We start from the raw sequence: 72089 nt of genomic DNA on the forward strand, positions 1-72089 counted from the left end.
AAATACAACATTCCTTGACTCAATTGTTGTTCCTACAGTAATAGTCGATATTTCAAACTTGTGAACAACAAATCGATATGAACTACTATTAAGTGCATATCCAATGAAGATGCAATCAACCATTTTAGGTGCGATTGTAATTTCTTTGGGCGGATGAACCATCACCTTTGTCAAACACCCCCACACTTTGAGGTATTTGTAGGATGACTTCCTTCCCTTCCACAACTCATAAGGAGTAACATCTTTTCCTTTGAGAGGGATCTTATTTAAGATATAGTTGGCTGTCAAAGCAGCTTCCCCCCACATGTTATGTGGTAATCCTGAAGTTAGAAGTAGTGCATTCATCATCTCTTTTAGAGTTCGATTTTTGCGTTCTGCAACACCATTATATTGTGGTGAATATGGAGCAGTTGTTTGATGAATTATACCACTTGCGTTGCATAACTCCTCAAACGGGGCTACATATTCGCCTCCTCTATCGCTTCGAATCGTTTTGATTTTACAACCAAGTTGATTCTCAACTTCGTTCTTGTAATTTGTGAATGCTTCTATTGCTTCATCTTTACTTCTTAAAAGATAAATGTAGCAATACCTTGTGCAATCATCTATGAAAGTGATAAAGTACTTTTTACCACCTCTAGTTTGCACCATCTTTAAATCACATACGTCCGTGTGAATTAATTCAAGGGTTTTTGTGCTTCGTTCAACCGAGTGAAACGACAACTTAGTCATTTTTGATTCAAGACAAATTTCACATTTATCTTGAGTATCCACTTCATTAGCCTTTAGTAAATCTAAATTCACTAATCTTTTGATGGCTTTTGAATTTACATGTCCCAATTTACAATGCCATAAATATGAACACTCAGTCAATTAAGAGGACGTAGATGCTTTATTATTATTAGCCAATGGCTTTGCAACACTGCGAGTTGCAACACTGCGAGTTGCCAAACCTATCAGACTCAAATACAAATTTAAATTATTAACTAGTATTGATTATGACACTAGGTTCTTGCGGAGGTCCGGGACATGCAGCACATCCTTCAAAGCGATAGTGATGCCAGACATCATCATGAGAATCACATTGCCAACGCCGAGGATTTCGGACGATGCTTGATTCCCCATGTTGATCTTCCTTCCTTCAATAGCAGTGTAGGAGGCAAACTTGCTCCTATCTGAGTAGACATGAGCAGTAGCGCCGGTGTCGATGTACCAGCCACCCTTATTATCAACAAGGTTAACCTCTTCAGTGACCACATCAATGAGGTCGTTTTCATCCCAGTCCTTGAACTCCTTCTCAACAACGTGGGCAGCCGGCTTCTTCTTCTTGCTGCGGCAGTCCTTTGCAAAGTGGCCCGGTTTGCCACATTTGTAGCAATCGCCTTCAAACTTCTTTGTAGGCTGCTTTCCCTTCCCTTTGTCACTTGGACGATTTGGGCGATGGCGTTTGTTGGAGGGACCGCCCCGCTCCAACAGATTGACTTTGGCTTCAAGTGAGGTGAAGCCCTTAGCCTTTTGGTCGCTTTTGCGCACATCAGCCTCAATGCGCAATTTCACGATCAAGTCTTCAAGGGTCATCTGCTTTCGCTTGTGCTTGAGATAGCTCTTGAAGTCCTTCCAACTGGGAGGAAGCTTGTCAATGATCGTGCACCTTAGGAATTTGTCGGGCAAGGTATCCCTTCAGCCACTAATGCGTGGATGATCATTTGGAGCTCTTGGACTTGCTCCATGATGGGTCGAGAGTCGACCATCTTGTAGTCCATAAACTTGGATGCTACAACTTGTTCAGTACCTGCAGCATTATCTATGCTATGCTTCTTTTCTAGGCTTTCCCACATTTGTTTAGATGTGGTTACATTGGAGTATACATTGTAGAGGCTATCATCTAATGCACTTAAAATGAAATTTTTACATAGATAAGCCCCTTTTCTCCAAGCATCATAGTCTGCCATGACTTCGAGCCTAGTCTCTTGACTGTTGGGCGCGGGCGGCTCGTTATCCGTGAGGAAGTTGGCGGCGCCCAATGTTGTCAAGTAGAACAACATCTTTTGGTACCACCTTTTGAAGTCAGATCCTCCAAACTTTGGTGGCTTCTCAGCAGGTGGCATCAATCTTGGTTCCAAAGGTGCCGAACTTGGTCCATGGAAGGAACCAATTCCGTTGCCCCCAAAGGAGCCAACAACATGGTTGGGCATAGAGCCCCTACCATTCATGTTGGGCATAGAGCCCGCCATTGTCGTACCAGCCCCGAAGGGACTAGCACCCGCGTGAGACCCGAAAGCCCCAGCATTTGTGTGAGACCTGAAGGCCCCAGCACTCGATCCATTAAAGGATTCGAAGGAACCACTAAAAGTGGAACGAACCGATCCACCCGAGGTGGATCCACCAGTGAGCCCAAGGGGGTTAACAAACTCCCAAGGGGTTGTTGATGAAGAAGGATAGCGCCCGGGAGTGGGTATCATCGTCGGAATCGACGAAGTATTGACAGGTCCAGTGGTCGCCATGGTGGAGGAAATGGCGGCGGTGGTGGTGGCAGCAGCGGTGTTGGATTCCGTCGACATCTCCAGCAAAGGTGTTAAATGTTTCGAAAGTGTTAAGTTCAGTTTATAGTCCAAATTCCTTCAAAAGTAAGTTTTATCTCGTCTTTCGATTGTTGGTTTCTGGGATTACAAGAGATAAAAGCCGGACGTAATACAAACCGAAGAAGGAATATAAAAGAAAACTGAACTGAAATTACAATGGAAAAGAAAATCGAAACAGAAGACCGTAAAAGTGTTTAGCCGAGTCGAGGTGTCCTCTTTTCGCAAGACGAGATACGCCCCGGTAGTGCTCTTCGGATTGACGTTTCATCCCCAAAGATAAAACGACTACGTCTTTGGTGAAGCAACACCGCAATCAACAGAGCTCCGGCGAACTGGATATAGGAGAGATCAGAGCTTTCGACAGAAAAAATAATGCAGAGAGAGGGAGAGAGCTTATGCTGTTATGCTTGTGAATATTGTGTCTAATGCAGTGATTCGGCTAGCCTATTTATAGGCCAGGCCACCATGCAGGGTCAACCAAGCCATGAAGGCTCATCATGGAAGATTCGTAACCGTCAGCGGTTACAAGCGTGTGGCAGGAGTGTGCCTTTCGCATGTGGAGCGTGTGGTTTTCTCACGTGGCAGCTTTGACTGTGCCACACAAGATCAAGATCGAGACCGGGACCGGGCCCGCGACCGCGAGCACGGGCTCGGGCGGGCGGCGACGGCGGCGCGTGTGCGCGCGTGTGGGCTCTTTCACCCATCTTGGTCCACTATAATTATTAAGTAACAGAAAGTCACTTAATTTAAACACATTAAAAGATGTGTCAGTTCTCCAATGTGGGATAATTAACACTAGTTAATTATTCCCTAAGCTCAAACTCCAAGCTTTAATTAAAAAGCTAATTATGCCTAACTTTAATCCACTATTTCCCACTCACCGGAAATCGGATTTGAGAAAGTGAATATACCACATTTATCTACGCAAAATGTAGATCGACGCTATATCATTTAATTTTATAAAATTAGATGTCTCGTCACATTTATTATTTGGTCAAAATATATTGAGCGGGCATATTTATTCCATGATTTCTACAGATGTGTTTTTATTTGCATAATAATCCATATTGTTACGGTATACGTTTGTTAGTTTATAACTTGATATAATGATATTTTTCTCATTTGAAAAAAATGTGAACTCACAATTCGAATTAATTTGATCAGACAGTTAACGGGGTCGTGCATAGCACGGGTGTGATACTAGTTAAAATATAAAAGTGGACTCGCATTCTACTAACTTTCACCCATTTTCTTTCACATGTTCTTAAAATCTGGAATCAAAGTGAGACTTTAGATCACGGATATAGGAAATATATGAAATATTTGCGAAGCATATGTACTCCTCCCGTCTCATCAGAAATGAAACATTTGCTTTTTTGTACGAAAATTTTGTATTTTGTGGGAGTACAATTATTGAACGAAAATATTGTCAATGCTAGCTTCAAAGTTGCCGCGCAAAACTGTCCATATAGAAAGTTAGAAACAACATCCCTAAAAAAGATGATTAGACTGATACTGACTTTACACAAATATGAAAGGGAAATCTCTCTACTCCCACAAAATGCAAAAAAACAGTTGACCAAATTTTATAACTATATGAAATGGTTTGATTGATTCGAAGTTTAAACAATGTTATAGTTTCTCCATCTCTTGATTGATTCAAGTTAAAAAAATGTACCTACTCCCACAAAATGCAAAAACTAGCTTATTAAATGGTTTGATTGTTTCAAAGTTTAAACAATGTAATACTTTCTCCATCTCTTGATTGATTTAAGTTAAAAAAAATGTACTTCCTCCGTCCCAATACAAGTGGTGGATTTCTTTTGGCCACGTAAATTAAGAAAAAAGATATATATTGAGTTAAAATAAAGAGAGTATAGTATAAGAGAGGAAAAAATAAGAGAGATAAAGAATGAATAAAGTAAGAAAGAGAAAATAAAGTAAAAGAGTGGGAATAAGATTGAATTTTGTTTTTAGCTAAAAAGGGAAATTGATCACTTGTGGTGGGACAACTCAAAATAGAAAGTTGATCACTTGTGGTGGGACGAAGGGAGTAATACTTTCTCGTCTAGTTGAGTCGTATTTCCTTTTTAATTGTTTCATTATAATTTAATCTTTTTCCTTTTAGGCTAAAATGTAATACATATTCTTTTTCTAATTTTATTTTCTCTTCATGTCATTGTCCTGTTTTCTTACTTTATTCTCTATCAATTTAACTCACTTAATACATTTTTCTTAAATTTCGAGATCAAAAGAAATACTTCTACTACAGAGAGACGAAGGAGTATGAACGAAGTGTAAAATGTAAATTTACATTTATACACTCCCAATGTCCGCGAATAGGAGTCTCATTTTTTCATTTTGGTCCATCCGCCCATAGGAGCCCTTGTTCATTTATACACCCTCCATCCCATAATAAGTGAGTCACTTTCCGATTTGGGATGTTTCATCATAAGTGAGTCATTTTCATTTTAAGAAAAATATCCTCTCTCTAACTTATTTTTCCCACATACTTTATTCTTTTTACTCCTGTATTTTCTCTCTCTCATACTTACTCTCTCCACTCTAACTATTTAAATATTACCCCCTTCCGCCATTAGGAGTCTTATTTGAGTTCAGCACGAGTTTTAAGAAATACAAATGACAGTGTGTGGAAAAAGATGATGGAATGCGATACCTATTTTTATATATTAGTTTTATAATAAAATGTGAGGAGAATGAGATAGTGGAAAGTGGGGTAAACCTACCTTTTATGGTAAAAGTAAACCGGGATTCCTAATGGCGGACAAACTAAAATGGTAAACCGAGACTCCTAATGGTGGAAGAAGGGAGTAATTCCTTAAATCTTATGCCAAAAGAAGTGGCTTGCTTACGGCGGGACGGATGAAGTACTATAAATGATACTCCATTCGTTCCATAGTAATGGAGGCGTTTCTTTTTGTCACGGAGATTAAGAAAAAATGTGTTAGGTGAGCTAAGCAAAAGGAAAATAAAGTGGAAAATGAAAAAGGTAGAGAGATGAAGAAAGAATAAAGTAAGAGAGAGTAAAATATGTGTGGAGAAATGTGTTGACTTTTACTAAAAAGGAAATGACTCTATTATTATGGAACGTACCAAAATGGAAAAATGACTCTATTACTATGGAACAAAGGGAGTAAGTAATAAGTCTCACATTCCGTTAGCTCATCCCACTCATATTTTATTTAAAAATAATATATACAAGTGGGGTCCATATACCACAATTTTTTTCCACTCACTTTTCTTAACTTTTTTAAAATTTGTACCAAAAAGAAATAATACTCCTGTTCACGGGTGGAGGGAGTATTAGTTATATACTCCCTCCATCCCGACTAAGTTGAGTCAACACTTCGGGCACGAAGATTAAGAAATTATGTTGAAAAGTAGGAAATATAAAAAGATAGTAAAGTAAGTGATGAATAAATTAAGAATGATTGAATATTTTATTTTTTGCCAAAAAAAAGAAATGACTCAACTTAGTTGTGACGGAGAGTGTAATAAAATATGAGTGAGATAAAGCTAGTGGAACGTGGAATTCATTATTAAAAATAGTAAAAGTAAATGAAACAATTATTTATGAATTGATGAAAATGATAAATTGGAATGATTTATGGTGTTTGTTTTAATGAGATTTGGAAAATGATACTCCTCCGTGCGCCATTACTTATCGTGTTGTCACTAGTTTTTTTTCATTCTTCCGCTAATATTTATCATAATCATTTTTTATAATTTTTTTAATTGGCTCATATTCTGCTAACTCATTTAATTCACAACTTATTATAAAATTAAGGGCAAACTGCCTTAAAAGTCACAAACTTTTTCCATTTTTGGTTTTTCCCACGAACTAAAAAATTGGCATATAATGTCATGAACTTTACATTCGGTTGCCGTTTTCCCGTGACTGGTTTTCCGGCCATAAAGCAAGCTGACGTGTGTTTTTAAGCTGACGTGGCTGCTGAGTGCATAAGTTGATGTGGCTGCTGACGTGTCAAACTGCCCAACAAGTCACAAACTATTCCCATTTTCCGGTTTTTCCCACGAACTAAAAAATTGTCCTGCTGACGTGTCCTTTTAAGCTAACGTGGTTGCTGAGAGCGTGATGAGAGTGTACTGACGTGTTAAAATTAAGCTTACTCGTAGTTTAGCCCACTAAATCTCCAAATTTAGCCTAATTCACCCCCATTTTTTACCCTAAATTCATCCCCAAATTCCTTTCACTTCACTCTCAAATCGGTGCCTACGACAATGAGCACGATGGCTGCGAGGAGCTTCTGCACCCCGGCGGAGGAGTCACTTTCCTATTTTTTTAAAGCCGCCACATCGACTAACCGCGACTTCTTCCTGCTCTGCTTCCTACACAGGATAAATAATACTCCCTCCGTCCCAAAATAAGTGAAGCACTTCTTTTTGGCACGAGATTTAAGGAATTCATATTAAAATAGTTAAAATGGAGAGAGTAAAGTATGAGAGAGAGAAATGTAGAGGAGTGAAGAGATAATAAAGTAGGTGGAGAACAAAGTAAGAGAGATAATTTTTTGCTAAAAAGGAAAATGACTCACTTATAGTGGGACATCCTAAAAAGGAATACGAGTCGCTTATCTTGGGACGAAGGGAGTAGTAACAGCAAGAGAAACCTCCCTAAAACAGATCCAATTGCATTTCCCATAATGGCGCCGCTCGAGAGCTTCTTCTTCCCTTCGCCGCCGCCACTCGTGGCAATAGCCAAAGTTTTGGGACACACGGTAACAAGAGGCTTCCCACAAAGAGAAGTGTCGAGAAGTTCTTCCTTTGATTTTCCCACAAGGCCTTTTGGAATGGAGTCGTTTAATTTGTTGAAAGATACGTTGAGTTGGTCGAGATTTGGGAGCTAGAGTGATTTCTCTAAAAAAAACAAAATTGAGATTGAAACCATACATTCAAACCAGAAAATTGACTAATTTCGAACAAATCAAAAAATTGCACATTCAATCAAAATTGACCAAAAATCGATTGTTTGAAATTGAAAAAATTGAATGGATTACGACAGAATTCCCGTGAGAAGAAACGCGGCGGGAGAATGGGAAAAGTTCGTGGGAAAACCGGAAAACAGGAAAAGGTTGTGACTTTTAGGGCTAAAGAATTTCCGGCGTTTTCCACGTCAAATTTCAGGCTTGCCACGTGCGGAAGATTTCGACCAGAAAACTCTAGAGTCGGGTCAAATGAGAAATTCCAACAATCCGATAAAGTTCATGACATTATACGCCAATTTTTAAGTTCGTGGGAAAAACCGGAAAATGGAAAAAGTTTGTGACTTTTAAGGCAGTTTGCTCTAAAATTAATACTCCCTCCGTCCCGCACTACTCACACGTTTCATTTTCGGCACGGAGATTAAGGAATGAGTGTATAGCAAAGTCAAATATTACGGCTGTAGGTAAAATTTTTTACTAAAAATGGAAATAGTGCAAATAACTTGGGACGCCCAGAAAGGAAATAAGTGCAAGTAGTCCGGGATGGAGGGAGTATATAAAAGTGTGACATTTAATGAAGGGTCCTAGTCACAGGTAACTTTTTACTTTTTAAAAAGTGAAATAGCAGAATAATTTCAGGTGTTAGTGGAGTATCTTTTGGTGTAAGAATTGAATCCTTCTTTAAAACCAGGAAGGAGACACTCCTGCCCAGTAAAGGAAAAAACATGGCCACAAAAAAAGAGCTTAAACCTCACGCCATAATGGTCTCATTCCACCTTCAAGGCCACATCATTCCCTTCGTGAACCTCGCCATTAAACTCGCTTCCAAGGGCTTCTCCATCACCTTCGCCCACCTCGAATCCGTCCACCGACAAATCTCCCAATCCCAAACACATGATAATCACGATATCTTCGCCGCTGCTCGCACCTCCGGCCTCGACATCCGCTACACCACCCTCAGCGACGGCTTCCCTCTCGACTTGGACCGCGCCTACGACACCGAGTATCTCAAGTTCTTCCGCGATGGATACGCCGATAGAGTCGATGAGCTAGTTGGGAAGATATTGCTGCACTCTGATGACAATTCAAACTATTTCTTGATCGCGGACACATTCTGCGCTTGGCCAGAGAAGATCGCGAGGAAATATGGCCTCGTGAACGTCTCCGTGTGGACGCAGCCTGCGCTGGTTTTCAGCTTGTATTACCACTTGGAGCTTCTCCGGGAGAAGGGCAACGTTCCCGTTAACGGTCGCCGGGAAATGGTGGATTATGTGCCCGGCGTCCGATCCATCAACACCAGAGACTTCATATCGTATTTGCATGACACCGAGCTTGAGGTCATACATGACATCATTTTCCGGGCGTTCGAAGCAGTGAAAAGCGCGGATTTAATACTCTGCAACACGGTGGAGGAGCTTGAACGCGACACGATATCGGCCTTGCAACAGAAGCAGCCATTCTACGCCATCGGTCCTCTTTTTCCGCCTGATTTCGCCATCTCTAAGAGCCTTATGCCCGAAGCAAGCTCCGGGGATTGGCTGAATTCCAGGCCGCCTGGATCGGTTTTGTATGTTTCGTTCGGTAGCCTGGCCAAGACTGACAGAGACGTGATTCTAGAAATCGCGGGCGGCCTTTTAGTGAGCGGAGTGAATTTTGTGTGGGTTGTTCGGCCGGGGATGGTGGAATCCGGTGGGGTGGGGTTCTGCCGGAGGGATTCGAGGATGTGACGAGAGACAGGGGGGTGGTGGTGCCGTGGTGCAGCCAGAAGGAGGTGCTGCGCAGCCGGGCAATCGGGGGGTTCTTGACTCATTGCGGATGGAACTCGATTCTTGAGAGTGTGTGGTGTGGAGTTCCCATGATTTGTTATCCGTTGTTTACGGATCAAATCACGAATAGGAAAGTGGTGGTGGATGATTGGAGAGTGGGGATTAATCTGTGCGAAGGGGAACATATCAATAAGGAGGAAGTTGCAGAAAAGATTGAGTTTGTGTTGAGTGAGAAAAGGTCGGAGGAATTGAGAAAGGAGATTGAAAAAGTGAGAAGCACACTTGAAGATGCAGTGACTGTGAATGGATCATCGGAACGCAACTTTGATGGTTTTGTCCAGCAAGTGCGCAACGAAATTTGTAGGAGATGCTCTCATTAACATTTTTACACTCATTTTATAATAAAACTTGCTTCTTCAAACTTTGCACAATTTTGTTGTTTGGAAGATTTGTGTTTTTAATCCTCATGACTAGGGATGTCAATCGGGCCAGCCCACCGGGTTGCGGGTCAATCGGGTGCGGGCTAATCGGGTTGTTATTTTTTCGGGTTATAAAAGTTCAGCCCTAACCCTAAAAGCTCGGGTTTCAGGCTAGCCCATCGGGTTAATCGGGTTGCTACCGATAAAATTAACATGCGATCAATCCAATAAATAATGGTGAAAATTAGTTATATTTATAAAATGCAAAATATTTAATTATGATAAATTTGAGATATATGCGTAAACTCAAATATTAACATGATCAAATATTAATATTTGAGATTTATGCAACATAAAACATAAACATCAAGAAATTTTAAAGCATGTTTAGAAATTTAAATATATTTTTTTAGTGAATTTGAAGTTTCTAATTCATTTATCTATTATTATATTAATAAAAACTTAATATATAATTTATATATTTAATATATAAAATGGAAAGTTATTTTTTCAGTAATCTGTATTATAAAATAATCAATGAAGTGTCGAATTAGAGTCAAACAAATAGAACAATATAAATTTTATCGGGTTTCCGGGCCAGCCGATCGGGTTTTCAGGTCTGGCCCTAACGGGTTGCGGGTTAATCGGGTGCGGGCTAATCGGGCTGTAATTTTATCGGGCTGGAAATTTTCAGCTCTAACCCTATAAATTTGGTCAGCCCACGGGTTGCGGGCTAAATTGACATCCCTACTCATGACTACAGAAAACAAAATCTAAATCCAAATTTTCCGCCTCATGATTAAGAAATAAAAATTTTAATCCAACTTTTCCAATAAATAGATATTTCATTCTACAATGATCTTTGGATATTGGCCTTCACTAGTCTAGATTCTAGTGTAACAGCATTGCATCTGCAGCAGAGCTGTGGAGGGGGAAGCGCTACGAGCGTCCCACTCCGCTGTGGATACCGTGGACGGTCGGCAAAAGGAGGCGCGCGGACGGGAGTATCCACCCATGGCGTGCTCCCTCGCCACGCTTGAAGCGGGGTGGGAGTTTTATCGGGGAGGTGGGTGTGGGTGGGGTGCAAAATTTAATTTGTTTATTTTTTTTAGGATGAACCATAAAAATGGTCTTTGGCTGAACTTTAAATATATCATTTGCGGTCTCTAGACTATGATGTTTGCTTTTCGGTCTTTTTGCAATACTTTTATTTTTTTCAACAGAAATGAAGTTATGAAGGATAATTTTTTTATCAACTCTATTCTGTTGGCACACTTTAATTTTTCTCTCTCAACCCATATCTATTCATATAGCGAAATTGTAACGTGTCAAACTGACAGGGAGGGAAGATGAAGTTAATTTCAGAGGCGATCGGGGTTGGTAATAAATAATACTCCATCCGTTCCTCAATATGAGCCATATTTGGTTTGGGCACGGATTTTAAGAAATATAAAGAAATATGAGCCATATTTGGTTCCTAAAGCAGTCACCGCGAATCTGGTTCGGAAGATTCTGCCAGGCTATGATCAAGCATGGATTCCAACAAAGCCAGTCCGACCACACACTCTTCACAAAAAGGAGAGGCAACCAGGTAACGTGTCTGATTATATATGTTGATGACATGATTATCACCGGAGATGATGTTGAGGAAATCCGGAGGTTGAAGGAAAATCTGTTCAGAGAATTTGAGATGAAGGATCTAGGCGCACTAAAGTATTTTTTGGGGATAGAAGTGTTGCGATCTCGACACGGAATATTTCTGAGACAGAAGAAGTATGTCTTAGATCTGTTGGCAGAAACAGGTCTTCTCGACTGCAAACCTGCAGACACTCCAATGGTTCCAAACCATGGCCTTAAAATAGAAGGAGGGGCTCAGGAGACTTATATACTAGTTTCAGTTTTCTCTTGACACCGATGTGAGACAGTTATATGTTATATTTTTAGTTTCAATTGCCAACAGAGGAGGCTGATCCCTTCCTTGGAGCTCGCCTGTCGGGTCTACACATACGCTACGCCACAATTAGTGATGGATTCCCTCCGGATTTCGACAGGAGTCAACTTTGAGCAGCACTGGGAGGCGATTTTTCTCGATTTCCCGACACGTGAGGATGAGTTGATCGGAGACATAGTCAGCTCCGACGATGAGGCGTTTGCGCATTTCTTGGTTGCTGATACTTTCTACCCTTGGCCTGCAAGTGTTGCTAGAAAGTATAACATCTTGAATGTGTCCTTTTGGACACAGCCGGCTCTGATGTTTGCAACGTACTATCGCTATGATCTTCTTATAGAGAAGGGCTACTTGCTAATAAAAGGTGCGTGTTGTTTGTGCCCTTGATTTCTCTATATATATACTACGAAGATATGATTAATTGATAACTTTCTAACTGACAACTATGTCAATAACCTATGTTAGTTATGTCTTCTGTTAACATGTAAATAGATGTCAATAGAAGACATACATATGCCAACTATATTTATAGTTGACATACAAATGTCTTCGTGTTGACATCCATAACATAAGTTGTTGACGTACTTGTCAGTTATCAATTTAAGATAGTTGTCAACCTAACAAGCCCCTATATACTACTCCCTTGGCCCAATAAATATGAAACATTTAATTTTCAGCACGAGATTTTATGCAGTGTTGTTTTGATGAACATGTGATGAGGTCGAGAGCAAGGACCCGACCTTCAACACAAGCATCACAAAAAAGATCGTGGCGGAAGCGTTCAAGCAGGTGAAGCATGCAGATTTCATCCAGATCAACACCGTGCACGAGCTCGAGCACGAGTTGGTTTCCGATATGCACCACAACCAGCCAACATACGCAGTCGGCCCTTTAAACTTCACCACCGATGTTGCTCTTCCAAAGAGCCTATGGGCGAAGCAGACTTCCCAAAATGGCTCGACTCGAAGCCTCGTGGCTCTGTTGTGTATGTCTCGTTCGGCAGCCTTGCCCAGAGCAACCGCCAACTCGCTGAGGAGATAGCCCACGGGCTCCTCCTCAGTGGAGTCCACTTTGTTTGGGTGATTCGCGACGGCGCGCAGGTTTTGCCCGATGGATTCGAGGACGACAGCAAGGACCAAGGGCTGATCGTTTCGTGGTGCAATCAGAGCGCGGTGCTCTCCAATCCTGCTGTTGGAGGATTCCTGATGCACTATGGATGGAACTCTAATTCTGGAAGCCATATGGTGCGGGGTTCCGATGATCTGCTATCCGTTTTTTTGCGGATCAGCCGAGCAACGGGGAATTAGTGGTTGATGTTTGGAAGGTGGGGATTAATCTCTGCGATGGAGCATCGGTTGATCGGAGAAGATTAAGCAGTTCATGAGTGCTGAAACTTCAATCTCTCTGAGGGATGAGATGAACAAAATGAGAGCGGTGATGTTACGTGCTTTGGATGAAGATGGGTCGATGCAGGCAAATTTTCTGCAATTTTTCAGTGATTTGTGAGGCACGTGCTGAGGAGGCTGATGCTGAGGAGGAGGCTGACTCGGACTGATTCGTTTACTTCCTCAACAAAAACCCATCTAATAATATGGTTTTTAATAGGGATGGGAATACCAATATCAGGTATTGGGTTTACCCGTACCCGACTCGATACTCGCCGGGTATTGGATATCCAATATCCATTTTTATAGGATTGGGTATTGAAATTTAAGATATTTTAGGTATTGGGTAACCCGAATGGGTATCGAGAATTACGTGAATACCCAATTTATTATTTTAAGTATTTTTATAATTTAGGTTTAGTCATTTCGGGCTTCAAGAGCCGGGCTAATTTATTTACTAATTACTATAACTTTCTCTAAACTTAAAGTATAAATAAGTCAATCTCTCTTACTTTAGGTCACTGCTTCTACATTTTAATTAAATGTGTAACTTTTCTATTTTACTTACATAACCAATCCTCATAAATATAATCGTGTACTTTAAAATAAAAGTGACCCATTTTCTATAGTTTTATACTACAAAATAAATGCAACATAAAGATATTAGTCTATTTTAAATATTTTCTATAGTTATATAAATAGAATCATAATTTGAATTTTTTTATCAATTATTAACACATATAAAGAGTCGAGTATTTGGGTACCTGATTTGTCGGGTTTGGATACCCAGGGCGGGTATTGGATTACCCGAAAATATATCGGGTCGGGTATCGGGTGGACATTTTAGATGATTTTCGGGTTTGGGTACCCGGCTTTTTCGGGTCGAGTATCCACATATACTTGTATTCCCACCCCTAGTTTTTAAGATTTTAAAAGTTCTCGAAATTTTTAATATCTTAAAAGTTCTCGAAATTTTTAATATCTTAAAAGTTCTCTAAATTTCCGAGCACCTGAGATCTTATTGAAGGAATATTTCCAAGCACAACTATTAAGATGACCAGGTTATTTTCTAAGCATTTTGATGCTCGGAATATGAGTTTTTTAAAAATACTACTCCTCCATCCACGGAAAATGGTCATATTTTACAATTTTGGAATGTCCACAAGAAATAGTTTTATTTCTTAAAATGAAAAGATTTTCTTTCATACTTTTCTCACTTTTTCTACTCTCTCATTCTTTATTTACTTACCTTTTCTCCATATCTCTCTTACATTACCTGTTTTTTCTACTTCTTTCTCTTACTTCACCAAATTTTCATTAAAACCCGTCCATCCACAAATAAGATTATTTTTTGTGGACTGAATAAGTATTATTTTCTATATTTTACTTTTTGATTTTATAATTACTACCTTCATCCCACTAAAGATTATCTACTTTTCTTTTTAATTAATCTCAACCAAGATGACCTAATACTAAAAATAGAAACAACTTCTCTATCTTATGAGGATGGATCCCTTACTTTGGTTTAAATCTCAGCACAAACTGATGTGCTTAATATGCAATAATTTAGGAACAAAATGTAGGGCATCCTCTTTCATTCTCTTTTTTTAATGTTTTCATCCTTCTCTCGTTCTCTTTATTTCTCTTTTTTCAATATATCCATTCATGTTTTTATATTTTAAAATATTGAAAAACATTATAAAATGAGTCCATATAAATATACTTAAAAGTTTTAGATTTTACAAAAAATAATCAGTAATTAATCGAAAGAAATAAATTAAAAATAACATATTTTTGAGCTAAATATTTTATTCAAGAGTGACAATAGTAAATAATATTTTATTCATTATTTAAAATACAAAATAAGTATAAAAGTATTAAAGAAAAGAGAATGAACGAGGATGCCCTCGTTTTGTTCCTAATTATTGCGTATTAAGCACAATATTTTGTAATGTGATTTAAACCACGGAAGGAGATATTAGGATTTTCTGAAAGAACTGACGTATTACCTATTTGTAAACGACGCTCATAGTCAGTCTATAAGTAGAAGAAGACTTGTTTATTTCTTATACCAAAAATACAATAAATAACATGTTATGTATAAACAGAACCTACTGTGACAAAAATATTCTTTCTCATTTATTACAAATAAACAAAGAAGTTTTACAACATACAAGCACTCATAAGATTCTTTATTATATACTACAAAACTCTAACAACTTGATGTAAACAAATCATGAATTAATTAGCAATTTTGTCATATTAATAAAGTCAGATTATGCAAGCGTACATGATTCCTAATATTAGTCACTAGTAGTACTCACTTTTTGGATGTGGACACATTCATAACTGTATTATAGTATTAAATGATATAATAGTTTGTTAAAACTTAAAATCATGGGTGCACCAGTCTACTCATATACAATCAATATTGAAAAATAGAAATTTTTGAAATGGCAAAGATTTTATATATAATTAGTAAAATAAAAAGAATAACCAGTGAACTAAGAAAGAGAGAACAATAAGTAAAATAAGAGAGAAAAAGAAAAAAAAAAGTGAAAGTAGTGTTGGTACATTACGAGGTTCATTTTTAAAAAAAAATGAGAAAGTTTTTATTTCTTTAGAGACACTCCAAAATAGATATAGTTTCTGTTTTTAAGGGAGGAATAATATCTCATCTTACATATTCTAAAAGAATAATTAATTAACAGTTTTTCCACATTAATAAAGTCAGATTCTGCGAGAGCAAATGGTATCTGTATTAATTACTAGTAGTACTCACTTTTTGGGTGGAGATATATTCACATCTGAATTATATTAAATAATGTTATACTCTCTCTGTCCCGATTAAGATAACGCATTACTTAATTAATCGACATCTTATTTTAGGAGTTGTTGGTTAATGTATTTACTTGGAGAAAGAAAATGTGGATATAGGTAATAAATAGCAAGAAAAAGAGAATTAAATATTTAATTAAGAAGAGAAAAAGTGGTTGTATACATCAATTAAAGAAAAAAAAATTTAAAATAAAAATATACTATTATCTTATTTGGATAAAAATGTGTCGTATTAAGTGGGTGGAAAATCCAGTCTACTCATATATCTCGGCTTCTTACTTCTTATTCTACAAATATGTGTGTTTTTTTTTTATTTGTATGGTTAGTTATTATGTCATGACGATTTATTCGGTTACTGAAAAAACAACTGTCGGTGCCAATAAAAAATGATTATAATTTAAATCATGAAGTTTTTTAAAACTAAAATTTAAAATTATAAAATAAAATAAAATATTAAATAATATGATTATATTTTGAATATTAATTAAAATATATTATTATATTCAAATCGATGTAGTTTTGTTGGCATATTATATTTGATTTTTAATACTCCATTCGTCTACGAAAAATAGATCACATTTATCATTTTTGGTTGACAACGAAAAATAGACAAAGTTTGAAAAATGACGTCACATTTGCTACCTAACACAATTAACCACTACTAATAATCTCTTACATTTTTTTTCCTTCTCTCTTACTTACCAATTCCACATTAAAACCCGTGTCATTCACAATATGGTATATTTTTCGTGGACAGAGGGAGTATTATCTTGAAAAAAATTATATTCAAATATTAAAAATAAAGATATTTATCAGAATTTAATAAAATATTATTCCTTTATTCCGCTGTAATTGAGTTGTATTCTTTTTTGAATTGTTTTACTATAATTGAATAATTTCCTTTTATCATACTCCATCCGTCACACAATAAGAGTCACACTTCATTTTTACCATAAATGGTAAGTAGGTGACACATTCCACTAACCCACTTCACTCACATTTTATTATAAAACCAATATAAAAAAATGAGTCTCACATTCTACTAACTTTTCCAACACATTAATCTTTACATTTCTTAAAACTTGTGCCCACAATAAGAGTGACTCCTATTGTGTGATTGAGAGTGACTCCTATTATGTGATTGAAGGAATACATAACAACCCACTTATTTTATTTTACTTTATTCTTTTTCAATTCCTAATTATTTTTGTCTTTCTTATTTATCTACTTTATTCTATTTCACTTACCTAACATAATTTTTCTTAAATAGCGTGCCGAAAAGAAACACCTCTATTACCACGGAACGAAGAGAGTAAGTAGGTTCCACATTCTACTAACTCACCCCACCCACATTTTATCATAAAATAGATATAAAAACATTGGCAACATATTCTACTAACTTTTCCAACTCACTACACTTTACATTTCTTAAAACTCGTGTACATACAAAATATAACTCCTCCTATTGTGCGACAGAGATAGTAGAATATTATGAGTGCAAGTAGTTAATGTAGTCTCTTCATAAAAAATGATAAAAAAAGTACTCACCCCGTGTGTGTTGAATCATATTCATTTTTTGGTTATACTATTGTAGCTGAGTCATTTCTTTTGTCTTTTTTTGACAAAAATAAACAACTTTTCTTTACTCATACTTTTTCCCTCTATTACTTTATTCTTTCTTCCTACTTAATATTCATTTACTAAATTACTTAGCACAACTTTTTTTAAAATCCTGTATCAAAATAAAACACCCCTACTACATAGTGACGGAGGGAGTAAAGTCTTTAAATAGTGGACAAACAACGCCGACAAAGGATTAACGAATACTGGTTCCACTTTGAATCGGATAAAGAAAAGATATGGCGAGCAAGAAACCCCACGCGATAATGGTCTCATTTAACCTTCAAGGCCACATCGTTCCCTTCGTGAACCTCGCCATTAAACTTGCTTCCAAGGGAATCACCGTCACCTTCGCCCACCTCGAATTCGTCCACCAACAAATCTCCCAATCCCAAAACTCCACCCAAACAGACCTCTTCGCCGCTGCTCGCGCCTCCGGCCTCGACATCCACTACACAACCATCAGTGATGGCTTCCCCCTCGACCATGACCGCTCCGCCAACATAGACGAGTGGATAGCCAATTACCGCGACAGGTTCCCGGAAAACGTTGATGAACTGGTTAGATATTTATTGCAGTCCGATCCTTCGTTTAATTACTTCCTGGTCGCCGATACATTCTGCGCCTGGTCGGAGAAAATCGCGGAGAAGTATGGCCTGGTGAACGTTTCCTTCTGGACGGAGCCGGCTTTAGTCTTCTCGTTGTATTACCACTTGGAGCTTCTCCGGGAGAAGGGCCACGTTCCGGTTAACGGTCGCCGGGAAACGGTGGATTATGTGCCTGGAATCCGCTCCATCAATACTAGAGATTTCATGTCGTATTTCCACGATACTGAGCTCGAGGTGTTACATGAATACATTTTCCAAGCATTTGATGTTGTGAAAACCGCGGATTTTGTTCTCTGCAACACGGTGGAAGAGCTTGAAGCAGAGACGATATCTGCTCTGCGGAAAAAGCAGCCATTCTACGCCATCGGTCCTCTTTTTCCGCCTGATTTCGCCGTTTCTAATAGCCTCATGCCCGAAGCAAGCTCCGGGGAATGGCTGAATTCTAAGCCGCCTGGTTCTGTTTTGTATGTTTCATTTGGAAGCCTTGCAACCATTGATAGGAGAGTGATTCTAGAAATCGCGGGCGGTCTTTTAGTGAGCGGAGTGAATTTTGTGTGGGTTGTTCGGCCGGGGATGGTGGAATCCGGTGGGGGTGGGGTTCTGCCGGAGGGATTCGAGGATGTGACGAGAGACAGGGGGGTGGTAGTGCCGTGGTGCAGCCAGAAGGAGGTGCTGTGCAGCCGGGCAATCGGGGGGTTCTTGACTCATTGCGGATGGAACTCGATTCTTGAGAGTGTGTGGTGTGGAGTTCCCATGATTTGTTATCCGTTGTTTACGGATCAAATCACGAATAGGAAAGTGGTGGTGGATGATTGGAGAGTGGGGATTAATCTGTGCGAAGGGGAACATATCAATAAGGAGGAAGTTGCAGAAAAGATTGAGTTTGTGTTGAGTGAGAAAAGGTCGGAGGAATTGAGAAAGGAGATTGAAAAAGTGAGAAGCACACTTGAAGATGCAGTGACTGTGAATGGATCATCGGAGCGCAACTTTGATGGTTTTGTCCAGCAAGTGCGCAACAAAATTTGTAGGAGATGCTCTCATTAACATTTTTACACTCATTTTAAAATAAAACTTGCTTCTTCAAACTTTGCACAATTTTGTTGTTTGGAAGATTTGTGTTTTTAATCCTCATGAGTCTAGGGATGTCAATCGGGCCAGCCCACCGGGTTGCGGGTCAATCGGGTGCGGGCTAATCGGGTTGTTATTTTTTCGGGTTATAAAAGTTCAGCCCTAACCCTAAAAGCTCAGGTTTCAGGCTAGCCCATCGGGTTAATCGGGTTGCTACCGATAAAATTAACATGCGATCAATCCAATAAATAATGGTGCAAACTAGTTATATTTATAAAATGTAAATTATTTAATTATGATAAATTTGAGATATATGCGTAAACTCAAATATTAACATGATCAAATACTAATATTTGAGATTTATGCAACATAAAACATAAACATCAAGAAATTTTAAAGCACGTTTAGAAATTTAAATATATTTTTTTAGTGAATTTGAAGTTTCTAATTCATTTATCTATTATTATATTAATAAAAACTTAATATATAATTTATCCACCCATGGCGTGCTCCCTCGCCACGCTTGAAGCGGGGTGGGAGTTTTATCGGGGAGGTGGGTGTGGGTGGGGTGCAAAATTTAATTTGTTTATTTTTTTTAGGATGAACCATAAAAATGGTCTTTGGCTGAACTTTAAATATATCATTTGCGGTCTCTAGACTATGATGTTTGCTTTTCGGTCTTTTTGCAATACTTTTATTTTTCTCAACAGAAATGAAGTTATGAAGGATAATTTTTTTATCAACTCTATTCTGTTGGCACACTTTAATTTTTCTCTCTCAACCCATATCTATTCATATAGCGAAATTGTAACGTGTCAAACTGACAGGGAGGGAAGATGAGAGCATCCGCAGCGGTGGCGGTTGGCGCCACCGCCGTCCGTGCCAGCGGCAAGGCGAAGGACCGCCACCGCTGCAACCGCGCCGCTGGCACGGCGCTGCTCGATGTATCGAGCACGTCCGTGCCAGCGGACGCACACGTGGCGGTCTCCCATTCGCCAACGGCATAGCCGTTGGTTTCAAACATTGTTTTATTTTTTTTTTTAAAAATCGGATTTTTATTAAAAAAATCGATAAAAAATAAAAAAAAAATTTTCACTTCCCCAAAAAATTATATCCGTTTATAACCGTTTTTCCCCACTTTTTAATTTTTTTTTTTATTTTTTTTACCCCAAAAATACACACTTTCATCTATAAATACCCCCAATTTCACTCCAAAAAATTCACACTTTCACTACACAATTCTCATCATCAATCTCTCATATCCATTTTCATCTTCCTCTCACACCCTACAACACCACTATGTCCGGTAACGACGACAACCCAAGCGGCTCTCACGGTTGGAACCCCGAATGGTTCGGTTCGCAACCGTTTCATAGTCCGGAAACGGAATATTCGGCCCCTCCTCTCACCCAAGATTCGGGCGTTTCGAGTGGCTACCGGCCATACCCAATCGACGATCAAGGTGCCTCCGATGGGCGCTACGGGTGGACACCGGAGCCTAGGCCTCGCGCCCCTTCCCAAATGCCGAATCCTCCATCTCGCGCCGGTGTCCGCACACCGTACTCACCGGCGGAGATGGAAAGATTGTTCAAGGCGTACTTGGAAATCTCCGAAGATGCAGTGGTTGGAACGAACCAATCCGGCGATCACTTTTGGTGGCGCGTCTCTAGCCGGTACAATGCACACCGGCCGCCGGGAACGATCGAGCGCAACGAGAGTATGGTGCGCAACTGCATCGGCCGAGCCAACGAAGAAATTGGCAAGTTCAACGGCTATTTCATCCAGGAGTCCCGGAATGCCGGGAGCGGCCGAAGCGAGGTCGACATCATCACCGCCTCGCTGAGCACCTACCAATCCATGAACGGTAAGTCGTTCAAATATCTTAACGTTTGGCAGGAGACGCGGACGCACCCGAAGTATAAGGGAGGCATAACATCCTCCTCTAGCGGCTCCTCCAAACGGTCACGGTCGGCATCCCTATCCGACGCCGGCGAAGAAGTGGCTAGCCAACTCGCCGAAGCTAACTTGGGTAGCCCCGATGCCCAACCAAGCGGTTCCTGACGCCGACCGCAAGGTAGGAAGAAGGCGGCGGCCGAACGACGTCGCGCCGCGACTCCATCTGCCCCTGCTCCCGAACCCGCACCCTATGTTCCACCTCCACCCCCGAACAACTCGTTGTGGGCCCTTTTGGCCCAACTCAATATGGCCGATAGGTCAACTATGACCCCCACGCAACTTCAAACGCACGAGTCCATGATATTGGGTCTCCAAAAACAATTGGGGTTGGTGCCGCCGGATGCGTAGTCTTCCTCGGGTTATATTAGCCAATAATTATGTAATTTTTAATTTTTAGGAGTTTAATTATGTAATTTTTAATTTTTAGTATTTTAATTATGTAATTTTTAATTTTTAGGATTTTAATTATGTCTTTTTATATTATTTGTAATTTGTTATTTTTATTGTGGTTTTTTAATGAATTTTAGTATTATGAAAATGTTTTTGTGTAATTGAATTTTATATTAATTGTGCTCGTCCTTGCGGAAGAGCACAGTTGTGGGTGTTGTGCTCTTGCCAGAGAGCAGGCATGAATAGTACCGCCCGGGCCCACAACCGTGCCGCTGGCAAGAGCACGGTTGTGGATGCTCTGAAGTTAATTTCAGAGGCGATCGGGGTTGGTAATAAATAATACTCCATCCGTTCCTCAATATGACTCATATTTGGTTTCGGCATGGATTTTAAGAAATATAAAGAAAATTGAGTTTGTGCAGCAAATGTTTTTAGCCTAATTTGCCCCAATGATTTCCCTTTAAGCTAGAATTGTTATGAAATCAAAGAATCCGCCCTTAAGTTTATAAATACTACCCATGATGCTTCATTACATATGCATTCTTCATGGCTTTAAGGACAAAAAGTCTCAATTGGGGCACTTTAAACATGATTATTCATATTCAGACTTGTGAAATATTACTCTTCCATTCACGAAATAATATCCACATTTGTTTTTCATTTTTAGTAAGTAAACTTCACTTTCCACTAACTCGTCATATTCACATTTTATTATAAAATCTATACTAATATAAAAGGCGAGTTTTAGATATAATTTCAAATATTTATAAATTTTGGATATCATTGTAATTAATTTAAATTTATATATTCATATGTAGTACTCATATATGCGTTACTTCTTAATAATCCACGATGTTAAAATTTAATATTCCCACTCATGCGTTTAGGATATATTGTAAAATTTCATTCAATATTAGTTACTCATATATGTATATATGCGTTACTTCATACAATTATTATTAACTTGCATAAAAAAATAGGCTAGACTATTCATATTCCAATAAGCTACACGTAAAATGTACTAACAAAAAATGAAAATGCACCAATATTCAAAGGGGGTAATTAATGTAATAATGTTAGCAGATTTATACAGATCTCTCTATAAATACTTATTCACCCAACAAATTTCTTCATTCCCAATTTCAGATGTGTTGTAGTGGGTGACAGTGCGGAGAGTGACATATCTTCAGTCGAGTATAGCTACGTCAGAGATGGAAGATTTTTTTAGTTTTCATGTAATGTTAGCTCAACTTCTTGATTCCATGATTTCATTATTTATTTTTCCAATATGTATCATTTCTTCATCGTCTAGAATTAGTGCGATTAACTAATTCACTCCATAAATAATGTCTAATTATGTACATTATTATAATGCAATAAATTTCTACCATTCTATGTTCCATTATAAATGCAATGAATTGAGTCATAATATTCATATTACACTAATATTCTTTAAGATTAGCGTAAATGTTAAAAAATTTTATTTTAAGTTTATTTAATTTTATATCAATAGGTATACAATGAATTGTTATTCTATATATATTTTTATTTTAAATCTTATACTTAAATTGTTCCTCATTCACTTTATTAATTGACAATATAAATATATGAATATAAAAATAAATCGTTTCGTGCGTCGTACAAATTTGATTAAAAATAAAGTTATTTATTATAACAATTATTGTTTAAATCAATAGTAATAAAATATTATTCTTAAGTATATTTGTACTATGTTTCTATTTCAATAACGAAAAACTATCGATGACTCGATGTCTTGATTTGTTTATTTATTTGTATTTGTAAATTGCTATTGTTAAGCTAACAAAATATGTGTGTTGATATGATGTTAATTTATTTAAATGTGAAAAATAATAAAATTCACATTTTTTTCAAATTTCAAATTTTTAGTTTTACCTATGTTGAAAACATATTTTTATATTTAGTCCCAACTTTTATGGAGTATAACTTTACTTTCCCCGCCCCAGCGCATAAATTTTTTCCGCTTTCTTTCATTAAACATATGTAATCGACATGTTTGTCGTTGATCATTTTGTGTGCAGTTTTTAGTTTCGCAATACATTTGATTATATGATGTATTGTTGGTTTCTGGGATTACAAAAGATAAAAGCCGGACGTAATACAATCCGAAGAAGGAATACAAAATAAAACTGAACAGAAATTACAATGGAAAAAAAATCGAAACAGAAGACCGTAAAAGTGTTTAGTCGAGTCGAGGTGTCCTCTTTCCGCAAGACGAGATACGCCCCGGTAGTGCTCTTCGGATTGGCGTTTCGTCCCTAAAGATAAAACGGCTACGTCTTTGGTGAAGCAGCACCGCAATCAACAGAGCTCCGGCGAACTGGATAGAGGAGAGGGCAGAGCTTTCGACAGAAAAAACAATGCAGAGAGAGGGAGAGAGCTTATGCTGTTATGCTTGTGAATATTGTGTCTAATGCAGTGGAATGGATAGCCTATTTATAGGCCAAACCACCATGCAGGGTCAACCAAGCCATGATCATGGCAGATTCGTAACCGTCGGCGGTTACAAGCGTGTGGCAGGAGTGTGCCTTTCGCGTGTGGAGCGTGTGGTTTTCTCACGTGGCAGCTTTGACTGTGCTACACTTGATGATGTGTCAGACCACTTGGATTGCTGACTTAGCGGTGGTCTAAAAAGATTACTACGGGTCCAGACCCGAGCCCAAAGACCAATTGCCAAGATCCAAGATCCAAGATCAAGATCAAGATTGGGACCGGGACCGGGACCGGGACCGCGAGCACGGGCTCAGGCTCGGGCGGGCGGGCGGCGGTGGCGCGCGCGTGTGGGCTCTTTCACCCATCTTGGTCCACTATAATTATTAAGTAACATAAAGTCACTTAATTTAAACACATTAAAAGATGTGTCACTTTTCCAATGTGGGATAATTAACACTAGTTAATTATTCCCTAAGCTCAAACTCCAAGCTTTAATTAAAAAGCTAATTATGCCCAACTTTAATCCACTATTTCTCACTCACCGGAAATCGGATTTGAGAAAGTGAATATACTACATTTATCTACGTACAATGTAGATCGACGCTATATCATTTAATTTCACAAAATTAGATGTCTCATCACATTTATTATTTGGTCAAAATCCATTGACCGGGCATATTTATTCCATGATTTCTACAATCCCCCACATGAGTGGAAATAGCCAAATGCATATGCATGCAGACACAAGCTCAACCCTCGAGAGGTATATAAGCATAAGGATAGGTAGTTGTTGGCTTTGAACCCTCCATAGTCGACAAAAGGAGGCGCGGACGGTCGGCAAAAGGAGGCGCGCGGACGGGAGTATCCACCCATGGCGTGCTCCCTCGCCACGCTTGAAGCGGGGTGGGGGTTTTATCGGGGAGGTGGGTGTGGGTGGGGTGCAAAATTTAATTTGTTTATTTTTTTAGGATGAACCATAAAAATGGTCTTTGGCTGAACTTTAAATATATCATTTGCGGTCTCTAGACTAAGATGTTTGCTTTTCGGTCTTTTTGCAATACTTTTATTTTTTTCAACAGAAATGAAGTTATGAAGGATAATTTTTTTATCAACTCTATTCTGTTGGCACACTTTAATTTTTCTCTCTCAACCCATATCTATTCATATATCGAAATTGTAACGTGTCAAACTGACAGGGAGGGAAGATGAAGTTAATTTCAGAGGCGATCGGGGTTGGTAATAAATAATACTCCATCCGTTCCTCAATATGAGCCATATTTGGTTTTGGCACGGATTTTAAGAAATATAAAGAAAAATGAGTTTGTGCTGCAAATGTTTTTAGCCTAATTTGCCCCAATGATTTCCCTTTAAGCTAGAATTGTTATGAAATCAAAGAATCCGCCCTTAAGTTTATAAATACTACCCATGATGCTTCATTACATATGCATTCTTCATGGCTTTAAGGACAAAAAGTCTCAATTGGGGCACTTTAAACATGATTATTCATATTCAGACTTGTGAAATATTACTCTTCCATTCACGAAATAATATCCACATTTGTTTTTCATTTTTAGTAAGTAAACTTCACTTTCCACTAACTCGTCATATTCACATTTTATTATAAAATCTATACTAATATAAAAGGCGAGTTTTAGATATAATTTCAAATATTTATAAATTTTGGATATCATTAGTGCGATTAACTAATTCATTCCATAAATAATGTCTAATTATGTACATTATTATTATGCAATAAATCTAAGCTCAAACTCCAAGCTTTAATTAAAAAGCTAATTATGCCCAACTTGAATCCACTATTTCTCACTCACCGGAAATCGGATTTGAGAAAGTGAATATACTACATTTATCTACGTAAAATGTAGATTGACGCTATATCATTTAATTTCACAAAATTAGATGTCTCGTCACATTTATTATTTGGTCAAAATCCATTGACCGGACATATTTATTCCATGATTTCTACAATCCCCCACATGAGTGGAAATAGCCAAATGCATATGCATGCAGACACAAGCTCAATCCTCGAGAGGTATATAAGCATAAGGATAGGTAGTTGTTGGCTTTGAACCCTCCATAGTCGACACCATCGGATACACATACTGCTTAGTAGCGCGATGCTTTGAACTAATCTACAGCAGAGTTGTGGAGGGGGAGGTGCGACGAGCGTCCCGCTCCACTGTGGATACCGTGCCGTGGACGACATTTTTATTCTTTCTGGATAGAAATGTTCCCAAAGTCATGGATGACATTTTTATTCTTTTCTTTATCAACTTTTTTATGTCTCTCCAATTTGCATTTAAATTGTTTTATAGTTTTCTATATATTTTTCATTATCAACTCATTTAGGTTGGCACACTCAAAATTTTCAATTCATTTCAAGATTCAAGAACTCATAATCTATTTAGCTTCCGTTCGCAATTTATTGAATAAAAGTGAAATATGCACATAATATTAGTTGTTACTTAGGATTTCCCCATTTTGAAGGAAGTTTTATAAATCAAAATTTTTATAAAATGAGAACATTTGTTTTGGTCCGCGAACTTTGTCAAGATATCAATTTTAGTCCATAACAATTGAAAATATCTTCTGAATTCCATGAACTTCGATTTAATATCATTTGGGCTACTTTTTCACCGTTTCAAACTTTTTCTATGCGAAAATGCCCTCAAGTCCACAAAGAGCATTTTTATGAATTTATTCTCTTCTTCCTTAAAATATTGAGAGAATATCTTTTCTGGTCCGCGAACATCGCAAAAATTGCCAAAATTTCATTTTTTGTCTTAGCTTTAATTCCTTCTCTTATTCGATCTCAGTGAGCTTTTCTTGCTTATCCTCTCTCGCTTCAACACAGTAATCTCACTTCCTCTTTCGCCTAATTCATGGAGGTCTGTTGCCAAGCTTAAATCCTTAACTCTTGATCACAATTCTCTCTCTACAAAAATCTCCAATTCTTTAATGAGTGGTTTTGAGAAGTTGGATTTTATTCACAAAAAATTTGAAGGAAGCATTGATGAAATTGACGGTCTATTGTATTCTTTAAAGAGGATTAATCTTGAGAAGAACTACTAAATCTCTTTATTTGAACAACAATAGATTATACGGTGGAATCCCACAGATCATAAAAAATACACCTTGTTAAACACGCTTGATCCCTTCGAGAACAATCTCACTAGAGAAATCCTATTTTCTCAAGGAATTAAGCTCAGACCGAAAATGATATTTTGGCAAAGTTCAAAGACCAAAAATGTGTTCTCTCAATGTTTTGATGAAGAAGATAGAGTAAATAGAGTGAAATACCGACACCATCATTGGCTTGAGGTTATTTTTCCCAAAAAAATTGAAATAGTGAAAAAGTAGCTAAAATGATACTCCCTCAGTCCCGGGTTAGTTGCACATTTCATTTTGGGCACGAAGATTAAGGAATGAGTAATTAGTGTTTTAAGTAGAATGGATAATAAAGTAGGTGAAGTGACTAGATGTTTTAGGAATGAGTTTTAATTTCATTTTCTATCCAATATTTTGCATCAATATTTTTTTATAATATTCAAAATTATTTAAATTATAAATATTGAGATACTTTAAATAAACAATTGGAACAGTATTTATGGAAACTAGAGGCCCCTGATCCTTGAGACCATCCTTCTCCCCCGTCGACAACGGCCCCGTCGGAACTAGAGGCCCTGGAGTTCTGAGAGCGTCCTTTCTCTCCATCATCAGCGGCCTTAATTTCACCCAATTCGCCATATTGGTGTTTATCTCTACCACCTGAAACCCACCGGAAGCAGAGGTCTTCGTGGTGAGTGGGAGGTCAGGGTTAAACCACACGGTTTCATACCTCTCGTAGACATGGCTGGTCATCGTGGGTCGGGAGCGACGTGGGTTAACCCACCCACTATTTGGCAGATCGTCGACAGGGAGAGAGGTTGGGGTTCGAGACCGCAGTGGATTAATCCACCTACCATCTACCTTCTTTGAGTTGGACATGACAGATCTGCAAGGGAAGATCGTGAATAGAGAAGAATGGATGCGGAATTGGTCTAGGGTTTCAAGAGAGAGGGGCGTTTTTTAGGATTTCCAGAGAGAGATAGTTGGAGGCGCCTTCTTAGGCTTTGCAAAGAGAGAGAAACATAAATTACAAATGAATTGAAGTTGGTGGGGTTGGTGGTTAATTAATAAATGCCATTAAATTAGCTTTAAATAAGTGTAATAAGGGAAACTCTAATTTTTATTGAAAATGGAAAGAGTGCAAATAACTTGGGACTTCTAACAAGGAATATAGTGCAAGTAACGCGGGACGGAGGGAGTATTAGATTGAAGTTCATGTACCTCAGAAGATATTTTCAAATGTTACAGTCTAAAATTGTTACATTGACAAAGGTCGCAGACCAAATGTTGCCTCTTACATTTGTTGGACACGCTATCATTTTCAAGAACACCTGCTACTATGGATAGATCGCATATGCAAAGTAATTACACATATTGTAAAGGCGGCCATTGGTGGTATAGGGATCAGACCACCATGACACTAATTACTGGGACCTCTTTTGCTATTATACCGCGTACTGAGTTGGCTAGACTCAGAGTGACAAGCCAAAAATACAAAAGAGAATTACAAGAATTACAGAATATACTAAGTACAAGAAACCCTAATCAGAACCCTAGTTGTGTTCAAGTCTTCCACCAGCCTTGAATCTCCAAGTTCCACCGATTAATTACCTGCACACTAAGTAAACTAGTTAGTCTCACAAGACCAAGACTCCGAAGAGTTTAAAACAAGCAGATGACACAAAGACAGAGATACAAAGGATATGGCTCAAGTCACAGCAGTGACTGCACTAGGCCTTGGACCTCTCCAAATCTCAACTAAGTTCCACAAAAAGAGCACCGATGAACTGACTTGACCGTCAGAGATCAGTAAACCCTAAATCTCACCGAATACCGCACACCACGACTAACTCTACACACGGATTAACACAACCCTTGGAACTCATCCTCACAACACAAAAACTCTCAAGAACACCTCCAAACCCAACCGGATCTAACTCCTCAGGTCAGATCTAACCCTAGATCTTCAAAGGAAACCGAAGAAGTTGCCTACTCAAGATCTACACCAAAGGATCTCTCTAAAACCAAGAATCCTCTGTGGAAACAGAAGGTCAGAGCAGAAGACTGACGATAACCGCCGGCGAGATGAGAGAGAAAGTAGAGAGAAGGCATAGCAAAACTTGCAAGAGAGAGAGAGTTATACATTGAATACCGAAGTGGAAGGATCCAGAGAGTCATATCTCTCATCAAACAAACACACATAACATCCAATGGCTAACACTCATGATCCGCGTGGAGTGCACACGTGGCGGCCATCGGCAACATTAGGTAAGTGAATTAATAAGACGAGCCTTATAAACATTTAGGCCTCTATTAATTCCAGCAGGCTTAACATAATATCATCCCACAAGCCAATATTATACCTCATCCCAAACCAAAAGACATGGAGTCCAATATACAACAGGTGGTGAACTCTACGGTAGATGCTATAACAACACACACCACAATAAAAAACATGAAAATCATTCAAGTCACATTTTTTTTTCAGTAGCTCTAAAATACACATATAGACTTGTACACTTGTAACCACTAGTGGAAACCATAGGTATTGGTTAACAACTGCTTCAAGCACAATTGTCGGATATGTACACTTGTAACCACTAGTAAATGTACCTTCCATGCCACAAGAGAATTTTCCCACTCCCAGCCTATTGGTTCACCAATATGGAGATACTCATCGTACATATCTGATAAGGCTTATTTTATGCATTGGTTATGGGGTTAAATTCTGTAAATTCAGTGAACTAATAAGTGTTGTAAGTTCAGGTGCGTGTAAAATCTGCCGAACCCAGGAGGCGCATACAAATTACCAGGGGCAGAGGAAAAGGAGGAAAATGAAGTGAAAAACGCCAGCAATTTACTAGACCGAGGAAATGAAAAGAAACACTGGCAGAATACAAAAAATGGAGCAAGGAGCAAGGAGCAAGTATAAGGATCAAGGGCAAAAAAGATAAATTATGAAGAAGGAGTGCCCTAGGGATCCATGCCTATATAAAGGGACGACCCCTTTTGAAGATCAAAATCTTTTTATCACTTTTTATCTTTCACTCATAGTCTCCTTAGTTTCATTTTCTAGTCTTAGCTCATTTCACACATGCACTTGGCACCGATGGAAAATTCTGGGCAGGCTTTGCGATAGTTAGTTTCTGTGGTGTAACACCATCCTCACGAGGGCGAAGATACAATCTGTTTTTATTTTATTTTATTTTATTTTCTGTCGTTTATTCTCGCCATGAACTTCCTTACCGGGAGCTCAGCGACTGCTTTTGTGTTCTGGATCTTGTTTCCGTAGCTATGACAATTTCTATTTTCTGTTTTACTTTGGTTTCTGATGTAGGTGTTGGTTTACTGATTTTGGATGCTTTTCGCAATTAACTGTTGAATTTGAGTTGAGATTGGTTGAATCTGAGTTTGTTTGTTGAGAAATTGTTTGAATCGGAGTTGAAGGAGATGGATCTGAATGTGGTTGAAATTGGATCGGTTGGATCCGGAGTGGATTGCGAGTGGGAGTTGTGGATCTGATACGTGATGATTTGAATTTACATGATCATGGCTATTTTTACTGTTGCGTTCGATTACTCGACCCAGTAGTTTTAGATCTGATAATTTTCTGCTTAATCGTAATGTTTGACGTCCGATTTGAATTTGCTCTGTTTTGATGCTCTGTTTCGTTCAAGTTCATGTTTATTTTCTGAATAAGATGAAGATCGTTGGTAGTTAGAATCCAGATTCGTCCTTTGTTTGCTTTTGCAGCTTTATTTGTCGAGTAGCTAAATCGGGAATCTGTCCCGCTGCTTTTTCATGCTCTTTTGTCTAACCATTTTGGGAAACTTTTTACTTGACCTAGTAGTTTGATAAACCGACTGTAGTCAATTTCAAATTCTCGGATCATGAACATGTTTGAGTTTCTCTGTTCTTAGATCTAGTACTTGAAGTGTTTTTAATTCTCGTGACCCAGTAGTTTAAATTTCTCGATCCATTTGTTGCGCGGTAGCAGCCAACCCTTCCCAAAACCCTCCAAATGCATGCTAACTCATCCGTACTCGTGGGATCGATCATTTGCTTCTCTATACTAGCCAATAGTGTAGTGGGTTGAGGTTTTGAAGCGGAAAAGTGTATGTCCAATGACCGAATTTTGAAGGTTACATGATCTCCTAGACCCTGTGATCTAGCGAATCCTATAGACCTAGGGGTTTGTGATATATCAAGTGCACAATACACTCTTAAAACCGTTACATTCAAATAGCGCCGTTGCCGGGGATGGATGGCGTTGTTTATGTTTGTGTTTAGAGTTTTTGGTGTATATAGTTTTGATTTGTTTGTTTTTCCTTTTCTTTTTTCAGTTTATGAGCAGAGGCTCAAGGTTTGGACACTGGAACAACTCACCCGGTTTGAGAGACGCCCAAACTAGTTGGCAGGTCAAGGAAGCAGTATCCCCTATCACCACCAGGTCAGGCTTAACAACAGGAGATCCAGTCCAGTTGAGTTCAGAAAGTGACAAAGACCCAACCTCACCAATCAAAGAAGAAGTAGAGTCATCTTCAGACTCAGGAAGAGAAGAAGGTGTTATCATGGCGGCTGAACCAGATAACGACCCCGAGATTGGCTCACTCAACGCCCATCTGAATGGCTAACCATCCCAAGCCATTGTTATTACCACTGCTCAGCAGACGATTGATATAAAAACAAACGTGTTGGCCGTGATGCCACATTTCTACGAGCGAAAGATTGAGTGCCCATATGAATTTATCAACGAGTTCTGCAAACTTTGCAGTATTCAGAAGAGGCCCCCTAATTCGACTAAATATGATTACAGGTTGCGCGCATTCCCATTTGCGCTGAAGGGTGAGGCCAACACATGGTTATTGAGGTTACCAGCCAATTCTATCCGCACGTGGGCAGACTTCAGATTGTTTTTCTTGGACTACTTCATTCCCTCGAACAAGACGAATGCCATCAAAAAGAAAATTCTAGCGTGCAGACAGGATTATGATGAGTCCTTGAGCCAGTATTGGTCACGTTTCAAGGGATTGCTCGATTCTTGCCCCAACAACCGAATGTGTGACGCAGAGGTCTACAACATTTTCTACGAAGGGGCGAATCCAGAGTCCAAGGATTTACTAAACTCTTCGAGCGGGGTATGAGCGAGGCAAGAGAGATTTTGGGAAGATTGATTGATGCAAAAAAGGCGTATGATTCCCCTCGTACTATCCTTAGAAGGGGAAATGTGGATGCAGTGAATGTGCAAAATGAGGATAGGATGTACGCTAGGATGGATAAGATGGAGAACATGATTCTGACCACCTTAGGAAAAATAATCCGCCGGCCCCAGCCGAAAAGGCTCAGGTGAATTCAGTGGGGAGCTGGAATTCGAATGGAAGTTGGAACCCAGGGAAGCAAAAGGAAACCCCATGGAGGGACAACCCATACTTTAGATGGTATGATAATAACCCGAATCTTCCACCCCAACAACAGAATACCGATTATTCGAACCTACCGGAGAATCAATCCAACTGGGCTAACAGAACTCAGGAGGGGCAGAACAATTGGGGCAACCGGAATCAGGACGACCAATCTAACTGGGTCAATAGGAATCAGAACAATCCAATAAACTCCTATGTTCCACCATACCAGAGGAATTACCAGGGCAACAACCAGAACCCTCAGCCCAATTACCAAGGGTATCAAGGGTCGAGTCAACAATACAACAATAATCAGGGAGGTCAAGGAAATTTCTGTCCGAATCAGGGACATGTGCCTAGCCACCATCAAGGACCGAATGGTAGTCAACCCAGCCCCAAACAGCCAAAGAACCTCGATGATATGGTGCATGACTTGATCAGTTCACAACAGCACATTCAAAATAACATGCAGTCGAACAACGACGTGGTACATAAGCTGCAGGACGCTCAAGTGGAACACAAGGCTGCCATGGACATGATGGCGAAGAAATTGTCTCAGATCGCAACTTTCCTGAGTGAACGAAGGAAGAATTCCAGCCACAGTCAAGCCGTCGGACAGGGCGAACATCAGTCAAATCACCCTTAGGTCTGGGAGAGAGTACAAAGGTCCGAAAATGAAGATTGATGAAGGGACATCTACTGTGGTGAGCGAAGGTGGAGATGACCTGACCCAGCAGAAGGAAGATACTGGGACAAAAGAATCAGAAACAAGGGAAGCCAGAACAGAGGGTGATATCTAGATCGTTGACCTGAGAAAACCACTGCCCCGAATGGTTGACCCATTTTTCTTAGACCCAGGAACTGAAGTGGAGAAAAAAGGAGTAAGGAAAGAGACTGGAGAGTCCTTCAAGGGAGATTCTAGTAACATGGTCAAACAAGTGAAGCCCTTTCCCTACCGAGGGGGGACCAAGAAGAAAAAAGATGATCCAGTAGACTTCATGGAAATCTTCGGAAAGCTGGAAATTAACCTACCATTCCTACAGGCTCTGAAGCTGCCTCTATTCAGCAAGTTCATCAAAGAATTCATCACCGGGAAGAATAAACCCAATGACAAAATAGTGTCGGAGAAACTGTGCCAGCAGTGATTCAGAAGCGGAGGATGCCGTCAAAATGCACTGACCCAGGTATGTTCACTCTTCCCTTTTCAATTGGGGACATTAGAATTGAGCATGCTATGTGTGACCTAGAAGCATCAATAAATGTTTTACTGCTTTCCATCTATAAGAAGCTGGTAGGAGTAAGAACGGTTGATACGAAGGTGGTGATCCAGTTAGCGGATAGGTCATGCATTAGTCCAGAGGGTGTGTTGGAAAACGTGATAGTTAAGGTGCATGATTTCCTATATCCAGCCGATTTCCATGTGATTAGGATGAATGAATATGAATCTACTGAGTCTAGCAGAGTGCTTTCAGGTAGACCATTCCTACGCACCGTTAAGACTATAATTGATGTTTTTGATGGAACAATTTGTCTGGACTATCATGGGGAGAAATTCACTTTCAATATTGATGAAGCAATGAAAAAACCTTTAGGTGTAGAAAATCTTCATGTTGTGGATATCATTAACTCCTTGGTCCAAGAATATCTTGAGACTGAATTAATGCATGAACATATTAACAATTCAAAGTTAAGTCATTCTATTGATAGAGAGGTAGCAGGATGGTGTGAGGCCATGAACTCTCTATAGTTGACAGATGAAGAGCTAGCAGAGGCGATTGTGGAATTCTATAAGAGTCCTGAATCCGCTAGGTCAAGGGAATCAGCCCAGGTGGCTAGATTGGAAAAATTTCCAAGACCTGAAGGATTAATCACCAAGGAAATGGAAAAGAATCCACTGCCCCAGGAGACAAGTTCACCAAAGAAGGAGTTGAAAACACTGCCACTAGGTCTAAAATATGCTTATTTGGAGGAGAACGATACGTTCCCTGTAATCGTCAACAACAACTTGACCCATGAACAGGAAAATGAGTTACTTGAAGTGATCAGGAGAAATAAGAAAGCCATAGGGTAGACTCTATCAGACCTAGTGAGAATTAGTCCCGACCTCTGTATGCATCATATTCACTTGGAGGAAGGAGCAAAGGCCTACCGGGATTCACAAAGGAAACTGAACTTGAACATGAGGGAGGAAGTCTTGAAGGAAGTTCTGAAACTACTATCCTTGGGAAACTACTATCCTTGGGAATCATCCCTGACAGTGAGTGGTTAAGCCCAGTCCACATGGTGCCGAAGAAGTCGGGGATACAAGTGGTGAAGAATGAAAAGAATGAGCTTGGGCCCACAAGACTGGTAACGGGCTGGAGGATGTGTATCGACTACCGGAAGTTGAACCAAAAACTTGACTCGACTTTATTTTACCCAATTAATACCCGCAAGTGTACGGGGTTATTGTAGCATTTAGCAAGCAAGAGTATATCGTATCCCACAGAGACAATTAAGTGTAAACCTAAGTACCACGAACAAATTTCAACTACTATCCAGACAATTAGGAAATTTTGGGTTTTGAAACTAACAACTACTAAAAGCATATAAATTCAGAGATTAAATTAAAACACTTAAACAAGAAAGCAATTAAGCAAGTTGTATAAGATGATGGAGAAATATGCAGAATTCTGGGATCCGATGCGCAACTCATAGTCTAACCCAATTGAAATAGATTTACCATTTAAAGTCTCCAGAATTGTTGAATCAATCACGATTGTAGATTAAACCCCCTCCCGAGGTTAGAAATCCATAGATTAGGTGTAATAATTAAAGTCCCCTTCTAATTCTTAGACCTAACTCCTAACAGTTTGATTAGATTAATGATCACACTCAAAATCTCAACTCTCCTGAGTTCTATTGAATTAAGGTGTGAATTATTCCTCTTTCAAGATTAAATATTTCATCTCCCGATTACTCTAAGAAACCCTAATACTCCCAATTGGTGATCAAGCAATTGATAGGAAAAAGCACAAGAATAATTCAAACAATTGCAAGAGCAAGATAAACCAAAGTCAATTGGATTAAAACTATGAATCAGTGCATCTTCACCAAGAATTCTACATGAAAGGTGCTTAGCTACTCATGTTCCTGGTAGAAAAAAAACCAAAACTAAGAAAAACAATGGAATTCATGATAAGTGTAGAATAGATTGAACCCTAGGCTTTTTCTCCCGGCCGCATGAGATTTTTGGCGGAGGAATTGAAGTTTGAATCTTCAATCGTCTTCCAAGAGTTCTTCGGAAAGAGGGAGAATGTGTGTTTGGCGGTAAGTGTAGAATAGATTGAACCCTAGGCTTTTTCTCCTTTTAATCCCCATCAAAAATCGCGTTTTTGGCATAAAAATACGCCAAAACAACGTACCCGGCCGGGTGGAATTATAAAGGGTAAAAATCACCCGGCTGGGTGATGATTTTCGACCAGTTTCAGACCTTTCAGCGCTCAATTTGCGACACCCGGCCGGGTGGAATTATAGGGTAACAATTCACCCGGCCGCATGAGATTTTCTGGACAACTCAGTGCTTGTAAAACGGCCATAAGTTCTTCTACATAGCTCCGATTGAGGTGTTTAAAATACCCACGCAAAGCTATTTTGAAGACGAAGAGAATGATAAGCATTGGGGGTTTATTGGAATTCAAAATCTTCAGTAAAATTGTCTCAAACCAAGGCTGCTTCACATCCACCTATTTTGCACCTTTTTCTACACATTCTTAACAAAATGGTCAACATACCAACATAATAGAGAAGTAGATATAAACACGCCTAATAATAGACGATATATGATCAAAATCATACAAAACCACCCTCTAAAACCATGTAAAATCCAGGTATGTCACGAGGCTACACGAAAAGATCACTTTCCGTTTCCCTTTATTGACCAGATGCTTGAGAGACTAGGGGGCAAGCAATTCTTCTACTTTTTGGACGGCTACAATGGTATTTCTAGATATACGTAGATCCAAAAGACCAGGAGAAGGCGGCTTTTACGTGTCCCTTTGGGACGTATGCGTATAAGAGGATACCCTTTGGCCTGCATAATGCACCAGGCACCTTTCAAAGGTGCATGATGATCATCTTCTCGGACCTGCTGGAAGAGTGTATAGAAATTTTTATGGATGATTTTACAGTTTATGGGAGTTCCTTCGAAACCTGCCTAACTAATTTGGATCTAGTACTAAAGAGATGTAGAGAGAAGAATTTGGCGCTGAATTTTAGAAAATGTCACTTTATGGTGTCGGAGGGAATTGTCCTGGGCCACGTCGTCTCAGAAAAAGGTATTCAGGTGGACAAGGCAAAGGTAGACGTGATTTCAAGGATTCCTTATCCTACAAATCAGAAAGAAGTGAGGGGATTCTTGGGCCACGCGGGATTCTACCGAAGGTTCATCGAAGACTTCGTAAAAATTGCACAGCCACTTACCCGCCTCATGCAGAATGACGTGGACTTCATCTTCGATGAGGCATGTCAAGGGGCCTTCCAACTTTTGAAGGACAAGCTTGTATCATCCCATATAATCAGAGCTCTAGACTGGAAACACCGCTTCGAGGTGATGTGCGATCCCAGTGACTATGCCGTCGGAACAGTGCTAGGTCAAAGAATTGATGGAAAGAGCTATGTAATTTTCTACGCCTCGAAGACTCTTAACCAGGCCCAGAAGAATTACGACACCACAGAGAAAGAAATGCTAGCTGTTGTGTATTCCTTTGAAAAGTTCCGACCATATTTACTTGGGTCGAAGGTGATAGTGTTCACTGATCACCCAACGATTAAGTACCTGTTAGCGAAGAAGGAGTCTAAGCCAAGACTAATCCGATGGGTGTTGTTACTACAAGAATTTGACTGGGAAGTGAGGGATAAGAAGGGAACCGAGAATATGGTAGCCGATCATCTAAGCAGAATTTTTCAAGGAGATACAGAGGAGGCTATACCAGACGCATGCCCAGAGGAGCATCTATATTGCATGGAGCATCTATATTGCATGGGGGAATCCTCTATATTACGGACCTGGCAAACTACTTAGTCACAGGAGAGCTGCCCAGTACACCAGAGATTTCTCGGGCCCAGAGGATGAAAATTAGGAGTGAGGTCAAGCACTATTTTTGTGATGATCCTTATCTTTGGAGAATGGGTTCAGACCAGGTGATTAGAAGATGTATTCCAGAATGGGAACAGAGGGACGTGTTGTACCATTGTCATACATTGGCATGCGGTGGGCATTTTGGCCCAAGAAAAACTGCTCGGAAGGTTTTAGATAGTGGATTTTACTTGCCGTCTTTGAACAATGACGCTTATGAGTTCTGCCAGAATTGTGGTCGCTGCCAGCAGACTGGGGGAATCTCTACTCATGATGAGATGCCCGAGGTCCCAGTAATCGTCTGTGAAGTGTTCGATGTCTGGGGGATGGACTTCATGAGTCCATTCCCGTCTTCCTACGAAAATTTATACATACTAGTGGCAGTAGATTATGTATCGAAGTGGATAGAGGCTAAGGCGACTGCCACATGTGAAGCAAAGGAGGTCACGAAGTTCCTTAAGGCTAATATTTTCAGCCGATATGGAGTGCCGAGGGCAGTCATTTTAGACCAGAGAACGCATTTCTGTAACCGAACCATGGAGGCCCTTATGAAAAAACTATGGAGTACACCACCGACTTTCTACTCCGTATCACCAACAGAGCAACGGGCAGGCAGAAATCTCCAACCGGGAGATCAAAGGAATTCTAGAGAAAACAGTCAACCCGTTAAGGAAGGACTGGAGCAAACGGTTAGATGATGCACTCTGGGCCTACCGGACTGCGTTCAAAACTCCCATTGGAATGTCGCCTTACAGGCTCGTGTTTAGAAAGATGTGCCATCTCCCAGTCGGTGTAGAACATAGGGAGTACTGGGAAGTCAGAGAGACGAACATGAAGCCCCAGACCTGTGAGGAGGAGAGGAAGCTCCAACTGCAAGAGCTGGAGGAATTGAGGCTTGAGTCATACGATGTTGCGATGTGGTACAAGGAAAAAACTAAGTTGTGGCACGACAAAAAACCTCCGGGTCAAGGAGTTGCAGGTTGGTCAGAAAGTGCTCCTGTTCCAATCACGGTTGAAGCTGATGCCCGGAAAGCTAAAGTCTAAGTGGATCGAACCCTACACGATCGTTGGCCTTAGAGCAAACGGAGCTGTGGAAATTCAGGGAAACGCTTCTAACTCTATCCATTTCCTTGTTAACGGTTACAGAGTTAAGGTGTTTAGGGATAGTTCAGAGTTGTGTGTGGTGGAAGAAATTCCACTACTCATGCTCCCCATTATCGCCTAACGAGTCAGATTGTTTAGGTATTCTTCGGAAATTCTTGGGTCAGTTAGATAGGCATGAAGGTTTTAATATGTAGACTGAACCAGGATCTTCCCAAGAATACTCATACAATTCTTGTAAATATGTGAATATGTTTCATGAATCTTAAAAAATCCAAACAAAGAGAAAAAAATCCATTTCCCAAAAAAATATTTTTGAAACACCAAGCGACCCCGAAAAATCAATTGTTATTGAAAATGTTTCTGATTTGAATCCCCTCGATCGGGGAGTTTGGTGTCTCATTTTTTTTAGTCTAAACTTTTCCTAAGTGTTGTTTTGTGAAAGGGAACTTGAAAACAATAGTTATGTGAGGGGGAGAAATTTTCGGGCAAAATGGGAGGAAGTTCAAAATTTGAAATTCAAATTCAAAACCCTAAGGAGGTGGCATACGGTTGCTTGCATCATCATGCAACCATCCCTCTCTCTTTTCTTTTTCTTTTATTTTTATTACCTTATTTTCTTTTGCCTTTCTTCTTTTTAAATTTTCCTAAAATAACTTCCCCCACCTTATTAAAACTTCTCCCTCGCAATTATTTTATCTCACAACTCACACATTTAATTTTTGAAAACCTTAACCTCACCATTCCAAACTTTCTCTGTGTCAGTTTCTGACAGAACCGCCTCCAACCACCGCGAGTTTCCTATCACGAAGTCATAGAGAATCAGCCACCCAAACACAACTCTAGAAGGAAAAACCCCAGCCCACTAAAGCAAAAACCGGTGAAACTTCGGCGAAGCCACAGACAAACCCGCCAGCAAGGAAGCCATCCGTCGTCCCTCAACCAAACGCGGTGGCGACTTCTTCATCCCAGACCGTAATTTCCAACCCAACTGCAGTACGGCCAGAACCAACGCCGGTGATTTCAACCGCTCCGTCGACTACAACCGTCGTCGCCACCACAAAGCCGATTGAAGGGCCCGATTCAGAACAAATCATGCAGGAGTTCTTACAAAAGTTTGGCCGTGGAGCAAAGGTAAGTGCAATCTACGCTCGCTTAGCAGAGGTATGTAAAGAAGAGGAAACCGCCCTGACCCGGCTTTAAATTCCACCCCGAAAGTCTACTTTTCAAGAAACACCCACATCCCAAGCCCTATCTTCCCACAAAGAAAACCCCCAAAACTTAACCGAAACCCTAGCCCCTGTTGCAGAACCCCCTTCCTCGGCGATCCATGCAGAAATCCAGATCTCTACATTTACTCTTGCTCCTGTTCTGCCACATGCAGAGGAGGCAAAGTACCCCTTCGAGAAAAATATGGAGGAGGCTGCGAAGAATGATAAGGAGGAGGAGAAAGGAACTCAGGGTAGTGAATGAGGGAAGAATGAAGAAAGAGTGTCTGAGGGGGAGGGTGAGGAGCGAGTGGAGGATGAAGAACCAGAGAGTAACGAGGGTGATGAGGGAGATGATGCTGAAGGTACTGGGGAGGGTAGAGAGAGAGGAGGTTGATGAAGAGGATGTTGCTGGTAATGAAAGGGAAAATTTAGAGTTTGGATAGGGTAGTGAGGAGGTTGTTGAGGGAGAAATCCCTGTGGATACGCGTAATGTTGAGAACGAGGAACCTGTTGATGAGAGTGTGAATGAACCCGAGAGCGAAGGGTTGAAAGAGATTGTGGATTTAGAGGATGGACCGGATGGTGAGGAAACATCAGTCGATGAGAGAATGACGAGGAGGAACACCCGCTGGAGCATGCAGGTGGATGAATTAGTGGTGGCTACAAGGCCAAGGAAGTTGTAGTTCGGCACCTCGGAGGGCGAGGTAGAAACAGGGGAGGACATCCCTGAGGCCCAGGAGACTCCAGAGAAGGAAGAGGAGGTCTCTGCTGAGGTCGTGAAGAAGCGCTTTGCTGCTGAGCGTAAGCGCAAATGAAAGCAGGAGGCTAAGACCCTGACTAAGAAGCACAGGCAGGCTTCCTCCGCCGTGGAGATCAATGAACCTACCCCAAAGGCCATCCATGTGCCATTTTCCAAGCCATTAGAGGGTCCCAATGAGGACAGAGAGGAAGAGGAAGAAGCGGATACTAACCCACCTGAGGAGTCCATCTACGAGATGACAGAATTGCTGGTGAAAAGGAAGCTATTAGAGGTCATGGCCCATTTCGACGATCCCAAGAAGGCTCTAACATACGAGGAGCGAGACGCAAAAGGGAAATTAGCCAAGTCAGGAAAGTGCTACCACCCTGAGTTGCTCCAGGAGATTGAATTAGAGGAGGAATTCATCTCCTATATCAGCACCATCAGGTTCGAATGGTTGCTGCGCCATAGCACAACGGAGGTGCCGATTGCTTTGGCCAAGGAGTTCTTCATGTCATACAAGTTTAAGTTCACCATGGACCCAGACGCTGACTCAATCACCTTTTGCCTTTTTATTGAGGAGATAACAATAAGCATCCGGGAATGGTCGTTGCGAATGGGGTTTTTTACCCTGGAGGAGGATGAAAAAAGTATCTGGAATGAGAGGGAAATCGGACCCCCGAGGAAAACCCCTGGTTTTGACACTCAGGGCTTGGGAGCTCATCACCCATAAGCGTGGTGGGAACTTCAAGACAAGCCTCTCAAATGGAGTCCACATCACCACCACCTCCTTCGTTTCGCCCAGGTCTTTATCGGATATAACCTCATGGGTCAGGTAAACTCCACCATCACTACACCAGAACTCTACTTCACATGGTGTATGCTGAAGGGTGTGAAGGTCCACCTCGGATATTGGTTGGCCCAAGGTTGCCACCTAATGACTACCCACACATCTCGCCACCTCTACACCTGTCACCTCCTTGGCGCCTACCTCCAGAGGAATGTAATTATGAAGATAGCAAAATCGGTGCCCACCCTTGGAATGTGCGATCCTCCAGAGCAGTTCAACCTCGACTTTTTCTTCAACAAGGGTCTTCTACACATGGTGGATGGAGAGGTCTTCTTTTATGAAGTGGGGAAGACCAAAGCGACAGTGAAAATAGAAGGTGGTTGAGTGACAAATGTTGCGACGGTGGAATGGCGAAATGAGATGGACGATGTTAGGAGCGAGATCAGAGAAATCAGGGGCGGAATGAGCACGATAACATCTGTCGTACTGGGACTGAAGGAATCGCTGGAGGCGCGATGGTTGCCTCAGTCGAATAGAGGAATTCGCAGGCCCAACAGTTTATTCCTCCTGGGTCCAGTGGAGAGATCCGACCCTCAACCCCAGGAAAACCCTCAAGTAAGCAAACGCCAGTTAATCCTATTACTACCCCATCTAATAAGAGGACGGAGATGACCACCAAGCCCACAACAACTGTGTTAGCGAAGAAAACCATACCAAAACCAGCAGTTAATGAAGCAGAGAAACCTACACCATCGGTTCCTAAGAAAGTGAAGACCGCCCGCCCGAAGCAAGTGTCCCAGAATCCTGGCTCCCAAGGGAGAAAGAAACAGTATTAAACCCCCAGTTACCAAGTAATTTTATATTTGAGTTTTATTTTTCTTTTCTTTTGTTAAGTGTCTATGTCTGCATGTTTTCTCTGTTTTAAGCATGTTTGTCGTGTCTGTGTATATGTGTTTTGTGTGCTTCTCCCACTTAGCTCAATCCTTGGTCTAAGTGTGAGAAGTTTATGTTAGTATGGCATGTGTTGGTATTTGTTATTTTCTGCGTATGTCTTCTCCCACTTAGTCCATTGCTTGGCCTAAGTGTGAGAACATTGTCTTGTATATATGCTCTGTTGGATTTTTTGTTTTGTGTCCTCTCCCACTTAGTCCAATTCTCGGTCTAAGTGTGAGAAGATTATGTTACATGTGTTTAAGTTGGTCTCTGTTGTCCATGTGTTCACGAACTGCCTTATTTCCACTTCATTAGGACTGCTTGGGGACAAGCATGAGTGAAGTGGGAGGAGGAGAGCAATTAGTGCAGTTAGTGTCTAGCATGTATATATTTTGCCAGGTCTAGGAGTTAGTTTTTTTAGGATTTATGTGTTAAGTATAAACTGGCGAAATAGAAGGCAAGATTCCCTTAGTGAGAGTAATTGAAGAGATGATACATGTCAATTTTGAGACCTCTTTCTTTAATAAATCAAAATCAGTTTGAGTGAAGTAAGGACGATAGAAAGGCATTAATTTGATCTTGTTGTCAAGCCCTCTATAAATTGAGTTAAAAGCCTAAGAGTAGAACACTTTCTACTAAAATTAAAAAAGAGAGAGGCTGCCACTTGATGCTTATGGAGAAATCACATAGGGGAGTAAGGACTAAGGGCAATAGGAGAAACCAGTTTGGCTTATTTCTTTCGAACTTGCTGGACCAGCCTCATTGTAAGGGCACCCCTTAGTTAGCAAAGTTGAGCATCTGTGGTATTGACCTTCCTGTTGAAACCTTAGCTTGCATACTATGTGAACAAGGGGGAAAGAGTGGGGGCAGCTCACCAAATTGGGGTAGGGAATAGGTTGTGAACAAGGGAATAGTAAGAAGTAGAAAAGGAAATGGGCAGGAAAAGTTTTAACCTGACCCAAGACAAAAAGGGAAAAAGTGTTAGGAAAATTTCAGGGCAGGAAATATTTTTAGCTTGACCCGATAGATGTAAGGGATAGAGGAATAAGGACAAAATGGCCAGGGAACAGCTCCAAGTCGGGAAGTTTAGATTTTAACAAGGGAGGTTGTTTCCATCTTTTTGTCCCTGAGTTCACATGTCCCTCATATGCTTTAACTTGCAAATACAGAACTTAGACCCCTTAGGATTCCCACCTACTTACACTACAATCCCTTGGCCCCGTTACAACTAAATGCAAAGACCTTAAAAAACTTTTCCAGTGTCAGTAGAACTCAATGCATCAGTGGTATGACAAAAATGAATGAGTGACTGGTCCTAACATTTCTGGTGAGGAATGAGTGACCGAGTGAATCCAACAACTTAGTGAAAATATAGGTTGTCTTGACGAACAGACAAACTGACCCGATAGAAGAAGGGAGGCAGAGGAATCAGCGACTGTAGACGATTGGATTGACCTTAAGCTTGTGGGGACGACTGCTAGAACTTGAACCAGTTTATACATCTGTGTTTGTTTTTGTTTTCTGTGTCTTGTTTGTTCTTGTGTGTCTGTTCTATTTTCATGTCAAAGTTTTTTTTGCGTCTAGGTCTAGGAGTTTAAGTCTTTTCTTTTTTTGTAGAGTTGGTCAAGTGATAACCATACATTGAAATTTGCCTTACTTCTTTTATTTTATCTTTCATACTTGAGGACAAGTATGGTTTAAGTGTGAGCAATTTGATTAGGCCCATTTCATGCATTGGTTATTGGGTTAAATTCTGTAAATTCAGTGAACTAATAAGTGTTGTAAGTTCAGGTGCGAGTAAAATGAAGTGCATACAAATTACCAGGGGCAGAGGTAAAGGAGGAAAATGAAGTGAAAAACGCCAGCAATTTACCAGACCGAGGAAATGAAAAGAAACACTGGAAGGATACAAAAAATGGAGCAAGGAGCAAGTATAAGGATCAAGGGGAAAAAATAGAAATTATGAAGAAGGAGTTCCTTAGGGATCCGGGCATATATAAATGGACGACCCCCTTTGAAGATCAAAATCTTTTTTATCACTTTTTATCTTTCACTCTTAATCTCCTTAGTTTCATTTTCTAGTCTTAGCTCACTTCATACACGCACTTGGCACCGATGGTAAATTCTGGGCAGGCTTGGCGATAGTTAGTTTCTGTGGTGTAACACGGTCCTCACGAGGGCGAAGACAAAATCTGTTTTTATTTATTTTATTTTATTTTATGTCGTTTATTCTCGCCGTGAACTTCCTTTCCTGGAGCTCTGCGACTACTTTTGTGTTCTGGATCTTATTTCCGTAGTTATGGCAATTTCTATTTTCTGTTTTACTTCGGTTTCCGATGTTGGTGTTGGTTTACTTATTTTGGATGCTTTTTGCAATTGACTGTTGAATTGGAATTGAGATTGTTGAATCTGAGTTTGTTTGTTGAGGAATTATTTGAATCGGAGTTGAAGGAGATGGATCTGAATGTGGTTGAGATTGGATCGGTTGGATCCGGAGTGGGTTGCGAGTTGGAGTTGTGGATATGATACGTGGTGATTTGAATCTGCATGGTTATGGTTATTTTTACTATTGCTTTTGATTAATTGTAATGTTTGACGTCCGATTTGAATTTGATCTATTTTGATGCTCTATTTCGTTCAAGTTCATGTTTATTTGCTGAAGAAGATGAAGATCGTTGGTAATTATAGTCCAGATTTGTCCCAGTAGCTAAATCGGGAATATGTCCCACTGCTTTTTCATGCACTTTTGTCTAACCATTTTGGGAAACTTTTTACTTGACCTAGTAGTTTGATAAACCGATTGTAGTCAATTTCAAATTCTCGGATCATGAACATGTTTGTGTTTCTCTGTTCATAGGTCTAGTACTTGAAGTGTTTTTAATTCTCGTGACCCAGTAGTTTAAATTTTTCAACCCACTTGTTGCGTGGTAACAGCCAACCCTTCCCAAAACCCTCCAAATGCTTGCTAACTCATTCGTCCTCGTGGGGTCGATCATTTGCTTCTCTATACTAGCCAATAGTGTAGCGGGTTGAGGTTTTGGAGTGGAAAACTGTGTGTGCAACGACGGAATTCTGAAGGTTTCATGATCTCCTAGACCCTGTGATCTAGCGAATCCTCTGGACTTAGGGATTTGTGATATATCAAGTGCACAATACACTCTTAAAACTGTTACTTTCAATATCAGTAGAGGTTCCATATGCAAGTTGTCTAATCGTCATTGTGCATTTTTTGCAACGTTGATATGTCCTCTTATCGAACTCCTTGCTGGAAATACACGTCACGGCAACCAGTGCATCTGCGATGTGCATAAATAACAAGCGGTGGATGCGGAACCGCCGTTGGAACATTTGGTCACTCTAACGTGGCTATGCTGCAGAATATTCTTGAAAATAGATGAGAGCAAGATTTTCACAGTCTCATCAAATGTACAACCTGGAGCAGCGCTCGCCCTCCGTCGAGCAATTATATCTCAAGCATGTTATTTCTAGAACTTTCTCGCGGTCTCCTTGAGTCTACGTAGTGGTTGTAGAGATAGGAGAGGATGTTAGACCATCTCTTTCTAGAACTAAGTAGAGTCGTATTCCTTTTTTGGATGTCCCAACTAAGTTGATTCATTTCCCTTTTAACTAAAAACAAAACATCCAATCACTATTACTTTATTCCATCACCTACTTTACTATCTGTTTCTTTCTTACTTTGTTCATCTTTCATACTTTTCAACACAATTTCTTAATCTTCGTGTCCAAAAGTTATGACTCAACTTAGTTGGGACGGAAGGAGTAATAATATTTGGTAGTCCACTTTAAGCCGAGAAGCTTTTTCTTTGATAAGATAATCATATGGGTTTGGTTCCTTAGGTTCTACACATGGAATATCACATGAAAAAGGAGAGATAGGAAAATTGTGTTTGCAAAAAAGGATACAAGTTTACTTGAAAAATAAAAACAAAATGAAAAAAAAAGAAGAAGAATGAGAAAAAAAAGAAAACATATAGTACCAAGAAAAGCATAGAGAGAAAAAAAATGAAATTGAAAAAGAGAGTAATTGTTGTATAGTGAGAAGGGTGATCAAGAAAGTTGAATAAGAGTTTTTAGGGAAATTTATGAATTTCGATAGGTGAGAAGTGTCTAGGCAAAGTCTAGAAGTAGCTTAGACTTGGAAGGGAAATTGTGAATTAGATGAAGTCTTATATTGGGAATTATAGTCACTTTAGCCAAAAATTTCCTCATCTATCCAAGAGCCTACATTACAACCATAAAAAAAGACCTTTCGGATCTTAAATCTGTAATCACAATTTAGTAGATGAGAGTTTAGACTTCGAGCAAAGCTTTACATGTTTTGATTGATTTGAGAGCTACATCATGTACACACACATACACTTTGAGAGCTAGTGGAAACTGAAAATGCACACTACATTTTACCATGTGACGATAATTTGACAAAGTTGAATACATGTTAGTAGCTTGAAGCAATGTCCATATTCATTTACATGCTCACGAAGTCAAAGATGTTTGTTTAATTTATATCTATTGATGCAATGATGACACTCCAACATCCTCACACGAGTTTATATTTCTTACTTTCTTCTTCTTGTTTGAGGACAACCAAGTGTTTTAGTTTGTGAGAGTTGACAAACTTATGGTTCAAGATGTTTTAGTTGGTGTTTAATATGGATTACAAAATGATTTATGGCTAATTGTATAGGTTTTCATCCACTTATAAACTATTTAGGTTATTTAACGAGTTTATTGAAGTTTTAGAGTTAAAACAGATGAAAACGGGCTTAAACGAGGCTTAAAGAGGTTAAATAGAGAAAACTCCCGAGTCGGCGCTGGAAAAGGGACAAAACGCCCGATTGCGCGTTCGATTGAGCTGAAACAGAGAGAATGCCTGAATCAGGCGTTTAATACATTGAAAAACGCCTGACTGCGCGTTTTATCATGCCGTCGAGAGTCGGTGAGAATGCCCGAGTTGGGCGTTTCACACATCAAAGATCGCCCATTTGCTCATTTTCTCAATTCAAGTATAAATACAACATAGAACTCGACAAGGAGAACTTCACACATACCCTAGAGCTAAAATCTACACTTTGGAAGGGAGAATTGAGAGGTTAAGGAGCTACATCCACTCAAGAGATTGAAGAAGAAGGCTTCTCACAATTCAATTCACTTCAACCATTGGGGAGTATTTAATTTTATTTTTTCATGTCTAGCTTACGTTTTACGGAATTCATTTGTGTATTTGACTTGATCATAAGTAGTTAGATAGGTTTGGAGTTTTGGTAAAGATAACAATGGATTGTATGGTTTTATCTTGTGTATTTGTGTTTATCTATCTGTTTTCATGACTTTGTTGGTTATTGTGCTTTTATGATTCAAATGCTTAGCTACCATATAGATTTCCTTGATTGGTGTGTTAGTTAATCTACAACTCTGTATCAATTTGCATTCGAGAGAAGCATGTGCATGAACAGGTCTTGAGTCATCTAAGGGAGCTAATTTCAAAGTATTGGGAAGAGACTCTGATATTAGATACTCCCTCCGTCCCAAGGAAGATGACCCCTTCGTTGGGCGGCACGAGAATTTATGCAACCTTATTTTGTGTGTGAAGTGGAGAGAGTAAAGTAAGAGAGAGAGAATAAAGTAGAGAGAAGGGTGATTCCATTTTTAGTAATGGTTCATCTTGGTTGGAACAAACCAAAAAGGAAAGTGTGTCATCTTTACTGGAACGGAGAGAGTATTAATCAACGACTTAAGTGTACTCAAGAGAGGGCTTAGCTGAGTTTAGCGACTCTCCTAGTTATAGATTGAGGTTCATAGAGGTAAACACGTTCATTGAGTTAGATCTCATTTGTCCATTATAGTTTGATCTGAAACTCTACCTTTCCCTACTTGTTTTCAAACCACCTGTTTGTTTACATGTTTTCCTTTACTTGCTTGCTTCTTTTCAATTAGATTTTCGATAAAAATCTAAAAACACCTTTTCTTTTGTCTAAATATTATTCATCACATTGTGGTATTCAAACCGACACTTTGGTGATCGATAACTTTATCTTGTCACTCACTATAAAATCTTGTACACTTGCAGGCGATATTTAAATTCAAAAGTAGTTCGAATCATTTGTTCATTGACTATACATCCATTAATATAAGTCATTCAAAGTGTACTGAAATAATATTAAGTAAATCATCGGTACCTTCTCTGTGATTTTTGTTTCAGTCAATTTTCAATTTAATTTTTTTCTTACTTGTTTTTTTTTCTTTTTTCTTTTTTCTTTTTAATCTCTTATTCTTTTTTCTTTTATTTTTTATTTTGAAAATATGAATATGAAATCAAATTGAAGTTAATAATCATAAAATATATGACTGTGTTATTGTTGTTTTTATATAAAAGAGTGAACTGCATCAAATATTCCTAACTGTTTGACTTCTTGCACCAATGATTCCTAACAAAAAAATATAGCGCTAGAAGATCCTAACGTTAAATATAATCACGAATCATGTTTTTTCGGACCAAAACACCCTTGAAGAGAGGATTTTTGCACGTGTGTCGCATGCACGTGTCCCTCCTTTCAATAAGATTTATAATTTTCACAGTAATGCAACAAATATTACTAAGTATAAGCGGCAAGAGTGGGGTCAAACCACAGAGACTATGGACCGACTCGAGATTGTTTCTACGACACAATCGAAAAAGGGGTCGGCTGCTACCACACATTCATTGAGTGGGTTAAGTTTTTAATCTACTTGACCTGGCCGAATTAAACTGGATCTATCTAACTGACCTAGCGGATGGGAAAAGTACGAACACTTACATGACAACCAAACTCATGGCAACTTGTAAACTGGGGTTAAACTAACTAGAACACATGTGACTGAAGGAACATGCTTAAACTTTCCCAAAATAGGCAGACAGAGATGCAAAAGCAAGTGGGACATTTTTCCTAAACTGGCTGTGGCTGACAGAAAAGCTGTGAAAAGGAAAAAAACAAAAAGCAGATCTGATTTTCTAACTAACTTCTACTTCTTCTTCTTCTTCTCCAAACAACCAAGTAAAAACAGAGCATGGAACAAAGCTTCAACACCATTGACGAAATAAAACAGAGCATGCTTCAAAACGAGACGTAAACACGAAATTCAAGCTATAACTACCAGATCTACTCTCCTTGGTCAAGAAGAAAGCGGAATAAACACATATTAACCTTGCATGCATCACCTAAACTAACAGATTTCATAAATCAAGCATGTGAACTACTAGATCTCAACCTCTAAACTACTGGAAATCATGTAAATAGCATGGATCTAAACATCTAAGCCACCAATTGCGAAAATCATCCAAGAAACATGAGTAAATAGCATCATCAACATGAAAATAAACATCAAAGCTTCATAAAACTGGAAATAAGTCGAGATCCAAATGAGGAGTCGTCAATTCCTCCGATGAAACTCAAGATTTAACTACAGTGTCTCAAAAGCGGTAAAGAAAGCAAGGATCCAACGTCGGAGTCGTCAATTCCCCCGTCGAAACCATTGAACTAAGCTAAGAAAGCAGTTAACTATCTAAACTAAGCTAAGATAGTAGTGGCGTTAAGCGCCTATGAGAGCTTCCTACCTAAACTACGATAGAGTTAAGCGATGCTTCTTCATTGTGGAAAGCTTCTATTTATAGAGCAGCTTCAACTTCAACCTAAGGCAACTTCTCGTCTGATTTGACCATTTTACCCTTGCAGTAATTGAGGATCTTCATGTCAGCACGCCATTCTGTCTCCTTGACCAGTTAAGCGACTTTTTTTACACTTTTGTTCTATTCCGCCATTCTGTCTCCTTGACCAGTTAGGCGATCTTTTCTGCACTTTTGCTCCATTTCACCATTCTGTCTCCTTGACCAGTTAGGCAACTTTTTCTGCATTTTTGCTCCATTTCTGCTCAATCTGAATCTGCTCGGTCAATTTGCACCATCTATTTGACCTAGCAGACACATGCACACTTAAGCTCACAATTTGTGCATTATCTCCCCCAAAAGCATATAATATCACCCAAAACCAATGCATGAAACGAGCCTTATCAACCCTCATGCCCTAAAAAGGCATTTTTGTCACTCCATTATATTGCTGACATGTGATTTCTGCCTCATTTCTGTTAGCACTTCTTATGTAATTTTCTAATAAGCTCTGGTACTTATACGTAATTAAAATTTCATCATTATTTACCCTTTCTATTTTTTTTATAATATACATATTTATCATTATCTGCATTAATTAATATGAACGTAATAAATGAGACCCTTTCTTCCTTATAAAACTCATTTTCTGGTATTTTTCCGTATTTTTATTTCCCCTAATTTGTTTTATTTACATTGATTTATGGATCAATTTTATTTATTATGAAAATATCCTAATTTTGTAGTATTAATTTATAAATTTACATTGTCTTAATCTCAATTGCTATTATTAATAAAAAAATCTCCAAGGATTAAATAGCTAATATCACATGCTTGAATTTTTTTCAAAATATTACTCATGTTTCAATTTTATCATGAATGACAAGAAACTATGCAAATTTATATCTAAAGATTGAATGTTCATATGATATTAAAAATTTCAGTTTGAGCTAAATTAAAATCCTCAATAAAATATCAATCATAAAAATCGTCTTAAAGCTTGGCTTAGAATAGCAAATTAGTTCGATGATATAAAGAAATAATATTTTAAATGTCAGTGTTTTCAATAAAATAATTATTTTATCATTTAATTAAATGTGAAATATTTTTTATTCTGTGTATTATTGATTCGGATTTTATTGCATAAATAACTTCACTTCTCTGTATTTTTGTTTCTCAATGAATTTGTTATATGATATAACTAGTATATTGTTACCACTAACTATAAATAGAGGGATATAAGAATTGTTTTTATATAAATATTGACAAAACTTTAATCACGTATGAAGTACCAGAACTTATTACGAAATCACATAACAAGCTGCTGACAGAAATGTGACAGAATTCATATGTCAGCGAATTTAGGGATTGCCAAAAATGCCCTTCAAGCTATTTGGGCATTTTCGTCCAAAAAGTAGCTAAAAAACTTCATTTGTGATTATATTTAACGTTAGGGTCTTCCAACGCTATTTGTTTTTGTTAGGAATCACTAGTGCAAGAAGTAAAAAGGTTATAGATATTTGATTCAGTTCACTCTATATAAAATATCTTAATAAACGAGTGATTATTGTTGATAGTGGTAAATCGAATATATGACTTTGTTATTGCTGTTTTTATATAAAATATCTTAATAAACGAGTGATTATTGGATTAACTCCTAAAACCATTTGATTTGTACGTACTGAGCTTTCAATATATCAATAAAATACTTAAAATAAATTATTCTGTACTGAAAATCATAAAATAAGTTGAAGTAAACATATAAAAAGTATTTATCAACACAATTAAAATCTATACATAAAAAGTAAGACGACGTTATTTATTTAGTTGTATGTTCACTTATTTATTGGTCTTTTTTCTAATTATACTCCCTCCATCTCCACCCCATAATAGATATCAAACTTTTCTTTTTAGTTTTTTCCCACAAAAAAATGTCACTTTTCTTTTTTTTTTTGAAAAAGGTAATATCTCACATTAATATTAATATACATTTTTTCTCTCAGTTAACAAACGAAACAACATCTTCTAAAATCTGTCTTTATCCAAGTATGACATCTATTATGGGACAGATGGAGTACTATTTATCAAGTTTGCTTAAATGATTTACTATTTTGGACTTTTGTAATTAGTTTATTTTAAATTTATACTTTGGGAATAATATAGAGAAACAAGAAAAAAAATAATAAGAAAAATATTAAAAATGATTAAAACCAAAATTACAAAAAAGGTGTGCTTTGAAGTAGTATTTAATATCGTTTCATGAACTATTTGAATGACACATATTAGTGGATATATAGTTAATGAATAATTTTTACTTCAGCTGAAAAAATAGCTAAAAGGATAAAAATGTCCATGAATAGCGTAGAAGTCCCTCCAGCATGATTATCCCAGCTGATAAAATTGTTCTGATACCAGAAAGGTTAAAAGTCAGAAATTAGAACTCAGTATTCCGGAGACTAAATTTATAACTCCTTTCTTTTTTTTGGCTAAGATACAATACACTTATCTCCATTACTTTTGATTTCGACGTGGTACAATTGATTTTCATTTAAAAAGAGTTTTTATTGCTTTATGTATAAATTTGTTTCATATCAATAGAAAATCAATGTTTAATCTTGTGATACTTCTCAGAGGTTATGGGTTCTTCAAATCTTTGCGCTCTTTTTTCTTTTATGCATTTATTTTTTTATAGCATGTTATATACTCCCTCCGTCCCACTGTCCCACTTAAAATGACACGTTTTTCTTTTTAGTTTGTCCCAACTAAGATGACACATTTCATTTTTTGGAAATTTTCTCTCTCCAATTAAAATATTCATTTCTCTTTCTATCTCTATTTTAATACTGACACCTACTTTTTCTCTCTCCAATTAAACACATTAACCAATAACTCCTAAAATCTCGTATCAGCCAAGGAATGTGTAATCTTAGTCGGGACAGAAAGAGTATTTGATATCATGTTTATATTTTTTTTCTTTTATTATTTTATCATTAATCGTTTATAATAAATTGTTATTTTAGAATTTCATGTATTAAATTTTTTATTTTCATAAAAAGTCATTTTTAGCATTTTAGTATCCCTCCGTCCCATGCCACTCACATTTTTCATTTTTACCGCGTAAATTTAAGCATAAGTAATTAGTGGAATAAAATTGGCATTTCAAGTATAATAAGAGAACACTTAACTACCTCTAATATATTAATTAAATAACCTAATTTTTATTTAAAATAATAATAGTGCTAATAATTTGGAAAGGTCTTAAAATGGTGGGACAGAAAGAATATTATATTTAATTTAAAGTAGATTGGATATAAAGAAAAAGAAAAGAAAAAAAAATTAAATAGTGAGAGTAGTGAATAATTAATGAAATAGATGATGGGTTGCGGGTGTTATTAACAGATGTGACAAAAAATAGTATGGGTCTATAAATAGTTAAATAAAGGTATGAAATTGTTAGAAAGTTGTAAGGGGGTGGTTGAAATTGTTAGAAAGTTGTAACTGACGAAATTGTACAATAGTAAGATTTTTAAATTCAATTTTCCATTTTGTCTTATTAATTAAACGAAATAAATTCAGTTTTCTTTTTGTCGTATTAATTAAACGTAATGAATAGTAACATGCATTATATTCAACTTTCTTTTTGTCCTATTATGTAGATGCCCAAATTACATGTTTGTTGGGGTATCATGAACTGGAAGTGTTGTTTGAAATTTAAATTTTATGATGCTGAACTTAGAAATTCTTTATTTAATAAAAGTAAATAATTTAAAGTATTAAAAATTATACTCTCTCTATTCCATAATAAAAGTCACATTTTGTCATTTCGATTTGTCTATAATAAGAGTCACGTTTCACTTTTATCATAAATGTTAAGTAGGTCTTATATTCCACTAACTCACTTCACTCACATTTGATTATAAAACCAATATAAAAAAGTGGGCATCATATTCCACTAACTTTTCCAACCAACTATTCATTACATTTCCTAAAGCTTGTGTCCACATCAAATGTGACTCATATTATGGGCGGAGGGAGTACTTTCATTTCAAATAATTTATTTAATGTATCAAAAGTGAATTAAAATTTGGTATTTGCTTTTAGATGAATATTTTTTATACATTATTATGTACTCCCTCCGTCCCTAAAAATTTGTTACTTATTTCCATATTCATTCGTCCTCATAAATTTATCACCTTTTATTTTTTTTTTATCATTTTTAGCAGTGAACCCTACTTTCCACACATTCATTCTCACTCACATTTTATTATAAAACTAATATATAAAAGTAGGACCAACAATCCACTAACATTTCAACCCATATTCTATTACATTTCTTAAAATCCGTGTCTGTCAAATAGTGACAAATTATTAGGGACCGAGAGAGTATCATTTTCTCTATTCCTGAAAAAGTATGTACTATTTTCTTTTTAGTTGTCCCTGAAATGTATAAAGTTTCTAATTTTGAAAATGAACTCACTACTAATTATGCGGAATTTGCTTTCCACTAACACTACTTACACTATCTTTTATTTTTATCTCTCTTAGTTTCTCAATTGTGTATTAAAATTTGTGTCCAACCAAAAGTTTATACTGTTCATGGACATAGATAGTATTAAATTTTAATTTGCTTGTGTAAATTGTTTGTTGGTTGTGTGGAATGTATGTATTGTGTGTGTGCACAGTGTGTGTTTGTGTTGTACAATGTGTGTGCAGTATGTAGAATACTTAGTTCTTTTTAGTCTGTCCCATAAAAGTATAAAGTTTCTAATTTTGGAAATCAACTCATTACTAATTATGTGGAATTCAACCTCCACTAACACTACTTCTGTTATCTTTTGTTTTTATCTCTCTTAGTTTGTCAATTGTGCACTAAAATCCGCATCCAACCAAAAGTTTATACTCTCTTCGTTCCATAGTAGTGAAGTCGTTTCCCTTTTTTAGTAAAAGTCAACATATTTCTTCTCACCTACTTTACTTTCTCTTACTTTATTCTCTTGTTATCTCTCTACATTTTTCCTTTCTTACTTTATTCTTCCTTAACTTAATTCACTTAATACAATTTTTCTTAATCTCAGTGCTGGAAAGATATTTCTCCACTACTATAGAAGCAAGGAATACTATTTAGTGACATAGGTAGTACAATATTAATTTTTAATTTGTTTGTGCATTAATTGTCTGTTGGGTGTGTGGAATGCACCGAAAAAAACTCTCTATTTAGTGACGGAATTATCCGTCACTAATCAGTGAAATTTCTTCACTTAACAGGTTAGTGACATAGTAAGTTTCGGCAGATCCGTCATTAAATATATTGTCAATAAAAATATTAGTGACGGAAAAAAATATTAGTGACGGATTTTCCGTCACTAAAGCTATTAATACACCCAATGACGGAAAACATAGGCGACTGCTTCGCTTTAGTAACGGAATATTATGTCACTAATTATGCATTAATTTCCTTGTCATCCCAAATGTTCTTATTTTTTTGGAATGGAGGAGTACTTCATATAAATAGAACTCACATTCTATTAATATTTTCCACTAACTTTTCTTTTAATTTTTCTTAAAATCTGAATAGAGTCTACTTGTACTGCTTAACCATGTATAAAAAAAATACTTTTATGAGAGCTTAAATTTTAATTTAATGACATTCTTTATTCGAATAACATATTTATGTTAGATAAATAGGAGTAAGATTCTTTATTATTATTATTATTATTATTATTATTATTATTATTATTATTATTATTATTATTATTATTATTATTATTTTTATTTTTTTCTTGTCCTTTCTTAGTCTTATTTATTCTCAAAGTTATTCCATCCATCTGCGAATAGAAGTCCCATTATGCTATTTTGGTCCGTCTATGAATAGGAGTCCCGGTCATTATTACTATAATTGGTAAGAGGATCTACACTCCACTAATTCATTCCATTCACGCACCATTTAAAACTAATATATAGTACAAATGAGACTCATATTCCACTAACTTTCTTCCACCCTCCACCTTTCTTAATATTTCTTAAAACCCCTGTCGAAAAGAATTGGGGCTTAATAGTTCCCGCCGTTAATCTTATCTTAAAAAACATACCATTATCATATAGATAGGTACTTATGATTCATTAGTAGGAGAGAACCTTATGCTGCTAAAGAAGAAAAAAACAGAAGTACGCGCTTTAGGCCGACATATATCTATATCTGCTGACAAAGTTAGAAGAGTCATTGATAATTGTTACACGTAAAATTCGTAGTATTAAATACCTCTTCAAAGAGCTTTATCATCCCCAATGCGGGATAAATAACACTTGGTTAATCAATCCATGGCTTTTTATATCCCTTTTAGCTTTATTATGACCAACTTTAATAGTACATTATTTCTCACTCACCGAGAATCGGTTTTGAGAGAATGAATATACTACGGTCATCTACTTAGAACGTAGATTGATGCAATTACATTCAATTACACAAAATTAAATATCTTGTCACATTTATTATTGGTCAAAGTCTTTTGATCAAGCACGAATACAACAAGGATATATATATAGAGAGGTTGGATTTGTATTAGACCAATCCACCATATTTCAAGAACCAGACGTTTTTAGTTGAGTCTATGATGTCTTATTTATACTACTAAGTTTTGTATTTTTGTGGGACTGAGAAAGTATATTTTATTTCACGCCTTAACACACAAACAACATCTAAAATTCGGTGTCATCATCTAAGTATGACATTATTAGTGATGAAGGGAGTTCTATCTATTTCAATGTAGTACTAGCTAGGGATGCCAATCGGTTTAGTTCAGCAGATTTCAGGTCAACCCTACTCAAGTTGCGGGCTAATCAGGCTACAATTTTGCTGTGTTAAAAGTTTTCAATCATAACCATAAACATTTGGATTTCAGGCTAGCTCAACGGGCTAATCACCTCTTGACAACAAAATTAACATGTATTCAATTTAATGCATAATGATTAATATTAATCAAATTTATATAATATAGTAAAACTATTTAATTATAATAATTTTGGGATGTTTGTTATGCTCAAACATTGATTAAATACTAATAGGGTAAACAATAGTATAACATATGATAAGAATGGCATTTCATAAATTTGAATGATTTAATATAGACAGTAGTACTCATTATTCTTACTATAAACTTCTGATTATTTTTTACTAGGTGGGAAATGTAAAATATGGGATTTTTATTGGTGTGAGTGTATCTCATTCTTCTTACTACTTTTATAAATCTTACTCTAAATTATTTAACGTAATATGCTATTCAAGTAAAAAAAGAATATCCCTGTAATTTTGAATTTGAAGGCATCTAAAAAATAGAAAAAGATACCAAAATCATTTAAAGTACTCCCTTCGTTTTACGGTAGTTGAGTCATTTCATTTCTTGCACTCGTTTTGAAAAATAATAATAAATAGTTAAAGTGGAGAAAAAATAAAGTAAGACAGAGAACAATGTAGAGAAGAGTTTTATCTACATTATTCTCGCTCTTACTTTACTATTTCTCTACTTTAACTATTTATTATCATTTGTCTAAAATAAGTGTAGAAAAAGAAATGACTCAACTATCACGGAATAGTAGTACATAATACTAGTAGGAGTACTATATATCTCTGGCGAGTATCCTTGTTAGTTTAAAAAGTCATAAATTACAAAGACAATAAGTTTATAAATAGAGAGGTGAAGAAGGAAGAAAGCACACACATCCAAACCCAAAAACAAAGAAAAAGAGAAAAATGGGAATGGGAAAGGCAAAGGCACACGCCATAATGATATCACTCCCACACCAAGGACACATCAATCCTTTCATCTGTCTCGCCCTCAAGCTCGCCTCCAAGGGCATTACCGTCACTTTCGTCCACCTCGAATCCGTCCATCACAAGCTCCTCTCTAAACTCGGCCCCCAAGCCGACCCCTTCTCCCAGGCGAGGCAGTCCGGCCTCGACATCCTCTACACCACCATCAGCGACGGCCTCCCTCTCGAGTTCGACCGCGATCTCCACTTTGAGGAGCACTGGGGGGTTATCATGCACGATTTTCCCGCCCTTGTTGATGAATTTGTGGGGGAAATGATGCGTTCTGAGCCCGATTTCGACTATTTCTTGATGACCGACACGTTTTACCCGTGGCCGCCCGCCGTTGCCCGCAAGTACAACCTCGTTAATGTTTCCTTCTGGACACAGACGGCGTTGACGTTTGCTTTGCCCTACCATTGGCATCTTCTCGAACAAAATGGCCATTTTCCATGCAAAGGTGCTTTTTATGACCCTCACCTTTTATTTATTTCTTTAATTTTTACTTCCTCCGTTCTTGAAATTTTGTCACATTTTTTTCATTTTCGGCCGTCCCATAAATCTGTCACATTTCACTTTTTACCTTTTTTGTAATGGACTCCACATTGCACTAACTTATTCTCATTCTCATTTTATTATAAAACTAATACTTTAAAAGTAGGACCCACATTCTACTAACTTTTTCAACCCACTTTCCATTACATTTCTTAAAATCTGTGTCCGGTGAAACTGTGACAAAATTTGAGGGACGGAGGGAGTAGTAACTATTCTTAAGGATTGTTTATAGACTGTGAATAATAAAATATGTTTGAATCACTCGGTGCTCATTAACTATTTCATAGTTGATCGGTGTAGGTTTTGAAATATTGTTAAACTTTGTTAAGATTTTTTAATGGAATATAAGTTACATTTACTAAAGAAAAAGTAAAAAAGTAAGACAATTAATAGGGATTGGAAGAAGTTGACAAAATGGAATAATTAATAGTACTAGGGAGAGTACTTAATTCTAAGAAAAGATTTATTCTCTTATAATTTTGTAAGATGCATAAAAAAAGTGAACATTAACAGAAGTTAGAAAACATAGTTAAAAGATTAAAAGTATACTCCGTCTTAAGATTGAATATTCTTACAGCGGCGAGTTTGCAATTTATTTAGATAAAAAATTTAAACAATATATATACACATGCATTTGTTCATATATTCACTGATTTGACTTTTAGGAGTATTTTATAACTGTATTTCGAATAAATCCAATAAAACATTTAAAGCACACCTAATATTTGCTTTGCTCACTGCTGGTGGTTCTAATTTGACCTTTCTCCAACTAATATTTTTGGTGCTATCTCCAACTAAAATTAAAACACTTGTTAGCGCTATAAAACTTGTAACTGACCAAAAAAAAGAAAATAAGAGTTGTAACTGAAGAATTCACATATGAACACAACGCAAGTATTTACTACTCCATACGTCCTCAAAAATTATACTAGTTTTATCATTTTGAATTGTCTCCCAAACTTAGACCAAGTCTAAATATATAGAATTTTAACTAAATGCATATTACTAATAATGTAGACCCCACAATTCACTAATACTATTTCCACTATCTTTTCTCTCTCATTTTATAAATTACACATTAAAAATTAAAATTCGTGTTATTTACATGTTCATCTATTTTTGAGGAGGGATGGAGTATTATTAATTTATTGTTGAGGTGTAGATGAGATGGAGGAAGCAATCGACTATATTCCAGGGGTGGAGCCAATAAACGCAAAAGATCTGATGTCATACTTGAAGGAATCCGGACTGGTAAGCATAGTGACAGAAGCTATGTCCGCCGCACTGGACGCCGTGAAATCTGCAGATCTGATTCTCCACAACACCATGCTTGAACTTGAACCAGAAACCCTATCAGCTCTCAACCAACACCAGCCTAATTACGCCGTTGGTCCCCTCAACTTCTCCAAGAGTCTCCACTCCTACACCGTCAGCAACAGCTTAAGGTCTGAAGCCGACTGCACCGACTGGCTCCACTCCAAGCCGCCCAATTCAGTTCTCTACATCTCCTTTGGAAGCTTCGTCCACACCACCAAGAAAGTGATTGAAGAGTTGGCTCATGGCCTTCTCCTCAGCGGCGTCGACTTTGTTTGGGTGATCAGGCCTGGTATGCTCAGCAGCGATGACACCGATGTTCTTCCGGAGGGGTTTGGATATATGATTGAGGGGAAAGGGTTGATTGTTCCTTGGTGCAATCAAATGAGTGTTCTCTCTAACCCTGCGGTTGGGGGATTTCTGTCGCACTGTGGATGGAATTCGACTCTCGAGAGCATGTGGTGCGGTGTGCCTATGATCTGTTACCCCATAGCGTATGATCAGACTGCCAACAGGAAACTGGTGATTGAGAAATGGAAGTTTGGGGTGAATCTCTGCGATGGGGAATCTCTTGACAGGGTGGAAATTGCTGAGAAAATTAAAGGTTTTATGAATGGGGCTTATTCCGAAAGTCTGAGGCAGGAGGCGAGTAAACTCAAAGTTGCAATGGAGAAGGCGTTGGAAATTGATGGGTCGTCGGATAGGACTTTTCATCAATTTATGGAGGATTTGAAGGCCAAGATGGATGCCAAGAGTACCAAATTTTGATTGCTAGGGAGGGATTCAAATTTTAAATTGCTGCATTAAGATCTCTACTCTAAAGATCTCTACTCTAGAGAAATTGAATAAAAGAAATGTAAATGATCAGTTAAATTTTTTTTGAACGTGACTGCAGTTTTGAGTTGTTTATTTCATCTATTTTGAACTTGTGTTGATTATCTTGTGCATTCGTTGCTTTGTTAAGGATTAGATATCATTGTAAACTTCTTGGTTTTATTCTCTCCTTGGTGGTAGTGGATTTGGTAGACCGGTGGATTTCGTGGTTTTTATATCTTCACAAAGAGAGTTTTCTACGTAAAATCTTGGTATTGGTATTTTCTATTATCACTTCTCATTATCATATTATTGATTCGATCACATTGGGTTCTATTATATTGTGCTCCAATCATATTCTTGCAATTGGGGAGGTTAATTTATCCATTGTGCCTTAGAATAAGACCATTCTTGTCACGACCGCCCTTTAGGGTTAATAAATACGGGCGATCGTAATTAAAAGAACTCAGTAAACAGACGAAGAAAACTAGGGTTTCAATAAAGAGTTTGACCAAAAATTAATATTTAAAAAAAACGACCAAGGGTTTGACATTATCCAAAAGATATCAAGTTTTCAAATATCCAAATAATTAGGTTCAAAACTAAATAAATGATGAGTGAAAACAATGTCTCAGCGGAAGTGTTCAAGAGAAAGAGTGTCGTCATGTGTGGAGACACAACGACACTCGAAGTTCAAAGATAACCAACTAATACTTCAATTTTAATTGCTCAACACCACCAATTGCTTGTCGCCGCTCAACCTGTACATAAGGAAAACACATGCAGGGCTGAGTACTATAAAAATACTCAGTGTACTTATGCCGAAAACAAGTTATCAAAATAATATTTATCATGCCATCCATAAGTAACCATCGGGAATTTAACTTTAGAAAGGCCCGAGGCACTCAAAATCATTCCCATTGTAAAAAGTCGATTGATCAGTCATTTTCCCATAGACGTTAACCATATCTGCACATACATGACATGAAATGTGGCCACAAACCAAGTCACTAGACCGGCCAACCCATACGCTAGCACACGGTCTACCATAGGTGTACACTAATCCAAGTAGAGTTTGCAGCCCTACGAGTACCTGAATTTGATTTAAATAATAATGGCAAAAGCCACATCAGATAGGCACGTTAAAATCAAATCACAGCATGATAAACATAGTTTTATTCCTATCGATAAAATATTTAGGACATTGTCCTTATTTAAAAGAAAGTCCACCTCAAGTACTTAATCCACGAATATATTCTTTCCCTTGATATCATGTCTTGCTTGCAAGGAATCACCATTAACATTTAAAATAACCCATAAATCAACCCAAGGAATCAAGCATTAATTAAAATGTATGCATTCGAAGACTTCAATTGTTTTCTCGATCAAGGTTACAAATTTTTCCCAATTAGAGACTTGATTATTGCGATTAATTTTTGTTGCGCAAGATCAAATTTAAATAACCAAAAACTCAAGAAAAAGTACCCCCTTCTAGCCTCACACGTACACCACACTTCCCATTCCCCTTTAATATGATACTAAGACCATGTTTATCAGCAACCCTCCAACCCAACCCAACCATCCACTTTTTCAATATTTAATTCATTTCTATCTCCTCCACATCATCTTCCACATCATTAATATTCACCCAACCCAACCACACATATTTTCATGGTTTATCAATGACCACCCAACCCCACTATTATATATTTATTTTTATATTATTTTTAATACTATTATTATTACATGAAATACTTATTATTGTAAAATTATCGAAAAACGCAATAAAGGACAAACTAAAAATTATAAAAACAAACAAATAAAAAACATAAATTACAATCATGGAAATACGAAATTGAAAATACATCATTGGTGCTCATACATAAGATGAAGACTAGACATTCAGTTGCAATTGCCGAATTTTGCCCATATATGCTCTACCAAATCGTTTAGCAGAGCTTTGTGAGCTTCTCTGTTTTGAAGCTGGGCTTTATTTTTCATGTAAGAAGCTAGACTCGCAATCCTATTCGTAGAATATATGAAATCATTATTCGCATCTCCATCTTCATTCACGACTACTTTGTCCAAGTCGATCTTGAATAAATTCTGCTGGATCACAATAGTTCGAATACGTGCTTCTTTCGTCTTCCACTATCATATTGTGCAAGATTATGCAAGCAATCATTATTTTCCCCATAATATCACGATCCCAAATAAGACATGGACATTTGATAAAAGCAAAACGAGCTTGCAAGACACCAAAAGCTCGCTCAACATCTTTTCGCGCGGACTCTTGATGTTGAGCAAACAACTTGTGCTTCATCGTTTGTGGACCTGGGATAGATTTGACAAATGCCGCCCATTGAGGATATATGCCATCAGTGAGATAATATCCCATATTTTTTTCGTGACCATTTACTATGTAATTGACCTTCGGTGCTCGACCTTCCAAAATATCATCAAAAACAGGAGATTGATCAAGCACATTAATATCATTTCTCGAACCTGGAGTTCCAAAAAAGGCATGCCATATCCACAGATCTTGAGATGCTAGTGCTTCCAAGATGATTGTCGGACTCTCGCTTCTTCCGGCATATTGTCCAGCCCATGAAGTGGGACAATTCTTCCATTCCCAATGCATGCAGTCAATACTACCCAACATGCCTGGAAACCCACGTTGTTCTCCAATATGCAGAAGTCTTGCCAAGTCTTCTTCGTTGGGCTTTCGCAAGTACTCATCGCCGAAGTTAGAAATTACACCTTCAACGAACTTGATGAGAGATTTGCGAATGAGTTGTGCACTCATTCTCAAATATTCATCGTGCAAGTCGGCTGCTGCCCCGTAGGCCAACATCCTCATCACTGCTGTACATTTCTGAATTGCAGACATACCAAGTCGACCAGTAGCATCACGCTTTTGCACAAAAAAGTTGTCGGTGTCGTTGAGCTTATTCATTATTTTTTCGAACAAAGGTTTTCGCATGCGATACCTTGTTCGAAAAAAATTTGGAGGATAGATTGGATCTTCAGCAAAGTACTGCTCGAAAATAGTATCATGACCCTCTTCGCGTTTCCTTTCAATGTATCTCCTTTTAGCTCTAGCCGTCCAGGTTGCAGGCGGTGAAGGCAAGGTTGTTGGCCAATTAGCAATATCCTCGATTAGTTGATCTAATTGCTGATTTTGTTCAACAATTTTTTCTTCCCATTCATTGTCTTCAAGCAGATCGAAAGCTTCAAAATTAAAACTTGATGACATTTTTTAGGGAGAGTTGGATCAATAATTGTGAGAAGATTTGTGTGTAATTTTCTTGAAGCATATAGGTAAATATATAGAAGCAATTTGTTGAGCATAGGATTCCACTACTACCATTTGTGAGCACATGGCATAACTTTCTTCATAGGATTCCACTACTACACTTTGTTGAGCATAGGATTCCATACTACCATTTGTCATGTAGTCATACTTTGATTTTCGTGATCACATGGGATGTCATTGGATTCCACCACCAACACTTGTGATATAAATGAGTTGTCATGTAGTCATATTTTGATTTTCGTGATCACATGGGTTGTCATTATACTCCACCACCACTTGTGATATAATTGAGTTGTCATGTAGTCATACTTTGATTTTCGTGATCACATGGGATGTCATTGGATTCCACCACCACCACTTGTGATAGAAATGATTTGTCCTATAGTCATACTTCGATTTTCGTGATCACATGGGTTGTCATTGGATTCTTCCACCACTTGTGAGCACAATTCATCTATTCATGCTTTAATTGAAAGTTACATAAGCAACAGAAATTAAAGGTTACATGATAAGCAACAGAAATTAAAGATTACATAATAAGCAACCGTAATTGAAGATTACATACTAAGCAACATAAGTTGAAATTACATACTAATAAACATACATTTAAAGTACGGTCACTTCCCAAACAATTCTGCAATGAGATTGCGTTTCAGATCTTCTTCTTCTGGAGTTAAGTCCCTCCTAGCCATCAGCGGAGTAAGGATAGCTGCCTTGATGTTCCGTTCCTGAATATCACTAGCTGCTTTGAGCTTCCGTTCCTGAATATCACATTCCCTTTCACGCGTGACTCTCATTTCACGCAGTGCTGCAGTGAAATCATTAGGAATTGTATATGATGGTGTTGCAACTTCTTTGCCTTTTCTTTTAGCCTTAGCCTTAGCTTGATCTCTTCCAATAGGACGTTGCAATGTTGAAGAACGACTCTCAGGAGTGGAGTCGATTTGAGGTCCTCCTTCCTCACTAGTCCTCGACCTTTTTGAGCTCCCACGACTTTCTTCAAGACTATCTTCATCCGGCTGGAAACGCGTTGAACTAGTGCTATTCAATTTCAATTCCCACTTGGGATTGAGTCTCATCACCTCCTCAAACACCTTATGGTGAGAAAATTTGCTCTTACCATACAGTTGTTGAGCGGCTTTCTCAATGTCCTCTTTAGACTGGCCACTCGTAGCTCGATCATGCGCTTTTTTGTATGCCCCAACCCATTTTGAGACATTTGCGTTGAGTCGTTTGTAGCACTGTTTCAATGACTCCAAACTTCTTTCGTCACCAATGCTTGGATTTTCTTTTCTTGTCTGCTCATATAGAAACAGAACATTTTGCCATAGATGGTTACTAGTTTGGTTGGTGCCAACAACTGCATTCGTGCTCACGAAACACCAAGCAGACATTAATGCCATGTCTTCTTGCTCACTCCAACCATGTGGGGTGTTTACAGCATTCTTGGTTTGTGATATGGCTTGGCTTGAATGTTGATTTTGAAATGAACTTTGAAATTGCCCAGAATTCGGAAAATCATCAAAGCTAGGGAAATAATCTTGAGAAGGGTTAATATTTTGGGAAGGGTTGAAGTTTTGGGAATCAGAGAATATAATATCCTCATCATCCTCCATAGCTAGCAACAAGGGAAACTAGAAAATATGAAATTCTACTAAACAATAAGGATTATAGGAGGAGAAAAGATGATATTTTTTTGTGTGCAAAACTATAGCAAATGTGGTCTCTATTTATAGAGGAAGAAAAATTATGAATTTTGGTATAAATTTTATAATTTTTTAATATAATACATTAAAGATATATTAATTATTAAAAATAAAAATATCAGCCAATGAAATTGTGCCATTTGGCACAACCTCATTGGCTGAATGGTGAAATGAGAAGGGAGACCCGTCGGTTGGTTTGAGGAGAGAGAGCGACATGGGTCGAGGAGAGAGAGACCCATGTTTAGATTTTTATTTTTTTTTTAATTGTAAAATTACGTGGAGGTCGACTCCAATGACCGATAAAGGTGGTCTAAAGGAATTAAACAAGTACTAAACAAATAAACAAAAGAGACTGAAAAAATGCTCCCATTCCTAATTTCAGTCGTATACCCCTTTCTCTCATTCGATTTTTCTCACAAATTGAAATTCAACCAAACTCTCTTTCCTCAAACAGAGCACACCCACAAATCTTCAGAATCTAAAAATGCCCAAGCTCCAGGAGCTCGTCGTTTCGCCGAATCGCTGCTGTGCCGGGATCGATGCCGCTGTGGTCGTCCCTCCCGGCGTCTCAGCACCGAAGCATCAGCCGCTGCTCATCCGTACCGTTTCACCCACATCGCTGCCCCGAGTTCTCAAATTTGATTTCGGTTCTTTAAAAGTTTGATCTTTTATTCAGTTTGCTTCGATTAAATCGATTAAGAGATTATTTACAGATTAATAAACGGTAGTGTGGGATGTAGGGATGCAGCAGTATGAAATCGGATTTGGGTGGAAGGAGGTGTATACCTTCGAAACTAAGAACAGCTGCTAGCAAACAAGAGGAATTGAGGGCTCTCTCTCGGTTCTCCTCTTTTGTGGAAGAGAAGAAAATACAGCATAATGGATGTTGAATTTACAGTGTGCCTCTTCTTTTTCTTTTATTTTGGTAGGAGATTTTTCAGGGATGTTGGTGAAACCGTGTGATGTTGGAAGGTGAAAAGATTTGAAGTAAAATTGGGCTGCAAAATAGAATTAGGAAGAATTGGTTTTGGGCTTCACAATTGACTTCATTTAATTTGAACAATTGGGCTATATATAGTAGGCCCAGTTATTGGATTTAATTCCAAATACTTGTAAACATAATTTCTATTTTTCCATTAACGATACTCATCGCACACATCGATTTCTTAACCAACACAATTCGACAAATTTCTAGCTCTCATAACAAATTATCAATCATTCAAAAATAATTAAATTCGCCCCGCATCAATTATTCAAAGCAGCCACGTCACATATTCAACAAAGTTGACCCAGTCAAAATTCCAACTCAAAATTAGGTCACGAAAAGTATCCAACAACAATTCCACTAAACAATTAATCCACGGACTTCGCAACATTAAAAGCATTAAATGCAAGTACTTCAGGGTTCGAAAATTAGGGGTAAAAAAGTGGGGCGTTACAATTCCTCCCAACAGATACCTCAAATAAATCAATAAACTCAATATACATAGGTGTTCAGTTGATTTGATATGATATTAACTAGTAGAGATATCAATCGGCTCAATAAGTTTGGATTCAGGCAAACTTATATGGGTTTTCGGACTATTTGGGTGTGAACTATTCGGGATATGAACAAACCCAACACAAACACCATATGACCTCAATCCCCAAACCGGCTCAATCACCAATTCCACCATCCAACCCTCCACACAACTGCATTACTCAACAATTAGTTGTTGGAATGACGGAGGAAGCGCCAATTAACTATCAGCACATCTGAAGTGCGAGATGCGACGGCGAGTGGATCTAATGCTGGATTCAGGCGAGCAGGAAAACTCCTTGTTCAAACGTTGAAGTCGATGAATGACGATGTGGATCAGGCGGAAGATAGAGCATAAAGTAGAGCTTCTCACAAAACAACACTACATAAAATTTCGTGTCAAATTAGAAATGCTACATTTAGATTGGAACAGAGGGAAGAGTTTTGAGTTATTTTCAAGATACAGATACTCGTATGAATTAGCTGTCGCACAAATTATAAGTTATGTTATTTTTGTGATATGTTTTTGAAAAAATATATTCAAATTATTGTACTTATATTTAAATATTGAAAATGTCCTACCCACAAGTTAAGTTTTTTGGATCCGTCTCTGTGTAAAATGATTTTAAATTTTATACAGTATATATTTATCTCCTTAGTTATAGAATCATACTTCATTCGTCCCACTGAAGAAGACCTAATTTTCATTTTAGTTTGTCCCAACCAAGATGACTCATTACTAAAATTGGAAACACCTTTTATATCTCATTTATTCCTTCTGGCTTACTTTTACTCCCTCCACTTAACACATAAAATAAAGTTGCATAAAATCTAGTACTCCCTCCGTTTCTCCATAGTGGAGTCATTTTTCCATTTTGGGAAGTTCCCCCATAGTTCAGTCATTTCCCTATATAGTAACTTTTTTTGTTTTTTACTTTACTCTCTCTTACTTTATTCTCTATACTTTATTCACTTTCTACTTTATTCTCTCTACTTTTTTCCCTCTCTTACTTTTTTATCTATTTATTTAACATATTCAACATCTCTTTCTTAAACTTCGTGCCAAAAAGTTTTACCTCAACTATGAAGAAACGGAGGGAGTATCATCCAAGGACATGGTCATCTTCCTTGGGACAGAGGGAGTATAAAATTATCAATTTTTCATGGCTTTCCTCATAGTTGGAGATGAGTTTTTCATCATGATCAACTACAACGTAGATAAACCATAACAAAAGCAATCATTTCTTGTGTTTGTGTCATTATTTTGGCATTGATCAAAATTAATTCTTTACAAAACAAAGTGTTGGGGATAATGCTGGAATTACAAGAGATAAACAACACCGGACGTAATACAACCCATGAAGGAATGAAGAACTAAAACTGAAAATTACAATGAAATCGATACTGTAAAACTGTAAAAGCGTTTAGCCGAGTCGAGGAGTCCTCTTTCCGCAAGACGAGATACGTCCCGGTAGTGCTCTCGGTTTGGCGTGTCGTCCCCAAAGATAAAACGGCTACGTCTCTGGTGAAGCAGCACCGCAATCAACAGAGCTCCGGCGAACTGGATGGATGAGAGGGCAGAGCTTCGGAAAGAAAGACTATGCAGAGAGTATGATGCTTGTGAGTATGTTGTTCTGATTGTGCTCTATACGTAATGCAAGGAATGACTAGCCTATTTATAGGCTTGGTCCACTGCAGGGGTCAACTCAGCTTTGATGGCTGTCATCATGGCTCATTATGATAGGGCTGTAACCGCCGGCCGTTATGAGTTTGAAAGCTGGAGTGGTCGACTTTGAATCCAGACGTAGTACACGCCCTAGTTCAACCGTCACATGTGGACTTCAACTTGATCAAGACGCTGATCAAGCCATCGCTCAAGGCGCAGCAGGTCGAGTTGATCAGGCTACTGAAGCCATCGCTCAAGGCACAGCAGGCCGAGTTGATCAAACTGCTGATCAAGGCGCAGCATTTCAAGTTGATCAGGCTGCTGCCCAAAACTTAGGTGGTCCAAAACATTAAGTTTGGATCCAGGGACAAGCCCAAGAACCAAGCCCAAAGACCACCCAAAGACCAATTTCCAAGTCCAAGTCCAAGACCAAGACCAAGACCAAGGGCTCGGGCACGGGCGCGGGCGCGGCTCGGCTCGGCGCGCGTGTGGGCTCTTTCACCCATCTTAGTCCACGATAATTACTAAGTGTAATAAGTCACTTAATAAATACACATTTAAAGATGTGTCGCATCTCCTATGTTGGATAATTAACACTAGTTAATTACTCCCTACACTTTCAACTCCTAGCTTTATCAAAAGCTACAATGTGATCAACTTTAATCCACTATTTCATACTCACCGGGAATCGGATTTAAGAAAGTGAATATACTACGGTCATCTACGCGGTACGTAGATCGACGCTATATCATTTAATTCTCCAAAATTAAATGTCTCGTCACATTTATTATTGGTCAAACTTCATTGACTGGACATCTTAAAACAAGATCCCAATAATCCCCCACATGAGTGGAAATAGCCAAATGCATATGCATGCAGACACAAGCTCAACCTCACGAGGTATATAAGCATAAGGATAGGTAGTTGTTGTCTTTGAACCCTCCATAGTCGACACCATCGGATACACAGGCGGCTTAGTAGCGCGATGCTTTGAACTAATCCCCCACGGCGTGCACCGAGACAATGGTGTTAACGCTTAAACACCTCAACCTCATCCGTTCTCACGTTTTGTGTCGATTGCGGTCTTGGACACCACTTTGGATTCATAAGTGCGTTTTATGAAGTGATTACACTTCGCGCTTACATAGGTGATTCTTAGTCAAGTACCTTGCCATACTTGGTCTCTTTGAGAACTCTATCTCTTTGAGATCCTTAAGAACCATTAAAAGCCATAGACTTATCCTTTACCACTAGGCAAATTCTCCAACACTCTATTGCTCTCTAGGAAATAGATATAATTGAGTGTTTCTCATGAACTCTCATAGCTTAGTTGTCCCTTTGAACCAAGTTCTTGGGATCTCCAGTCATCATGGTTAGGTTACCACTATGATAATTCTTTAGTTTGTGGATTTCAAACCCGTTCCCTCTAGCAACTTATTCATTTGATCACGGTTTAACCATTTGGTTAGCGGATCCGCTAGATTATCTATTGACTTCACATAGTCAATTGTAATCACGCCAGTTGTGATCAAGTGCCTCACGGTATTGTGTCGTCGACGTATATGTCGAGACTTACCGTTATAGAAGCCATTGTTTGCCCTTCCAATAGCCGCTTGGCTATCGCAGTGGATCAGCACTGGCGGCACTGACTTAGACCAACATGGAATATCTTCAAGGAAGTTCTTAAGCCACTCGGCTTTCTCACCAGCCTTATCTAAGGCAATGAACTGCGATTCCATTGTTGATCGGGCTATACATGTCTGTTTTGTGGATTTCCACGATACAGCACCACCCCCAATAGTAAAGACGTATCCACTTGTTGAAAGTAAGTCTCTATTGTCGGATATCCAATTTGCATCACAGTACCCCCAATAGTAAAGACGTATCCACTCGGCTTCTTTCATGTCAAAGTTTCTCTTTAACATGGCCTTTGTATCGTTAATTACTTGAGTGTTGCTACCCAAGATTAACATATCATCAACGTATAGACACACTATAACGTGGCCGTTATTAGTGCTCTTGATGTAGACACATTTGTCGCACTCGCCCATTTGATAACATCACATTATCAAACTTCAAGTGCCATTGCAATGACGCTTGTTTCAATTCATAGAGGGATTTAACCAGTTTGCATACCTTTTTCTCTTGTCCAGGTACTACAAACCCTTCGGGTTGGTCCATATAAATTTCATCTTCTAGTTCACCATTTAGAAACGCGGTCTTTACATCCATTTGATGAATCTCAAGATTGTGCAATGCAGCAATAGCGAGAAGCACTCGGATAGATGTAATCCTTGTTACAGATGAATAGGTATCGAAGAAGTCATGTCCTTCCTTTTGTTTAAAACCATTTACTACTAGTTGGGCTTTATACTTATCCACTGTTCCATCGGCCTTAAATTTCCTTTTAAGTACCCATTTGCAACCTAGAGGTTTCGCACCTTCAGGTAGATCTACCAATACTCAAGTGTGGTTTAGCAAAATTGAATCAATTTCGCTTTGAACAGCTTCTCTCCAATGTAACCCGTCTGGGCCATCGAAGACTACTTTTATAGATATCGGTTCTTCATCTAACATAAAAGCAATGTAGTCAGGACCAAATGTTTTTGGTGTTATGACCCTACTACCACGTCTTAGTACTGTATCCTTTGGATCGGGCCTTGCACGCTTGCGCGATTAAGGTTCTTCGTCCGCTGATTTAGAACTAGTGCCTTCTACTTCAATTCTTGTCTCAGAATTGGTTAAGTCTTTTTCCTTGTCTTTGCAAGGAAATGTATTTTCGAGAAATACAACATTCCTTGACTCAATTGTTGTTCCTATAGTAATAGTCGATATTTCAGACTTGTGAACAATAAATCGATATGCACTACTATTAAGTGCATATCCAATGAAGATGCAATCAACCGTTTTAGGTCTGATTATAACTTCTTTGGGCGGAGAAACCTTCACCTTTGCCAAACACCCCCACACTTTGAGGTATTTGTAGGATGGCTTCTTTCCCTTCCACAACTCATAAAGATTAATATCTTTTCCTTTGAGAGGGATTTTATTCAAGATATAGTTGGCTGTCAAAACAGCTTCCCCCCATATGTTATGTGGTAATCCTGAAGTTAGAAGCAGTGCATTCATCATCTCTTTTAGAGTTCGATTCTTGCGTTCTGGAACACCATTAGATTGTGGTGAATATGGTGCAGTCGTTTGATGGATTATACCACTTGCGTTGCATAATTCCTTAAACGGGGCTACATATTCGCTTCCTCTATCGCTTCGAATTGTTTTGATTTTACAACCAAGTTGATTCT

General features: G+C 38.2%; 3 protein-coding genes, 1 long non-coding RNA gene and 1 pseudogene across 4 annotated transcripts; all 5 read left to right on the top strand.

Moving 5' to 3' along the window:
* Nucleotides 1-8191: 8191 nt before the first annotated feature.
* LOC121800241 lies at nt 8192-9758 on the top strand (annotated as a pseudogene).
* Nucleotides 9759-17699: 7941 nt separating this feature from the next.
* On the top strand, nt 17700-19225 carry LOC121800242 (UDP-glycosyltransferase 86A1-like). The gene has a single exon (XM_042199817.1). It carries the CDS (start codon nt 17762-17764, stop codon nt 19172-19174), a length of 1413 nt encoding a protein of 470 aa, XP_042055751.1. The 5' UTR covers nt 17700-17761; the 3' UTR covers nt 19175-19225.
* Nucleotides 19226-33778: 14553 nt separating this feature from the next.
* LOC121800783 lies at nt 33779-34615 on the top strand. The gene is made up of 2 exons (XM_042200285.1): nt 33779-34177; nt 34292-34615. The coding sequence occupies exons 1-2, from the start codon at nt 33779-33781 to the stop codon at nt 34613-34615; spliced, it is 723 nt and encodes a 240-aa protein (XP_042056219.1).
* Nucleotides 34616-36814: 2199 nt separating this feature from the next.
* LOC121800784 lies at nt 36815-38704 on the top strand. Its single transcript, XM_042200286.1, has 3 exons — nt 36815-37324; nt 37726-38103; nt 38261-38704. Exons 1-3 carry the CDS (start codon nt 36815-36817, stop codon nt 38702-38704), a joined length of 1332 nt encoding a protein of 443 aa, XP_042056220.1.
* Nucleotides 38705-65779: 27075 nt separating this feature from the next.
* LOC121800427 lies at nt 65780-66758 on the top strand. Its single transcript, XR_006050500.1, has 2 exons — nt 65780-66260; nt 66343-66758. It is a non-coding gene; the product is annotated as an uncharacterized LOC121800427 (long non-coding RNA).
* Nucleotides 66759-72089: the final 5331 nt, after the last annotated feature.

The sequence above is a fragment of the Salvia splendens genome, chromosome 4, assembly GCF_004379255.2.
Source record: "Salvia splendens isolate huo1 chromosome 4, SspV2, whole genome shotgun sequence".
Taxonomy (NCBI): Eukaryota; Viridiplantae; Streptophyta; class Magnoliopsida; order Lamiales; family Lamiaceae; genus Salvia; species Salvia splendens.

Bases quoted from the DNA above. Each gene is read 5' to 3' on its own strand.
- LOC121800784 (XM_042200286.1), top strand. From the start codon at position 36,815: ATGGTGTCGGAGGGAATTGTCCTGGGCCACGTCGTCTCAGAAAAAGGT. The intron at 37,325-37,725 runs GTGATAGTGTTC...GGTTCAGACCAG, and splicing joins CATATTTACTTGGGTCGAAG to GTGATTAGAAGATGTATTCC. The intron at 38,104-38,260 runs GTCACGAAGTTC...TATCACCAACAG, and splicing joins CCACATGTGAAGCAAAGGAG to AGCAACGGGCAGGCAGAAAT.
- LOC121800783 (XM_042200285.1), top strand. From the start codon at position 33,779: ATGTGTGACCTAGAAGCATCAATAAATGTTTTACTGCTTTCCATCTAT. The intron at 34,178-34,291 runs GTCCAAGAATAT...AACTCTCTATAG, and splicing joins TGGATATCATTAACTCCTTG to TTGACAGATGAAGAGCTAGC.
- LOC121800242 (XM_042199817.1), top strand. From the start codon at position 17,762: ATGGCGAGCAAGAAACCCCACGCGATAATGGTCTCATTTAACCTTCAA.